Source organism: Vicia villosa, unplaced genomic scaffold, assembly GCF_029867415.1.
Source record: "Vicia villosa cultivar HV-30 ecotype Madison, WI unplaced genomic scaffold, Vvil1.0 ctg.001262F_1_1, whole genome shotgun sequence".
Lineage (NCBI taxonomy): Eukaryota > Viridiplantae > Streptophyta > Magnoliopsida > Fabales > Fabaceae > Vicia > Vicia villosa.
Window position 1 is genome coordinate 91378 of NW_026705552.1, and position 72089 is coordinate 163466.

Genomic DNA, 72089 nt, shown 5'->3' on the forward strand with positions numbered 1-72089 from the left:
GTGCAAAAACAAGGACCACCTCAGCCCGGATGAAGCAAACAGTCATATTCATCAACATGGGTTTACACCGGAATATTGGAATTGGACATGCCATGGAGATATAATTCCTCACATCAATGATAGTGACAATGATGATATAGATATGGTAGCACCTTGTAGTAGTAGTCAATAGTGGAGTTATGAACATGTTCATAGATACCAAGACATGGTGTTTGATGCTGTTGGTTTTAATCGCGAGCAACATTTTGTACAACATGAAGAGGAACCTTCAAACATGGAAGCAAATTTTTTTATGACATGTTGAATTCAACTCAGCAACCATTGTGGTCGGGATGTAAAAACACAACAGAGTTATCTGCTGCTAGTAAGATGTTGAGTTTAAAATCTAAACACAACATGTCACTGGCATGTTTCGATGATATGGTGAAGTTTATGAAGGAATCAAGCCACTCAAAGAATGTAATTCCCTCTAAATTTAGGGAAACAAAAAAACTTGTGGATGGACTTAGTTTATCAAGGATAAAGATAGATTGTTGCATTGGTGGGTGTATGTTGTATTACAAAGAGGACATAAATTTAAAGGAATGCAAGTTTTGCAATGAGCCTCGATACAAAACATGTATTATGTGTAAGCGTAAGCGAAGGATGTATATTTGAAGGATGTATAACATGGTTTTTTTAATACAAAAAAAGTTTACATGGCCACCAGAACACAAAGTTACGGTGTGATGTAACTTTGAAAGAAGAGGTGCCGCTAAGATGTCTCGGCTACTACAAGATGTTCGCAAAGACTTGGAGTACAGACCGGGTTGGATGGGAGATGATGTGTGGCAGCAATTATCGGTACATTGGAATTCGTTAAAGTTCAAAAAAGCATCTGAAACGAATAAAAGAAACCGGTCTTCTATGGATGGCACATCTCTTCACAATGGAGGGTCTATTCCTCATCGTTTGCATTGGAAAAGAATGGTATATATTATATGTTTTTCATTATATTTCTTAAATATAATAAATGACACTATTCTTTTGTAATTTGTAGAGAAAGGAAAAGGGTGCAGATCCATCATTGACCGAGTTCTATTTTCGCACACATCGGAAAAAAGGGTCAAAGTTGTGTACAAGTTCATGTTGAATCTGCATATGTAAGTATTTCAGAAAGTGTTAATTTGATTGAATTTCAAATCTGCACACAAGTCTTTTGGAAATTATCACTTTTATTGAATTTAATTCCTTACTATTTTTTCAATTTTCTTTTAGGATAAGTTTGAACCAAAAAAGTTGGAGATTTCTTCTCAGAATCCAACTATTCCAGGAGAGGACGAAGCTGATAGTCAACCAACTATTGAAATGCCACCTGATTTGGATATATGGGTAGAGTCAGTTGGAAAGAAGAAAGGGAGGGTATTTGGTCTTGGAACCGCTTCTATGACTTTGGTTTCAGTATCAAAGAAAACCTCAAGTCTTTCAAGCGACTCTCAAGAGCTTGATGTTTTGAGAAGTCAAGTCCATGCTTTAAATGCACCGTTGCAAAGACAAGAAGAAAAGCTGGGGATGGGGCAACAATTGCATCGACAATAAAAGAGATGGTTGAATCGAATAATAAAATTTCATTTTTAATGAATCATTTAGGATTTGTTGGGTCTTCTTCGCATCCACCACAACCCACTAATGAAAGTGATCACACAAATGAAAATGGCGTCGATGAATCAAATGAAGAAGACCTCAGTAATGAATTTTGATTTGTACTTTTTTTCTTTTTGACTTGGTTGTAATTTGGATTGTTTTATCTTTTTAACTTGGTTGACAAGTGATCATACAAATGTGACTATGTAAGAATTTGAATGTCTTATTTAAATTGCAAACATTTTAAATTATAATTTTATTTTATATTATAGTTATCTTAATATATAATTTATAATATTTCAAAAGTTTATTAAAATAAAAAATTATTTAATTTGAGATAGAAAGTATCTGCGGAACCTGTCGATTTAAATTTGCTGTAGATTTATCTGCGGATTATTTCCTACGGATTTAGCTGCGGAATTACCTGCGGAATTTCCTATCAAAAATATTACCCACGAAGATTTTAACTGGAGACTAAAAAATTTTAAACATTAGTATCCATTAGTATCTGACTCTAATTTTTTTTGCTAGTTTTAGTGAATGAATGGTAATGTAATTTCAATAGTTTGTCGTATTATACTGCTGAAATTATATTTTACCGTGTTTGTGTAATTATTACAAGCATAGTAAAATACACGAATATACAAAAAAATATATTAGTTTTCAATTTATTAAATGTGTTTATACTAAAATTTATGTTATTAATATATTTAATTATTATATTTATAAAATTCAAATAATAATTACATAAATAGGTGTTACAATATATAAATACAAAACATATTTATACAAGAAAATTTGTGTCACTTATAAATTTAATAAAATTGTTTTTAATAAATATTTGAAAATGATTTTATTTTGTTATTATTAAGTTGTAATATATAAAATATTCATTCAATTTCAATGATTTTTGGTTATTTTTAATTATTAAATAATTATATTTTAATTACATTTTAATAATTTATTGGTTATGTATTTAATAAATACTTTATTCTAATTGTGTATCCCACGCACTTGCGCGTAAGCACGATTATTTTATTTGTTATCTATTAAAATATGACCAATATGAGTCATTGTCCTATTATTGGACTGGTAAATCAGTTTTATATGATATGCCATTTCTAACCTTTAATGATTATCTTTGGCACAGCTAACGTTCTACTTTTAAATATCTCAAAAATATCTCCTGCGACAAAAAGACATCTGGTTGGTAGATAGTCGCAACAATATATGACTTTGGCTAATATGCATAAGGATTTTACTTATGCACCATGCATAAGTCTACATATGTTATTGGATCATGTTTTTAATCCAGTATTGAGTATTGACTATTGAGTATTAAGTGGTGAGTATTGAATAATAACAATTGATGTCTAAAATTTGATCCAATAATTCAAGAGTCCATAATAATCTATGCATAGTGCATAGATTTTTATCTATGCACGGTAACTGCACCCACAATATATGTTTCTTTTCAGTCATATTGTAAATAAATATAAATATAAACACACCAATGTGCATGTTTTCTTATATATAAATATGAACACTCCGATGTGAATCATTATATTTAAATATAATAATGTAATATCATAAAAAATTTGTATTCAAATCTCAAAAGATATGGAACAAAACATTACTTATGTCTCAATAATGATAGTAAATATAAATATAAACCCTCAATGTGATTTCTTATATACCAAATATGAAAACTCCAATGTGAATCCTTATATTTAAATATAATAATACAACATCATAAAATTTTTGTATTCATATATCAAAAGACATTGAACAAAAAATTGTCAATAATGATATAGATTCAAGGAAATAATATTATCAAACTCTATACCAAAATAATCACAATCATAATATAATAAAATAAAGAGATTTTTTTAGATTAGAATATAAAATCGATAATAAGTCAATGAAATTCATCGTGAAAGATCCCCAACAGGACGGTGGAGGTACCTGCGAGCTTAACACTCTAATGTTCAAGTTCGTGAAGTTAAAGAGGAGGAACTTACAAGTGTCTAGTAAGTTGTACCTTGGTGTGAAACATATTCACACATATATAAGAGTGTCAAATAGAACTTCTTGCGATAAAGGTGAAGCCCTATGCGGAGACCGTTGGATAGATTTCAATTGTTGAGATGAGACCAGTCTCGCTTCATTATGGTACTCCCTATAGAGAGTACACATGTTTGTAGGCTTGAATGGGCGGAGCTTTGAATTGGACCGATCTTATTGTGTTGTTTGACCGGCCTAGAACTGTTGCCCCAAGGTTTTTTCTATCGGACACAAAGCTAGGATTGTTGTTGTGGGATTGTCGAGACTAACCTCAAGGGAGTATTGTTCTTAAGTGTCATGATTGTTGGAAGAGTTCTCTATGCAAGGGGATAGACCAGTGATAATTTAAGTGGGAGTTGGTATCCTTGGAAACACACACATTAAATATTTGTCTTATCACTGAATCTTTACTTGGGAGGACTTCCACGTAAGCTTATGCATCTAGTGTGGGGAGACAAAACCCTTACAGTTGTTAAGTGTACTCAAATATTGTTATGGAGCCGAGGTCAAATTTGGTAAGTTTCGTGCCTTTCAATATTTCCTTTATTCTCGTCTGAATATCCTTATGCCACTAGTTTCTTATATATCGAAAGAATTAATCAATTGCTCATTTCACTTTATTTTCTTTAAAGTATTAATCTCTTTATCTCCCTCACAATTTTTGAATTCCTACAACCTTGTGTGTTCTTCGATCCCATATCTATTACAAAATACTTTCTAAGACTCTAGTGATTTTACCTCTTCATTCTTCGAAATCTACAAGCATTTCTAGGTAACAATCTTTTTTTTATCATTTTATATAGGAAACATGAGTTTACCAATTGTAGAATTGATAATCTAGTATGGATGAACCTAGTGACGCGTCTTCTTGAATTATTGTAGAAGTGATAATCTAGTAAGTTTAGAAGTGTTGTCTGGCGAGGTTAAGCATCGAGGAGTAAATTTTGTAGAAATTAGTGGGTTTATTTGAAATAGGAACCCAAAATTGAAATACCCGGAGTGAGAGGTCTTAGAGGTTAGGAACCCAGAGAGTGACACTGATGTAGAGGGGAAGATGCCTCCACCAAAATAGAAATCACAGAGGCCACCCGAGTGTTAGGTTTCCCAACCTTGGACATGCTAAACCCATAATATGTGGATGACTTCAGGAATCAGTTGAAGGCTCAACCCTATATTATGGCATATAAGTGCACTTTTGGAGGTGACCAAACAGATACGAAATTTAGGTGGTGGATAAAATCATAGTCGCGTGCCCTTACTCATGGTCGTTATTTTTTATCAGTTGAGAGTGGTGTTAAAATGGTATGGATGGGCCAATGAAATGGAGATATTCTATAGGATGCAAACCAATTCCTTTGAGTAGATTAAGGAACATTGGGGACGTCTTCCATTTTTCCTGATGAGCAAAATTAGGACAGTTCCTAAATTGATGTAGGTCTTTCCTCATATTGAGGGGTGTTCCCCCTAAAGGTTGCAAAGGATAGTACAATCGATATGTCAGATCTGTTATGTCATTACATGAGTTTCTATTCTTGAGGATAGAGTTTAGGCTCACTTTCATTGACTTTTGGATGGGGGTTGTTAACCATCTAAAATTCTCACCATTGCAACTACACCCTGTGAAAGAAAATTTTAGAGGAACTAAAATTGAAAATAACTGTATTTATAAGGACCAATAAAATATTTAACCCTTAATATATATATATATATATATATATATATATATATATATATATATATATATATATATATATAATAATAATAATAATAATAATAATAATAATAATAATTATTATTATTATTATTATTATTCAAATATAATAATTAAATTATATTTAAATATGAAATATTTCGACATATGCTATAATTAGAAATTATAAATCCTTCTTCACAAAAATACATGAATAAATTGATGAAGGCCATTCCTATTATTATGAATTTAATTTTCTTTATAGTTAATATGGGCTCCCCTTCATGATTCAAGTGGCTAATTATTTATAATTTCATCAACTATATCACTACTATCAATCTTCACGGTCAATCAAACTCTTGAATTTTTTTGAACACACTCAAAATAACATCTTTACTCTTTAAGGAGTAAACCGAAATCTATATTAACAAATGGTCGTTAAATAGATGAATAATTAAATAAAATAATAATAGATAATCGTCAAATAAACGAATAATTAAATAAAATAATAGATAACGTGTGAGACAATATGATCTCAATTAATTAATAAATAATTAAATATAGCATCAATAATAAGATGATTACAAACATACAATAAAGTTTTACACAAACATAAGAGACATCTTATTTCTTAATAAGCTAACATCGATATTCAATAACTAAGATTGTGTTTATTTTATAGCATTAAATATTAAATATGTTTAAAGTCTCTCTAAAATTAAGTATTTTCATTTTTTATCTCTTTAAAAAAAATTATTCAAAAACTCTTCTATTATAATTAAAAAATTTAACTTTTGGTCCTTATTTTATATCTCTCACCATTAGAAAAACAATCTTTTTATATAATAGTCAATTTGGTTAGAAGACTTATTAGAGTTTCCAAACAAATCCAAAGCAAATAACGTAGAGTCGACAAAAAATATGATTAAGTCTTAGGAAATCGCGCATAATCTGAAACAAAATAAATCTTTTAAAAAAATGCATCATTGAGCCAAAATGATTCCACAACGTTTATAACGATTTTATCAATAAAAATAAGTCAATTTAATACATTATTTTTAATATGCTGAGTTGAGATTAGGTAAAACTTTGAAAATGCAGTAAAGACAAATCTGTCATTGAACATAAGAGTCAGCGACACATGTAAATGGTATCTTAATATATATAATATAAATATAAAATATATATAAATTTAAAGTTGTCAGGATAGCAACCCTAGACACGTGTCATCATGATAGCAAATCTTGGTAAAAAAAAATCCTAATATGACATTTACTAATGAAGAATTTCATATAAAAAAATCTTGGTAAAAATCCTAATATGTTACTAATTTGACCTCACATTAAAAATAAATAAATAATAATAAACATATAATAATAATATAATATTAAGCAGCCACTGATGATATGACATATTTATAATGACCACCAATCACCAGCCATGTATTCAATTAAACCATTTTTTTATTTAAAAAAAACTTAATGACATGGCATATTTATAATTTTCTATTGGATAAAATTGTTTTACACTGTCAGTGCACTACCTTTTAACTCATAATATAAATAATATATAATAATATAATAAGAAAATAAAATTATTATATATATATATATATATATATATATATATATATATATATATATATATATATATATATAATGATCAAATACATTATATTGACACTTTGTTAATTATTAATAATTAATAATATTATAATAAGCCGCCACTAATATTAATAATATAAATATTATATAATAATATAATATTTAGGTCATAATAATAATTAAAGAAAATAAAATTATTATTATATATATAATTATCAAATACATTATATTGACACTATATTAATTATTAGTAATTGACAATAATAATAATAATTATTATTATAATTATTATAAGAATAATAATAATAAAAAGAATAAAAATAAATATAATATAAATCACTATTAATAATATTGATATAAATTATAAAAAATAATATAGTATTTAGCTAATAATAATAATACAAGATAATAGTAATAATAATAATAATAATAATAATAATAATAATAATAATAATAATAATAATAATAATAATAATAATAATAATAATAATAATAATAATAATAATAATATAATATCCAACTATCACTATTATAAAAATTATTTTATACAATTCTATATTTACCTTTCAGTTTATTTTAAATAGATTACTCCCTTTTAATTATTTTATATTTAATTGTTTTTTAAATAATTATCTATATATATTTTTCTTAAATTTTACATATTTAAATCCCTAAATACTACTTAAATTTCTTAAATAATATTTTTATATATTAAATTAAGAAGAGATTAAATAAATTAAAACTTATATTCATAACTTTTAAAAAGATGTAATTTTAATTAATTTAATGGTACGAATACTACATAATTTTCTTTGTATGTTAGATTTTCATATAAATTTCCACATTCCTATATGTTTATTTTTATTAAATTTTACATATTTAAATCTCTAAATACTACTTAAATTTCTTAAATAATATTTTTATATATTAAATTAATAAGATATTAAATAAATTAAAACTTATATTCATAACTTTTAAAAAGACGTAATTTTAACTAATTTAATGGTACAAATACTACATAATTTTCTTTATATGTGAGATTTCCATATAAATTTCCATATTCCTATATATTTCATAAAAAATGTAACAGTTTTTTAAATTATTTTATATTTCATTTTTTTAAAATAATTATTTACATAAATATTTAATAAATTTTATGTATTTAATTTACATCCCTAAATACTACAAAAATTTCTTAAGTAATATTTTTTATAAATTAAATTAATAAGAAATTAAATAAATTAAAAATATATATATTTGTAACTTTTAAAAAGACATAGTTTTTACTTATTTAATGGATACAAATACTACGTAATTTTTTTATATGTTAAATTTTCATATACATTTTCATATTCCTATATGTTTCATAAAAAATGTAATCGTTTTATGTTAGAAATAAAATTTTCTATAAACAAAAAAATTTAAGAATGAGAATTCATATAGATTTGATAACTCCTCAAATTTTCAAAGTTAGTTTTATAATAACAATAAATTAAAATTAGTAATCACCAATTATTAGTATTTAATCAAATCATTTTTTATTTAATGTCTGAATTTTTACGTTAAAAAGTAAATAACTCATTCAATGAAAAAAATTATTATTTTTAATATATAGTAATTAGTCATTAATTTTCGGTTACTAAATCATAATAACCTTCATTTATCTCTCAATTTATATATCTCAATCAAATCATAGTATTGTATTGCTCCCCATTTAAAGGAAGATATTCATGGCAGCAAAATGTAATACGCTAATTAAGGACATGAACAAAGTCATCTTCTCCATTGTCACAAAAAACACAAGTCACCCAAACAAATAAAATGTATATTCATTATTTAGGAAGATATGAGAGGTGTGTATGATTTGTTATCTTTTTTGATTAATTTCAATATTTTCTTTTTGTTTACTATAATTTTATATTTCAACCATATGATTGATCTATTTTTTATAATTTAGTATTTCAATCCTAATTTTTAATTTTTTTTAATGATTCATATGTTTTGCAGTTTTGTAAAATGAGATAAAGATAGTTCTTATGGCAAGAACAATTAGCTAAAATGAAATATGAGTATAACAACTAATATCAGGAGTATCACAGGAAAATGAATGCCATAAAAATTGAAGAAAGTAAATTGTCAAATGTTTCTATCTCCTTATTTTTTATAATTTTCTATTTCAATCCTAATTTTAAAATTGGTTAAAGATTCATATATTTTGCAGATTTGTAAAATGAAATGAAGATAGATCTTATGACAAGAACGAATATCACAGGCAAATAAATGCCATAAAAATTGAAGAAAATAAATTGTCAAATGTTTCTGTACTTAGAATTGATCTATTTTTTATAAATTTCTATTTTAATCATATGTTGATGTTCACGTACAATTTTCAATATTGGTACAATTTTGAATGTTGGTTAAAGATTCACATGTTTTGTAGATTTTTAAACTGAAATGAAGATAGATGTTGTGACATGAAAATTGGCTTAAATGAAATACAAGTATAACAACTAAAATTAAGAGTATCAATGGCAAATAAATGTCATAAAATTTGAACAAATTAAATTGACAAATTTTTCTCTCTCCTTAAAATGTCTCTTTTTTATCAACCATTTATAATTGCAAGATAGGTCATGATAATCTCTCGATGTTCTAAGAAATTTTACCATTTAACTTTTTTTGGAAAAATTTCTACCATCAACACTATTTAAAATAAATAACTTATTATGTGTACTTAGATTATTATTTTATATTTTATTTGGATGATAATAAATTAAATTTTTAATAATTAAAATCTTTAACTTTTATTTCACAAAAACTAAAATTTAAAATAAAAAAATTAAATACAAAACCATTTTATGATTAGTAACCGCGCAACGCGCGGGTCACAATCTAGTTATTATAAGTAATATGTTATTACTCATTTGGTGTCATTTTATTATTAGTTAGGAGATCAATTTTGTGATTTGAGAGAAACATTTTAATTTTTTATAAATTCCTGTTTCACACCTTATAAATAAATAAAAAAATACTCGGAGAGATAATCTATTTATATAGTGAATTGATTTGTATTTACCAATGTGAATTGGACTATATAATTTATTATGCTTGTACAGACAAGTATGTTTCTTTATTACGTCACATATTTTGAATATATATTCTCAATACTACTACTCCCTTTTAATAGATAAAATTTAATGAATTTTTCTAACACATGTAATATTGCATAGGATACAATTAATACACCAATTAAAAACCCTTGTAATAATAATTTTAAAGCTACTAACATTTAATACTTTATGTATGATTAAATATATAAGGGAAATGCTAACGAGTGCTCCAGGGGCACTGGTTAAGAGTCTGAAAAAGGAATATTTTGTTAAATATACTTGTATTTAATACATTAAAAATAGAAATAATTGACTTTTTTTAATGAGCAAAAATGCATGTTTCATTGAAAAACTTGTATTCAGTGCATTGAAAATTGAATTGATTAATTTATTTAGAGAATATTTTCTTTATATGGAAACCTTAAAGAGTGCCCCTAGGGCACTAGTTAGCATGACCCAATAATATATAATTATAAAATTAAATGTATTTAATATTATTTTCTTGAAATAGATTTCTTAGTACTATATTTAAGTTATTTTTAAATATAAAAATGTCAATATTATGTATTTATATCCGAATGATATTTTAGTACTAATCATATCATACAACTATACGTATTAATTATACTATAAATATTTTTTATGTACTGAGAAATAGGACATAAATAGATTCAATTTCTTTTCTTGTTAAAAAGAAATATCAATTGATAAAATAATTATTCAATTATATCAAATAAGAAAGAGAAGATATTTGTCATTTAAAACAAAAGTATATGTTGGTTAAATAAAAAAAAAATACAAAATAGAGCCTTAAATGTATAAATAATCCAATCTTCCATAGCATCTAATTTGCAAACATTTAAAACTCATTTGTCTTCGACACCTCAATAGCACCTGTAGAAATTATATGAAAAAATTGAATGCACAGTAGAAAATAGAGTTTATACAGATTTAAATAGTAATTATAAAAAATTAATATTATTTAAACCACTTTCTATACACTCATTGATTGTGTATAATCATTTTACCTGTTAGATCAAAAATTTCCTATACAGATTTCTTTCAGGATTTACCTGGTTGATCAAAATGTAAAAATAAAATTTCAAAATCAAAACTCTAATCCGTTCTCACAAGTTACCCTTTCATCCGAGAATCTTGTAATCTTCTGCAACAAACGAACTTAGAGCTGAGAGTAAAACTACAAATCAAACAAAAACCCAAATTTGAATTTATAGGAAGTAGAAAAACCCAGTAACAACAAAAAATCCAAATCTAGGAGGAAAATGAATATTTCAAAAATTGACAAATCCTTTAATATGGTAGAAGAAGAAGCTCATCTTATGCTCAAATAACTCAATTGTTCGTTATTTTAGAACCTATCTCAAATGAAAATATTAAAAATGAAGTTAGTGATGCTGAATAAATAAAATAATGAAAACAAAAAACCACACAAGTTTGTATCTTTTACCTTTTCCAGATCTAAATCGTTGAAGCTATTTGTTGCATTTTATGAAGCGCCGACACGCCATTCAGAAGGCGTGTCGTCGCGTCGGACACAGATATTCGTACGACACGCGTACAACATATATGACACATTTTTGCAGTGTCCAACAAAAAATAATAATTTAATTGCAGCGGACACGGATACGACACCTTGTTTTAAATAAGAGAAGTGCTATATAGCACGATTAATTTTTTCACGAATTCCAACGAATCATTAATTTACTGCTGAAATTAAATAAATGGAAGAAAGAGAGGTTAAAAGTTATGTTATTATATATCAACTCTTTAATGCTATAATTAAATACATGGGAGAGAGATTAAATCCTTTACTATTATAGATCACATCAGAGGATTATAAACTATTCGTAGCATTTCGTGATTGTTAGTCTTCGCACCAAGAAGCATTTTCCTTTAAATAAATGACACACCCAACTCAAAAAAAAAAAAGATTTTCTTAGAAAAAAAACCCAACTCAATAATTATCATATTTGTATTTATAAAAATAATAGGGTTTTATTACCTTTCTTATTTCATTTCTCCACTATAAAAATAAGACAATTAGAATTCATTATTTTGTTCTTATTCCACGGTTTAGAGGTTGGTTTTATCAATATGAAGTGACTATGATATGATTTGTATTATTTTGTCTATATATATGTGCGTGTGAAGAGAAACCAAGTATCCTCAAATTTCACAGTACATACAATGGATTTTTATCTATTCTCCCTTGTTTCAGTGGCCTTCGTTTTGTTAGCTACAAATATAAACTCAGTTCATGCACTTTCCTTCAATTTCACCGAACTCACCCCTAGTAATCCTGATTTAATGCTTCAAGGGGATGCCCATTTTATAGCTACAAGTGGTTTTGTGGCTCTGACCAACGGTTCTACTGACCGTGCCACAGGACGTGCCTTATATAAAACACCTGTGACCCTTTGGAACGAAACTACTGGCCAAGTTACCAGCTTTTACACTTCCTTTTCGTTCATTGCAGAATGTCCGGAAGGACGAACTGCTAATGATGGATTGATCTTTTTCATTGCACCACCGAACACTGAGATTCCCGAAAACTCAGAGAGTCAATATCTAGGAGTAGTTGATAGTAAAGATGCAACAAATCAATTTGTTGGTTTAGAGTTTGACCTTTATTCCGATACTTTTGATCCCAAAATGAAACATATTGGAATCGATGTCAACTCTTTAATTTCCCTCAGAACCGAGAAATGGAACTGGGTGAATGGTTCATGGACAAAAGTAAGTATAATCTATGACTCTCCTTCTAAAACGTTGAGTGCTCTTGTCACTTATGAGAGTGGAGAATATACTAGCATTGCACAAGCGGTTGATTTGAAAACTGTGCTTCCCAACATTGTTAGTATTGGTTTTTCTGCTACTACAATATCTGCTGCATCACACATCATCCATTCATGGTCATTTAGATCAAACTTGGAAACAACTACAAGCAATGTCTCAGACATATGAATAATGCTATTTACTAGCAACTACTATTTCTAAATAAGACTCCTGCTTACAAGCAGCTTGTGTTTTCTTTTTAAAATAAAGACCATTTGAAATAGGCGCAATGCGATTATTTTCAAAAGTGAGTCGTTTAGCTTCACCGAATGCATGTCGGAGATTGTTTTCAACTCTTAGAGGTGGCTTGTATCTTTTTATAAAATAGTTGTTATTGTAATTTTCATGTGTGGAATATTCTTTTTTTTTTTTTAAATAAGTGATGGAATTAAAGGGAGCAAAACGGATGCTCCGCCCCGATACAAGAAGGAAAGTTTCTACCTCTCAAAACAAAGAAGAGGGAGAATATTCCAATAATAAAAATTACAAAGATTTACTCTCTTATGAGAGGCACACAACCACCTCCATGTGTGTAGAACAATCTCCGACATGCATTCGGTAAAGCTAAAATCTTCCTCTTTAAAGATCACCGCATTACGCTTTAACCAAATAATCCAAATCGTAGCAAGCCAAACAGTACCCACAATCATACGCTTATTTAAGCAAGGAATCTTCCCGTAATTATAAAAGAAAACCCCAAACTCCTCAAGAGACAAAAATTCAGATAAATCAAGCCACATGAACACCCTTCTCCAAATGCGGATAGAAATATTACACAAAAAGAAAAGATGAGATAATGTTTCCTCCTCCGTAGAGCATAAAGCACATAAAGAATCAATTCTTCCCACCATAACACCCCTTCTCACCAATTAATCTCTAGTGGCTATTCTATTGAATAAAAATCTCCAACCAAAACATAGAATTTTAGAAGGAACTTTGAATTTCCATAGATAGTTTAAGGCCAATACCTTACTACTTTCCAAAGGAGGGCCGGATAAAGAAGCCTTGAAAAGCTCGTAGCAAGATTTAACGGAAAAACACCCGTCTCTCACTTATATAGAAGAGTATAAACTTTGTATCTCTTATAATCTTAACTTATTAAAAAAAAAATTAAAATTTCTTACTCTACATTCTCCATTTTTTGGGTCTTAATTAGGCAAATACTCGTATCTTCACTAGCAAAGATTCAGGACTTTGAGTTAAGCTGAATAATTAATTTATATCTAAAAATTAAGAGCATACTCAAAAAATTATGTTATAAAAATTATATAAAAATGATTCTTTACACAATTTGGGATTATAAATTATTAATTAATCAATTAATTTCAATGTTTTAGATAATAATGAAAAGTGTTGTCGATTAACACAAATAAACTACTAAAATCATTTTAATAGTAACAAGTTGTATGTAAAGCAAACACTGCCACACAAAAAATATCATTTCGGTTGAGAGAAGAATTTAAGTACGATTGGTTGTCTGTGATAATGAAGGGTATGATAAAAGGTGTCCTACTTTTTAGCTCGGGCTAATGGCCGAGGTGAACAATGGAACACCATTTTAACATGGGTTTTGAAATATGGATTCCCAACAATAACATTTTGACATTTTAAAATAGGGTGTATCAGTAACATTTCTCCACATTTGGAATTTGAATAGAGTGAAAAATCTAATAAATCAAGGAGATAGATAGAGGACAATCACTTTTCTCTACGATTGAAAGATCGTGCGCAAATACTTATATTTTTTAAAATATAAATATTTTATTTTACGTAATTTTTCTTATAACTCCTCTTTCTCTATATATATATATATATATATATATATATATATATATATATATATATATATATATATATATATATATATATATATATATATATATATATATATATAATACGCATTTTATATATTATTACATCAAACAACGAAATAAATAGCATAGAAAATTAGTTTACACTTGAGTCATAAATCTAAAGGAGGCAAGATGCACAAAGTGAACATATGTCTGTCTTATTCTTAAACACATATAATTTAAAATAATAACACTTGATAATATACCACTTGTTGACACACATATGTAAAAATACTTAGAAATTATAATAAATAATTTATGAATAACTAAATAAATAAAAAAGAAGTCTTAGGAGTATCATGAGTTAAATCTTAATTTTTATCACTAGGAGAAATGTGTTTTCTTTAGAGAACAATTGATCATCTATTATTAGAGGAATCAGTGACATAAAACACTTTTTTTATTGGGATGCCATGAGGAATGGTTTGTTCATATAATTTAACTTGTGAAAGTCAACACATGTGAATCCTAACTCATCAGTTTGTACACTAGTAATACTGTCAATCCACTTGCATTTAAATAAAGGCACTTTAAATACAACATAATCAATTTTCCAAATCCCCTCAATGACTTCAATGTACGGTCTACATGCCACTACAAGATTCTTATCTTTAGAACTATAAATCTACATGGATTTAGCCTCAACCATAACCCCACTATTTTGCGTTGTACTACGATCATCCTTTGATTTTGTCTCGAATGCACTCCCATCATTATAAATCCTTCCATTAAACCAATTTATGAAGGTTGAACATCATCAACATTATTCAATGTATACAAAGGTTTTTAAAGAAATACATCTCAAACCATTGAATTAACATTTAAACCTTAAGTACCTCTACCGTCATATCTACCATCATGACGAGACTTTAGAACTCCTAAAGAGTCTCCTTCTAACAAATAGTTAGAACAAAAATCAATAGCTTCATGATGTACCTTTCAATGATTGAGGCTTGCAAATGATGATGATTATTTGTAGGGGTGGGAAAAAAAGGTCTGGCTCGCACGGACATTTCTAATTTACCAACACATTTTTGCGGGGCAGACAAAGGTTTTAGGCCGGCACCCTCTAATATGCCCACCCCGCCCTGTCCCATTCTTTTGCAAGTCATTGCGAGCACGGACACTTGCATTTGAAGAGCGTATTACTTACTTTCTTGTTGTCTTGACTTTTAGCGATTCTTCCAAAATATCTTTTGCCAATTCCCTAATTACCAACAAGTTTTGCAATAGATTTTTCGGAGATTTGAATCTTCTTGTTCATAACTTGAGATATGATTTGATATTTTGACGCTTTTGCATGAATCTAGAACTGATTTACTAGAGAAGGATAAATTGGTCATGTTAACCGGTTGAAGAAAGCTTCCCATTCTTGAGTCATTAAGTCACTAGATAAGGATAAATTATTCCTGTTAGATGTTGTAAAAAAATATTTTCCTAATCTTATGTTGCTTCTGAACACCTGTTTTTGCTTCCAAAGTTTATTTAATGATTGATGGTTAGCAGAGAAACTTGTCTTTTTATTATTGATACCAGGTGAAAGAGTAACTTATGTTGTGTTTCCCATATTGGATTTTTTTCTGACACAGTTAAGTGTTTGAACCTAATCAATAATTGTAACACCCCAATAATTGTAACACCCCGATTTTAACTTATGTGGTGAACTTACAACACTACCCTTTAAAAATTACACTTCTATCACTCACAAAAGTGTTGGACACGACTTTGCACATATGAGGTGGGATAATTTTGTGTTTTAGAAAAACTTTGTGGATCAAAATCTGAGTTTAAAATTTTTTTAGTAAAGGTTTATAAATACACAGCGGATAATCAAATTGGAAAATATAATTTGTATTAATAAAGAGTTTAAGGGATAAAAGAAGAACACCGAAAATTATACAGGTTTAGTAAAAAAATGACTTATTTATGTCTCCAAGAATTGATCTCGAGAGTATCTAATTAAACTTGTGACATTTTAGTTGGTGTAACTCAAAAAACCCCTTATACAAGGAAAATGAAGTTTATGGCCAACTTAAAACCAAACAATAAATTGACGAGTGAAGTGGAAAGTCATCTTTCCAAATAATAGATTGAAGCTGTTAGTCTTCTTTCCACAAGATTTTTGGAGCGGTTAGTCTTTAAGCTTCTAAAAAGAACTTGGGAGCTTTTACAACCGGGATGATCTCTCGATGTAAAACTTGGTTTTATACCGAGCTAGTCATTAACCTGTGAGATTTTACCACTAGGCTGATTGATGGTTCCGCAAGTGTACGGAAATATCGAAGTATTGTAAAAGATTGTCAAACCCACATAAATCAATAGTCAATCTACCATATTCTATTGATGCTATGTAAATCTAAGGCTAAAGTCTTTTGATTAGAGGGAACTAAAACTAAATATTAAAACTAGATTGATTTTTTAGAAGATATCAGACAAGTGAAACCAGAATGTGATTTCCAAATAACCTCAGGGACTCAATATATTCTAGGCGTTTGTTTCTGTTTTAAAATACTTTTCGGAAGAAAATATCGGTTTGAAAACACTACCACCTTTTTCTCTTGCATTTTTTATTGTTTGTATTAGTATATTATGTTGGGTTTTGAATTATGGGCAAAAGATAAAGACCGGGATTTGTGTTGTTTTGTTTGTTTACTGTGAAAATAAGAAATAGAAAGAAAAAGGGAACAGTGATACGAGAGAGGAAGACAATGCACATGTTGTTGTAGATAATTTGTTTATATTTTATTTATTCTAATTGATTTGTTCTTTTAAATTAATTTAATTAAAAAAACAACTAATATATAATCATGATTAAGGGGAAGGGTGAGTCTGTTACGTTTTATAAAAAACTTTCGTAGTAAAATTTTGTTTATTTTGATTAAGACTTTTATTTGATTTATTTCTTTCTCTCAATTGCTAAACTATGTTCGTTTAATATTTTTGGCAATGGATTTTGGATTGTTTTCCATGTTAACACTTTCTATGTGATGGTCATATGCAGTTTTAAAAATCTGTAACAACTGATATATTACGGTGGAAAAACCTTACTCGAACTTTGGAAGCTAAAGGATAAATCAGAGAAGGAGATAATAAGGCCGTATACTTGCTTCAACAAAAAATTAAGTTATCCTTATCTTTTGATATTAAAATAGCATGTTCATAACTTTAATTATTGAAATTGTTCATGATAACATTATAATGCTGGATATCTTGTGACTTGAGTTTTCTGTACCCGTCCTTCCCTCTCTGGCGTATATCTCTCACCTGTTAGATATCGTGAAATTGTTGTTTAGTAATGTTAGGGTTAATTTGTATTGATCTTTATGGCGACTGTTTCAATTTCTTTATAGGTTTTGTTTGAAAAAAAGAAGATTATATTTAGACACTCTTATATATCACAAATATGTTACTTGAGTTTTCTATACGAAGTTAAATACATATTTGGTGGAATAAATGAGTACTAAAGCTAAACATGAAATAATTTTATTAGAAATAATGTCTGCACCCCCGCCTTTTGGACAAATTTTTAATGTCATATGTAATGATTTAATTATGTATGCATTAATTTCTAAACATAGGTATGGATCGTAGTTGGATGAGAGCTAATCGATTAAGTGCTGAGTACGAACATGGAGTGATGGAATTTCTACGTTTTGCTGAAAGTAATGCTAAAAAAGATCTTCCTCCTCCTAAAAGTAATACTGAAGAAAGTCTTCCTACGCTTATTCTCTGTCCATGTGTTCGTTGTGCAAATCAAGAACCAAAACTTAGTAAGAAAGAAATCATGAATCATCTAATTTGTGAAGGGATTTGTCAAAGTTATACATAATGGATATGGCACGGTGAAGTAGTAGCAAAGTCAAATGTGTCCCAAAGAGATAATGTTAGTGTATAAATGGATGATCGTTTGGAAGACATGATGCATGATATTGGACAAGATTCGTTTAAGTGGGTACATGCGTATGATAGCTTATGCATTGACAAGGATACACCTTTGTACCTGGGATGCAAAAAATTTACACGTTTGTCAGCCGTGTTAAAATTGTTTAATCTGAAGGTAGTTAACGCGTGGGCTGACAAAAGGTTTACCGAATTGCTAGAATTTTTTACACAAATACTTCCATAAGGTAACGTACTGCCAAGTCGTTATTACGAGGCGAAGAAAATATTGTGTCCGATGGGTTTTGAGTATGAAAAGATACATGCATGCCCTAATGATTGCATATTATACAGAAAAGAGTATGTAAACTATAACCATTGTCATAAATGCAATGCGTCACGCTACAAACAGAGACATGGTGAATCTAGTGATGATGAGGAGGTCAAAAAGGGTCCTCCCGCGAAAGTGGTATGGTACCTACCGATCATTTCAAGGTTCAAGAGATTATTCGCTAATGCAGACGACGCAAAGAATCTTAGATGGCATGTTGAAGAAAGAAAATGTGATGGACAAATCCGCCATGTAGCTAGTTCTTTGCAATGGAAGAAAATAGATTCTTTGTTTCCAAATTTTGGCAAAGAGTCGAGAAACCTTAGACTTGGACTTTCTACTGATGGAATGAATCCATTTGGTAATCTAAATACTAACCATACTTCTGGCCTGTTCTTCTGATGATTTAAAACCTATCTCCTAGGTTGTGCATGAAGCGTAAATATATGATGTTATCGATGATGATTTCGGGCCCAAAAAAACCAGGAAATGACATAGATGTTTATCTAAGTCCACTAATCGATGATTTAAAAGTGTTGTGGGAGGAAGGGATGGATGTTTTCGATGCGCATTCTGGTGAACAGTTCAATATGCGTGCCATGTTGTTTTGCACCATTAACGATTTTCTGGCATATGGAAATTTGTCTGGGTATAAAGTTAAAGGTCATAAAGCAGTCCTATATGTGAAAAAGACACATGTTACAATCAGCTTGAAAAAGGAAAGAAGACTATTTATCTCGGGCATCGAAAATTTCTAAATCGTTATCATCCATATCGTAGATTGCGGAAAGCTTTCAATGGGGAACGAGAGTATGGTGTTGCTCCAAAGCCCTTAACTGGAGAGGAAGTTTATCAACGACAACAGGGAATTACTGCTGTCTTTGGAAAGTACCAAAATCGTCCTATTGTGAAAAATATATGGAAAAAGAGGTCGGTTTTCTTCGATCTTCCATATTGGTCTAGTCTTGAGGCAAGACAATGTATTGATGTGATGCACGTGGAGAAAAATGTATGTGATAGTGTAATCGGAATACTTATCAACATTCAAGGCAAGACAAAGGATGGTATTAATGCTCGTCTAGATTTGGGCGTGATGGGTATACGAGAAGAGCTAACTCCATAATATATATGTACCAACTATTTGTTCAAATTAAGCTATCCTTACCTTTTGATATTAAAATAGCATGTTCATAACTTTAATTGTTGAAATTCTTGATGATAACATTATGTAGGTAACAAGACGTATTTGCCTCCTGCCTTCTACACTTTGTCGAAAAAAGAGAAAACAAGTTTTTGTGAGTGTTTAGAAAGCATCAAAGTGTCGCATGGTTACTCGTCAAATGTCAAGAGGCTTGTATCGGTTAAACATCTCAAATTAGTTGGCTTAAAATCTCATGACTGTCATGTCTTAATGCAACAAATACTACCAGTGGCTATTCGTGGGATATTGCCTAACAATGTTAGGAAGACTATAACTAGGTTTTGCTTATTTTTCAATGCAATTTGTTGCAAATCCATTGATCCATTAAAGTTAGAAGATTTAGAAAATGAGGTTGTAGTTATGTTGTGCCAATTAGAGATGTTTTTTCCTCCTTCTTTTTTTGACATTATGGTTCACTTAATTGTTCACCTAGTAAGGGAGATTAGATTATGTGGTCCAATTTTTTTATGGTGGATGTATCCAATAGAGCGATACATGAAGATCCTAAAAGGGTATACCAAAAACCCACACCATCCAGAAGCATCGATTATTGAGAGGTACATTGCAGAAGAAGCAATTGAGTTTTGTTCTAACTATTTTTCGGAAGTGAATGTTGTAGGGGTTCCCAAGTCTCGTCATGATGGAATATGGAAGATGTTGAGAGGTACATTGCAGAAGAAGCAATTGAGTTTTGTTCTAACTATATATTGAATAACACGAATGACGTTCAACCTTACTTATCTGCTCACAAAAGCATCATAAATAAAAAGTACCCCAAGATGAATGAAAGAGGGTTGTTAAAAGAGCATAATAAGAGTTTCTCTGAGTGGTTTAAAGAAAAAATTGCTGGTGATGATAGTGCTTCAAAAACAATTAAGTGCTTGTCCTATGAGCCTGAATGTAACATAATAACTTGGAGTGGATATGATATTAATAAAACTTCCTTTTATACAAAGTCAAAGGATGACTGTAGTACCACGCAAAATAGTGGGGTTATGATTGTGGCCGAGTCCATGCACTTCTCTAGTGCTAAAGATAAAAACCCGGTTATGGCATCTACACCCTACTTTGGGGTGATTGAAGAGATTTGGGAAGTTGATTATGTTGTGTTTAAAGTTCCTGTAATTAAATGCAAATGGGTTGATATCAATAGTGGTGTAAGAATTGATGAATTTGGAGTTACACTGGTTGATCTTAGCAAGTTAGCTTATGCGGACGAACCTTTCATCATGGCATCTCAAGCAAAACAAGTTTTTTATGTCACAGATCCTTCTAATAAAAGGTGGTCAGTTGTTCTACAAGGAAAGGTGCACGATAGTGATGAAAATCAAGATGCGAATCTTGATATTTCCGAAACTCCTTCTTTCTCAACAAATGTGCCTACCTTCATTGAAGAAAATGTAGAGGATGATGTGCATGTTATTCGCATAGATCATGAAGAAGGGATATGGGAGAACTAGTAAGGTGTTTTTTATAAGTTAATTCGAAATTTCTTTGATTTCTAATTGTTTTTATTTGGTGCCTAATTTTATGTCTAATCGTTTTTATCTTGTGCTTAATTTTTTGTCTAATTGTTTTTATCTTGTGCTTAAATATTTGATTTCTAATTATTTTTATTTTGTTTAAACAGATACATGGTTGATTCAACCGACAAGTCATCTTCATCTGGTAATCCTAATAAAAAAAGAGTTAGAGGTCCAACTTTGATGACACAAATTGACAAAGTTCATCAAACGGGTGAAAAGATAAAGGTCGATTTTGATCGAAGAACCTATGAATGTCCTGGTGTTGGTAAGAATGCTGCAAGTTTTAAGAGTTACATAGCATCTCTTGCTCGGCAGGGATGTTGTATTTTGAAAGATGAGTGGAAAGACATAGATAATGGGATAAAAGACGCTATATGGGTTGATGTTCATGTATTTTAAATTCAACACTTTATTATATTTTATAATCACATATATACTAACAACATATGCCATATACTGTATGTCTAGGCTCATTTCACTATTCCAGATTGGTGTGTTAAAGACAAGGATGATAAAATCAAGGATCCGTTGAAGAAGGAATGGATTAAATATGCTGGAGAGAGATGAAGAGGTTTTAAGACACAACTCACAGACGAATATGTTAATAATCCCAAAAAAGATCTCGTTCCTGCACATGTCAGGTATAATTTTATTAAAAAAGAAGTATGGGAAGAGTTTATGAAGTCTCGAGATACCCCCACATTTAAGGTTAGTAGGAGTTATATTTGAGTTTTTTTAATAACATTTTTATTATGTTTAGTGATAACTATTTGATTTTATAATTAATAGGAAAAAAGTTGAAAAGGTAGGGAAAATGTGGCTAGGAATGTATACCCACATGTATTATCTCGTGGAGGGTATCGCTTGCTCAAGGAGACAATTAAAAATGAAAGGATATCATCAAGAGATGATTCTACATTAGATGATAATGGTAGTCCATCTCCACCGTCACGCCATGAGTTATGGAAGAGAGCACGACAAAATAAAGGAGGAGAATACACATCAAAGTCTACACAAGCTGTTGCGGAGAAAATTGTCAGTAAAACTTGGAAATTACATCAAGTATCATTATATTTGTGATTATTTAAAAACTATTGAATTTAGTTATGATTTTTTCATTTTGTAGGATTCTCTAGTTGAAGAAGCTGAAAAAGGTGTCTTTGTTCAACATGGACGTGACGATATCTTAACAGCAGCCATTGGAACATCTGAGTATAGCGGTCGTGTTCGTGGTGTTGGAAAGAACCATAAACAAAGCACTTACTTTAGAAGGTTGTATTCACGTCAAGGAAAACATATAGATGTAAATGAACATCTTGAACAACTTTTATCAAAATTGGAAGCAAGACTTATAGCTGATTTTGATCAAAAGTTGGTTGAAGAGCGAAAGGCGTTGGAACAATATTTTATGGAGACACTTAAGTCTATGGGTTTGCCGCAAAGTACAGATAATACTAAATGCATTGAAAAAAATGGAAGTAGTTGAAGGTAGCGGAAAAGGAAGTTGTTCAGTTGCAGATGGAAGCAGATGTGGAAGTTGACGATGTTCAGAGATTGTTACTCATGGTTATGAAAATGGCTGACCAACACTAGGAAATGGATTTAAGTCATTGTAAATCTGCCACTAATTTTTATATGTCAGCTAAGTGTATCAGAGAGTTGTTGATGGGTTTTCATTGGCTTGACGTGTCTACTCTGCAAGCTTTGTGCACGTAAGTGCATTTTCTTTTTTTATTACTTTCAATATCTATTAATAGGTTATATCCTCCATCACTTCGAATCTAATGTTTATTTTAAAATTATTCAGATATATTCATCGTGTATGTATTGATAATTCCACATCAGAAGTGTATGGATTTAAGGACCCTGCTATGTGTATGTATAATGATGATGTACCGAGATCTATAGCAGTTGTTAAAAAATACGTACAAGATAAGTTAATGTTGCAAAACAGAGTTTGCCACTTACTACCACTTATTCATGGGTAAGTTTATATGAAATTTTGTTTTCTATTTTTTAATTTTGATAACATAGATATTTTATGTGACTTTTGTATTTCCATACACATGTACAGACAATATTGGCAATTAATATTCATGTGTCCAAGAGACAATATTGTGGTCTTCTTTTGTTCACTTCATCGGGATATTGATAAAGCCACGAAGAAAATTATTTCAACGTAAGTTTATCTTTTATGTGAATTTTGTTATAATATAGTATATATCATATATATACATAAATTGTTACAAAAGTAATTTCATATTTTACGTGGCTTTATATGAATTTTGTTTTTTGAATTAGTGCTTTTGAGGTTCATCAATTTGCAAATGGCAATAAAAAAAGGCTATTACATGGCTTAGGCCCAATGTAAGTGTGATGTAAATTATAATTCTATATATTTAATTTTATGATAATTATTCACTAATTATGTCTTTCATTTGTTGCTGAAAGTATATATGAGTACTTTTAGTTTATCATTTCCACAGGGATTGGTGCGATATCACTGCCGTTCTATAGTTTATGTTGTCTTGAGTTAAAGTTACTTTGGGTTTGGTTTGGTAAAAGATCATTCACAAATTTAGTAGCAAATAGTAAAATTAGGAAAGTTCTAAGTTTAAAGAAAAGTATCAAGACTTGATTAAATCGACCTAAAATTTGTATGTCTTCCTACAAATATGTGTATGAATTCGTTATCAACCAATACTTCACGTATCGTTCGTCTATACCGTTCGTTTCCGCAACGTTATAGCAAGATTTACCTTATTGTTCAACCAACGATTTCTCAACCGATTGAACAATACAAATAACGTTTTTAAACCGATACAAAGTGATTATCAACCATTAATTCTATGTCTAGACTTAATTTTTGATAGATGATAGAGTTAGATCAAGATTGAAATATTGTATTTCACAAACATTTAAACCATAGAAATTCAAGAATAAACAAACTAGATCATCTATATTAATTAATAACTTGTTCATACACAATATTCATAAGAAAAACATACAAAAAGTAAGGAGGATTACATCAAAGCCTTGACACCAAAAGTGTTTAGCTATCCATTGACATGGTAGCTTGCACAAGAAGGAAGGAAGAATAACAAGCATCAACGGTGATTTCTCGAGGATCAATGCTCCGATTCTTCGATTCTAAGTTGAAATACTGAAATTAGGGTTTCTTGGCTCTCCAAATGTTCTAACCCCTCACAATTTCTAATATGTCCCTTAAATAGAAAAACAGAAATTCACAGACCGCGCTTAGCGCCATGAAGCCGGCTAAGCGCGCTATCCCAGAAAAGTTAAACCGCCCAACCGCGCTAAGCGGGCTCTAGACCAGGCTAAGCGCGGCTGCCAAAACTTCCATCTTTTCCTCAAAACCGCGCTTAGCGCGATACTACCGTGCTTAGCGCGGTACCTTTTTTCCATAATTCCTAGCTTTTGGCCTTGAAATGTCTTCTAATCATTTTCCATGGTTCAAGCTTCCATCTATCCAGCAAAACTACAAATTTCAACAAAAATTGCAAAGATAAGAACTATTCGACGATAAAATAAATATACTAATATATATATTTACCAAATGAAAATGAAATACTAATACTTTGCACAAAAAGACTTGAAATTTACCAAAAATTACCCTAAATATTAACACAATTTGGCAACTAACATTTGTAGACAAGGAAACAACATAACTCTAATGATTGTGGATACTATGTGATGAAAAATATGTTGAATATTATCTCTGCCAATATAACTGAATCTTGGATGCATGTATAATAAAATAACTTTAATTTGTTATTTACTTTGCGTTTTGCAACTTAATGTGAATTTTCAAAGAATAACTCTATATTGTTATTTACGTATTGTACGTATTTAATGATCCTACAGAATTGACACAAGAAGATTTGTATGATTTGCGACTCCGTTGGACAAAATATTTCTTTGAGTTATATAAAGAATAACTTTATGTTTCTCGTGGATGCGTGTTGGTTTTTTCAAGTGCGTGAAATGACTTAAATGGTTGGATATTTGTTATGTTATTATTTTGTAGTAGTAAACCGTATGTAAACCTTTCTTATCATTTTGTACACTTGTGTATCCTATATTAATACTTTTGTATATTTTGACGAATATATATATATATATATATATATATATATATATATATATATATATATATATATATATACATATATATATATATACATATATATATATATACATATATATATATATACATATATATATATATATATATATATATATATATATATATATATATATATATATATATATCTTTGCTATTCGGTGCATTTAAATATGTCTGTGTGTTGTGGGTAAAAATGTGCAAAATAGCGACCTCTTTGGTCTGTGTGGTATTTGAATCTTATATGAAAAATTAGGTACAAAAAAATTTACAGGTTAAAATGGAAAAATAGGAAAAACAGCCATTATATGCTAAAAAACATAAAACTTTTACATTAGGCTTTGAAAAAACCGATGTAAAAAATGCTCTATTACATCGGTTTAGCTGATGTACAAACTGATGTAAACACTATCTATTACATCGGGCCAAGCTGAAAACCGAAGTAAAATGTGGCGTATATTTTTTTTTATAAAAAATTGCATTATTTTTCATATCAGACCTATGAACTCAACCGATGTGGTATGATAATTTTCACATCGGACCTTGGTCCGATGTAAAATGTCTCAGACTTATTACATCGCCTGACTTTACATCGGGCCCAGGACCGATGTAAAAAGTACTTTTCTCCCGATGTAAAAAGTACTTTCTGCACTAGTGAATGCTGATAGTTATAATACCTTATGTAGTGATAAAGACACCCCTTTATATAAGAAATGCACAAATTTTACACGATTGTCGGTGGTGTTAAAATTGTTTAATCTGAAGGCAAAAAATGAATGGTCGGATAAAAATTTCACGAAATAACTTGAATTGCTAAAGCAAATGTTACTAGAAGATAACAAATTGTCGGATTGTTGCTATGAAACCAAGAATATTTTTGTTTTCAATTAAACATGTTAAATAATTGTCATATGAAGTACTATATTGATGTTAGTGTGTTTTATACTATAATTTTGTTTTTTTGAAAAACTATGTTGATACGGGAGAAAATGTGTCACTAATTTAAATAAGAGATATGTGTATCACTTATAAATTGATACAAAATTGTTATCACAACAATGTGCGAATAATTTTTTTGTTTATAAGTAATGAGTGAAAAGTAACAAAATTTTACAAATTTTGTTATCTTCTATTGTGGAAATTACAACAAACAGAACAAATGGAGCTAATAATCAAAATATAAAAACGTGTATCATTTTCAACTATCTAAATGTGTTTGTATTATAATATAGTATGTTTCTTATTGAATTTTATATAATTAAAATAAAGATTTTAAAAGTGTATTACATTGGTGTAAATAAGGAAATATATTTATATACAGGGGAAAATGTATCACTAATTCAAATATGAATAAAGTTTATCATTTATAAATTGACAAAAAAAAAAGAGTTCACAATAATGTGTGAATCAAGTTTTTTTTGTGTTAGTGGTAGTTAGTCAAAAGTAATACATTTTTATTAAATTTTGCTATCGGCTGTTGTGAAAATTTTATCAAACAAGAAAATATCGTCGTTTCGCTTTCGTTTGTTGGATGAGGAATCCATATCACACCTTTGTGGTTCTTGCTCTATAACAAGAAAAGTGTGGAGAAATGTGTATATTTGGATTGAAAATTTTGAGGAAATAAATATTGGAGAGTTTCAAAGCTTTTTCCTTTATCTTCATAAAGTGAAGTGTTTAGATAGAAGATTAATTATAGCGGTGAGTTGGTTGTCAACGGTTTGTGCCATTTTGTTAAACCGTAACTCAATCATTTTCAAGAATGCTCGCTTCATCTTTAAAGATTGTTTGTCGGCGATTATCCTTAATGCTTGGAATTGGTTGAGAATCTCTTGTAATATTTTAGGCAATAACAACTTTTATGCGTGACATTCTCTCTCTCTTATGCTTTACGAGATAGAGGTCTCCCGTTTTTCCTTGTAATCGGGTGGAGTATCCCTGATGCTCCTTTTTGAATGAATTCTATTGCCAATTAAAGAAAATATATACAAAAAGTGGGTATTTTTCAGTTATCTAAATGTGTTTATACTATAATTGAGTATGTTACTAAAGAAATTTTATATAATTAAAATAATAATTAAAAAATACATGATATTAATGTAAATAAGGAAACATATTTATATCAATGAAAAATATATTGTTGATATAAATACGAAAAAAAAATTCTTTTTTAAATTAATTAATAATATTTTCACATTAAAAGGGGCTGGATTTAGGCTGTATAAGCTGGAGCTTATAAAATATGAAGGTAAAATGCATACAAGTATATTCTGTTATGAATAATGAAATAATTGAAAGCGGTAGCGAATCAGATAAATCACAAAATGTTACAGAAGATGATGTGTGTTTAAACTTCTGTGACAGTCATTTTGAAAAAAATTTTGTTATCATATTTTAACTAGTTTTTATTATTTCATTGATTAACCAAACATTTTTCGCATTTTAACTAAATTTCAGTGTTTACATTTTATTTCAGTTTTTATATAAATTTTAGAAAATATTTATAGGTCATAATTAAATGTTTAAAAGTTCATCATATGACCAACTTATTTATTATCATATTTTTATAATAAAATATAAGTCAATATTATTTGTAATAAGATCTATTATTTTTTTTTGTTATAGAAAAATATATTGTTAAAATTATTTTGTAATAATATATTAAAAAGTTGGAAAAATTAATATTATTTTTAATTAAGTCATCATAATAAAATAGAAAATTAATTAATAAAATAAATTATTAGATTTGAAAAAATTTATGAACAATTTGACTTGGATTAGCCTAGCATAAGATAGTATATATAAAATTTTATAATTTTATAATTTTTTTAACTAATTGAGTTTTCTCCATACTATTATCAACTGTGATAAAATTTCAAAATCCTTAGCAAAAATTATCAACCCTTAGCTTAATTTCTCAAAATTTTGTGGGTATCATAAGTTTATAATATTTTTAAAATAAAAAATTTGAATGTCTATATTTTTTTTATCAGTATGAATTCACACATGATTACAACTGATTTAGTTACAAAAATCAAATTATTATGAATCAAATTTCTATAGAATTATTTATAGATCATTTCTTTTGTGATGAACCAGTGGTGGAGTGTGACTAAGGGGAGTCACGGTCACCCCAATAATTTTTAAATTTGTTTTCTTCATATAAGTAACTACTAAATTTTCCAATTTAAATTAAAAAACTACATATTTGCCATTGAATTCTAAATCTCTTTTTTTTTTTGAAATGAATCACCTCCTGCTTTTTATGTCTAGCTTCTTCTCCTATGCTTATCCAATGACTAAGAGTTTATAAAAAAAAAAATAACCAAAAAATAAAGTTTTTGAAAAGTGAAGCAACATGTGGATGAATGGTTGTGATGAGTGCAGCAGGGAGAGTTGGAGAGAACTAACAGGAGAGGATTCTGATCTTTTTTTTCCTCTCACTAATTCTCTCTTTAATACAGCAGACATTTTTTTCTGTATTTTTTTATTTCTCATGCTTTCATTTATACCCTCCACCACGACCTATCACGATGACGATTTTTTTTTTTTCGTCTCAGTTTTTGTGATTGTTTTTGAGTATTGATGAGTATGAACTTTTAATTCCAATTTAAGGATTGTTTTATCATGAAATAGATTTGTAATTGAATATTGGATATTAATAAGTGAAGTATGGAGTATTTTAGGGGTTGTTTCTTAGTTTAGGGACTATTAGTGAGTATTGAGTGTGGACTTGCAATTTCAATTTAGAAATAATTTTTTATGAAACGGATCTGAATACTATTTGAAATATTCGATTTTCCTACAGAAAATATTCCACAGGCATACAGCTGGATTTTCCTGGGACTTTATTTAATAAAAAAAAGTTTTCTGCAGATAAGGAATTGGTAGAAAATTCCGCAGAAATATCTGCAGATTTTGCTGCGGAATATATATTTCAAACAAAATATTTTAATACAATACAAAATTTGCAGGTAATTTAACAGGAAACTTTCTGGCGGATAGCTATTTAATAAAATCAAACAATAATACATAATTTATAGTTAATTCCGCAGGAAAGTTTCCTGCGGATTTTGCTGCAGATATCTATTTTAATTAATTTTTAATTTTAATTTCAATCTTAGTTTTTAATAAAATAAATAGTATGCAAATTTTAATATATATTTATTTAATTCTTCAACTTATATTTTAATAATAGGTATGAAACTTTTAAAAAATAAAATTAAAAAACTATAAAAAATTGAAAAAAAAATCTAATAAAGATTAAAATAAAAAAATGTATAAAAAGTTCAATTTTTTTGACACATATGGCACCAAGTATTTACCACTAAGACACTAAATTCAATTTTATTTTATTGAAACAAAAGTTATCTATAGTTTACTAGTATTATATCTTAAACTAATTGTTATTTTCCTGCAACGTAGTATTGATAGCACGATTTCGCCGGAGTCCCATCTTCACCGGTGTTCTGTTGCCGCATCCTCGCCGGAGCACGATTTCGCGAACCCTAGCGACTTCGTCTTCTTCATCTTCACACTATAACTCAAGTATTCATCTATGTTCCTTGCCAAATAAGCTATTTAATAGCACTTTTTTAATTTTTGATAGCGCTTAAAAGCGCTATTAACCGCGCCGCTATTGTAATCATTTTTTGTTTAATAGCACTTAAAAAACGCTATTAAAGTACCAGTTTTTAATAGTGTTTTTTCTAAAGCGCTATTGAAGTATGCATTTTAAGTGTGTTTTGATTTGATTTTGACAGCACTTTCAAATTAAGTGCTATTAAAGGACACGTGTTTGATAGCGTTTTCAAACAAAACGCTAATATATGATTCATGTTTGATAGCACTTTTACAGAAAGCGCTAATATATGACTCATGTTTGATAGCACTTTCAAAGAAAGCGCTAATATATGACTCATGTTTGATAGCACTTTCAAAGAAAGCGCTAATATATGGCACATTTCTTTTCTTTTTTTTATACATAAAATCATTCTATTGGTGTGCAAATATCAAAAAGCTACATTCAATTCAATACCAAATAATGCTTTAAGTTACTCATTGCATACATATTATGATCCATCAAATACCAAATAACATTTTAAACCAAATTCTCTTGTTTACAAATATCATAACATATATAGAGGGTATTTGGTGTACTTAAAAAAAAGAGGACATTTGCATAGCCAAATTTATAGATGCATGCATTTCATCTAAGAGTACTTTAATCCAAATCCCAAAACAAAAAGTCATATTCTCTAAATAAAACACCTAAAAAACAAGAAACGACAACAAAACAGCACTAAGTAGCAACCATACTTCACGAACCAAAAACGTTGAACCCACAGGTACAATCATTTAGCTAGATAAAATAACCGCTTCTTGTTTTCCTGTATCATAGAAGAAATATTGATTATGTATTGTACAATAAAAACCAATTCAAGATATATAAAATAATCAAACATTTAATGTGGGTCTAACAAGTCTTCTTCGAATTATTTAACCAAACAAAAAGAAACGTGCGAGTAAAAAACTAACCAAACAAAAAGAAACGTGCGAGTAAAAAACTAACCAAACAAAACCATACACATAATTAAACAAACTAAACAATAATAAAAACATCACCCAACAGTGCAAAAACACAAACTCAACAATAATGCAAAACACAAGTTTGTACTTCTACACCGTCTCTGACCAACACAAGATTAATGATCAAAGTGGACCCTATTTTCAGTGACTTTATAACCTGAACCAAATTACACGACACCTTTATAATCTTAATCAAATTGTCTTAAACAAACACAAAACACAACAACAAAGGAAAGAATGGAACACCTTTCTCAAAATTTGCCCTCACCTGACCCATACCTTTAAAGTCTGAAGCAAATGGACTATAGTAAAATGGATAAAACCTGCATTTTATTTCCAATTCTTGCTTCTTATTTTCCACACGCAATATAAAATCAATTAGGCATAAGTAAACGAAATGTCGCTTATAACTATATTGTTACTTACCATGTCCATGAAGCAACTCCTGAGAAATAGTACTCAAGAACCCACAATAATCCTTCAGTGTACTTTTGCACCTACAATTTAATTTCCACCACTATTCAATATACTTAAGCGAAGGACACAACTATCGGCGTATGCGACGTCATTGCTTCATAGAAATTAAGAAAAAGAACAAAACAAAATAAGTAGCTGCAGGGAGAAACTTACTACTTCTTTTCTTTTTAGCTCAATGTTGGTCGAACCGTCCACATAAATTTCTCTTTATAATATCTTTCTTTAACTCCATCAGTTCCCAGTTTTATCTAAAATAATTTTTAAAAACACTTACAAATCAACCATATATTGAATTTTAACCTAATCTAACTTCATCTCCATTTACTTGAGAACAAAATCAAGAAGTATAAAATTATAACGGCCTTATCGAGGAAAAAAAGTGTATACCTTGTCATTCAAGAAATCTCCACTCGTAAATAAATCCCCTTTACCTCTCATGCATTTCTTTAACTCCTCTTTTAAATCATTTGTGTTTTTCAAAATCTAAAAAATAAGAATATAAAATGATCAACAATTCAACATCATTAAACTCAAATAATATATTCAACTGTAAAAAATGTTAATCAAAATGCATAATTGCTTCTTCATCAAACACTGGACAAACATTGTTGGAAGCCGGCATCTTCTTAATGTGAATAGCGCAGTCTGAACTACTTCCATTCAAAAACAATAGTATTGTAGCAAACACCACTGGTCCCTTGCAACTTCATAACTAATCCTTCAATGGCATTTGTTCCCTGCAACACAAAGAAAGACTATAGAAAAAATAAAATAAAAAGGAAATCTTAATTTAGTTGTTACATGAAGAAACAAATACAATCACATATAAAATGACATGATTCCATGAACGAACTTCTCCAAAAATTTGAGTTGCTACATGAAGACACATGAATGGAAACTTGTAAGATTTTTAACATGGACAAAAATAAGAGTAATGTACAAAGAGATAGATAGGAACACCTAAGCCTAAGGTGGTTTTTATATTGTATCTTTAACAAGGACAAACACTTGATAGATAATGAATCTCACTATTTTTCAACAATTGATGGGAAAAGTAAAAAACATCATGTCTGGCATCTCAGGTGAACTTTCACGAACAATTTATTCGCTTTTCTTACGGTGTGATTAGTTAATACATTAACTACATGTCTTATGACACCATAATTTTCCTTTTATTGAATATTTTTTCTTTTAACAAAGCTTCATCCATCACGTAACTTGAATGGAAGTTGCTAATAATTAGCTTAAAGGATTATAATTTACAAGAAAAGCATATCAAAAGAATAACAAATTTGAAATAAAGAAAGCATATCCAAAGGTTTCTCATAAATTGATAGACTACCAGACTCTACATACATGTTTATGTGAAACACTTATAATACAGCCCTTGAAAAGCCTATATTCATTACAAATGTCCCGCCAATTCCACAATGCACTTTCAATTTCCATCATTATCATCATTATCTATTCATTGAATATCTTACACATCAAAACCAATCTTTCATCTAATGTAAAAGTGGTTTAACTATCATCAAAGTAAAATCAAATTCAAAAGTGTCACACCTTTTCACTATTCAAAATTGAAGCATCAAATTTCAAAATAACAAACCTTCATTGCAAAATTATAACAAACACATTGAAATCAATTTAATTGACATAACAATCCAATTCTATAGAAGAAACACTTACGCAGTGGTTTCTTGACCGCTACCTTGAGTGCCAGTACTAACAAAAAACCCAACCGGTTTTCTTGGAAGCTTCTGCCCCTGCCACAAAATCCCCGTAGAATCAAAGAAAGCCTTCATTTGCACCGCCACAGAGCCATACCCAGTTAGAAACCCAAAGAAAACACCTTCAGCAGCCAGAAACACCTTCATTTGCGCCGCCATAGAGCCATTACCACTATGCATTTCTATCCATTTTCAATCAAAGAGACATATCAAGTTGTGGGCAGAAATGCACCAAGAGGCCTGCAACTTACAAACAGTTCCAATGCAATTCACATCACAACCAAAACAAGTCTAAACCCATGTTCACATACCATATTCACATTGCATACATGAACATACAATTACAAATAAGATCAAAGCACATCATTCAAGTCAATTCAACAATGCAACATTCCAATTAAAATGCAGTTAAGTTTTCAATACCACTCATCATCAAAACATGAAGCTGATTCCAAAAAATATCAGTTCATTTAGCCCTGGTGCAGCAACACAAATTGGCAGTACATATACCAAAGCATCATTTAATATTCCAAACCAAAACAGATGCCTTAAAACATGCATAAGTGCCCACATACACACAATACATAGTACCATAAACCAAATGATGTGCCTTCAATTGTGTTGCATTTTCGAATTGTAGTATTCCTTCGAGAGCGTCCACTAGTAGGCGACAAAGTTCAAGGATAATGAGGCACTGGATAAGAGGAATTTCATCGACGAGACAACCTGATAAGTCAGAGGAGTTCACTCTTGCTGAGCTTGTTTCAGCCACCAATAATTTCTCACTTGAGAACAAAATTGGGGCTGGAAGTTATGGTGTTGTTGACAAAGGTAAACTTGCTAATGGCTGCGAGGTAGCAATCAAAAGAGGCAAAAACAATTCAATAACAAAGGTTTTTCAAGAGACAGAGAGTGCGTTTGAGTCCAAATTAGCCCTTTTTTTCTCGTTTGCATCACAATCATTTAGTTAGGCTAGACAGTTTCTGTGACGAGAAAGATGAAAGGCTCTTGGTGTACGAGTTAATGAAGAATGGAGCATTATATGATCATTTTCACGACAAGAATAACGTCGACAAGAATAGTAGTTTATTGAATTCTTGGAAAATGAGGATCAAAATCGCGTTTGATGCTTTGCGTGAAATCGTGTATCTCCATAATTATGCAGTTCCATCAATAATTCAGAGACATAAAGTCATCAAACATTCTCATGCACGTGAATTGGACAGCGAGAGTGTCTGATTTTGGATTATCACTAACGAAAGCGTCAGGAACAGTCAGATACATCAATCTCGGCATAAAAACTTCTGATTCATAGGCTCAAACCAGATTTTAAGTTACTAATATTTGTGGATGATTCTAAGTTTATATCGAGCAAATCAGATTTTAAGATACTAACTTAAACATAAATCTCAAATTTTATCAAAATCACCTCAATCGCATGCATCGAAGAAATCCCTATGTTTCTAATCTTACGATTCAAACAGAATAAATAAGTAATTGAAAAAAAGCTCAAAATAAAGAAGAATCTATATACCTACCTTCAAAGATTCCGGCAAAGACGTATGGAGAAGAGTGCATTGTTGGGTTCAACGCTATGAGTGGGAGAAGGACTGAGTTCGACGGAAGGTGGGAATCGATGGTTCGACGGAAGGTGAGAATATGGTTGACGGTGTTTCCTCCGAGCTTCTTCTTTTCCGGATTAGGGTTACCGGAAGGTGACGGTAAAGATGAGTTGACGGTGGTGAGTCGGTGGAAGTGAGTTGTGGAAGTGGAGAAGGGAGCGGTGAGTTTTGGTTTTTGGTGTTGTTGCCAAAATTTGTGCAGCAAAATGAAAACTTTTCGCCTAAAACATGTGTTTTGGTTTTTTTTATTTCGATAATTATTAATTATAAAAATAATAGCAGATACAGTAATTGGAACGTATTTTGTTTTTTATTTATTTTATAAATTATATAATGAAAACAATAGCGCTTTTTTATGAATGCTAATAAAGTGTATCTTACTAAATAATATTAATAGTGTTTTGATAAAAGTGCTATCTTAGTGAATATTTATAATACCGTTTTGACAAAAGTGCTATCTTAGTGTAATATATTAATAGCGTTTTGTAGAAAGCGCTATCTTACTGAAGTTTAATAATAGCGCTTTTTTACAAAGTGCTATCAAAATCATATTGTCTGTATTTTATAATAGCGCTTGACTATAAAGTGCTATTATAAACGTGTTTTTCCTTTTTTAATAGCACTTTATTTAAAAGTGCTATTAAATTAGGCGATACAAAATATCAATTTTGGCGTAGTTAACTGTGGGTAAAATCATAGTGGTACTGTCTTGAGATGATAATATATGTCGATTTATAGGTTGTTGCCAGGAACTTTTAGGAAGACACAATCACTAACCTTTGCATCAAATTCGGTTGAAGTTGTTCATAATGGTGTGGCTTTGCATTGCTAGTCATCTCCCTCCAATATTGTAAGTTACGCATCTTTATTTGATGAACACTATCATGTTTGGATAAACATCTTAATCAATATAAGCACTTATTATATAAGCGCTTATTATATAAGCTAATATAATAACAAAAGATAAAATAAATTCAAATTAATTTACATATAAACCATAAGCTACTTTTCATAAGTTATTTTGGAGAAATTATGAAAATAAGCCGAAAAGAGTTTATCGATTAGGCTTACGGTGAGAATTGAATGGATTCTTCAACTGATTTAGATGCCTTTTTCTGTTCATCTTTGTCTGCAACTGCCAATTCTTTGTCAATGTTGTATGTCAGCAAATTCAACAGCTGATTTTATGTAACATTTAGCTCAAAACAAGTTTCGTCAACTGATTTAGATGCCTTTTTCTATTCATCTTTTTCTAACTATACTCTTAGTTTAATTCTTATTCAATCATCTTTGTTAATTTTCCACTGCAATGCATTGAGTGAATGAAGTGTGTTATTATGGTATTTCAACATTGCAAATTGATTTGTTTTCCTTCAATAAGGTCAAATATAATAAAAAAACCTTAATTGTATATGAGCCATGTAGGTTTTGAATCCTAGATAGTACAGAACTAATGGGTTAATGGTTAATATACTATCGATCCTACATTTAAAATAATTTGGTTCTTTGAAGAGAAGTTAGGATGCAATGTTTTTCTGTTATGGGATATGAGTTATAGTACCAATTAGTTAGAGATTAAAATAAAAATCGGTTAGAAGTTAGTTGGGGAATGTTGGTTAGGATGGTGTTAATTCTGAACATTAAATCTGAACTATCTGTTATGATTGTATAGGGCTTCATGGTGCTTGTTCAATAGAAGGTCCAAAAGTCGCAGAAAAATTGGTAAAACCGCTATTATGGTGTTTGGATTGAATAAGTATTCCCTTGATATGAACTTGATTGTATATGCTGCTGACTTGGGAATAAAACATATGGCTGCCTTGGTTTGATTTCATGGTTTATACATGTCATGGTGCTCTTGAGACTATTAGTTTATTTTGCCATATGTTTTTTATCCAGTAACAAAATCTAGTATTTTTCAATGACAGTGACTCCACTTGTTTCTTTGTTTTTTACTCTGTATTCAATTTACTATATTTCTTATCAAATTCAGCTGATAAATGTAATCATTTTAAATCTCATTTGTTAGCTGGCAAGATCGGTTTTTGACTTGAGTATAATAGCAATTTATCTTGGAGGTTAACTTATATTTAAGATTATGTTACAAATTCACACAAGACTCATATTATCCTGAATATAAGTCACTGATGCCCTCTTTATTTCATTTGGCAAATCTGATATGTCCACTCAACAATATTTGCTTGCTTGTTCATTTCAAAAAATGTCAAAGAAAGGAGTAAAAGGTTTGATAACAACAAACAGAGACAAGGACAAAGATAAAGATAAGAAGAAATCAATTTCTCGTTCTTCTCATGCTGGTTTGCAGGTAACCTCATTCCTTAAACCCTCCTCTTCCGGATCCGTCTAAACCCTAACTTTTATTTTTTTACTTTCATGTATGTCTGTTTGGCGACGCCGTTTTTTTGTATGAATTATTAGGTTTTATTTCGAATTATGTAATTTCTTGCTTATTACTACTTATGTATGAGTGAAATTAGTAATGAATTATGGAAATCCAACAAAACAAATTAAGATAGGTTATAATGCATGATACAATTGGTTTCCCTTCTACAATTTGTATGTTCATGTCATTTTGTTTCAGAGCAATTTTTTGAGAATGGCTTTAATTGCATATCCCATGTCATGTATAGCACTATTGTATTGTATATTTTTGAACTTTATATAATATACAATACACTGGTATGAGCAACTGTGCATATAAACTCCCAATACATCAGCTACAAATACTTGCTTACTTGCCTGTGTCCGCTTCCTTTTCTATTAATTATTGATCAGATAATGATTGACTGCAGTCAAGAATCGACGCATTCACGCTGTCAATGATTATCGGAACATTTTCCCATTCTTTCTTCTATCAAAACAGAACTTTCTTCCTTGTTAGGAAGTTAGGAATCCATAGATTACTTGTAGACATCAATAGTAACTTAAGAATAAACCTTAAGAATTCACTTTTATTCAATCTTATTTTCCTCTGGCAGTAACTTATTTAGGAGCTACAATGGAAATGGAAATTCCTGTGCATCAAACATGGATGTATAGTAGGCTTCTCCCTGGCCGGAGCGGACATACATATGAATTTTTAAAAGGAGTTGAAGAGTTTATAACCTTTGCTTGTCAACAAAAGGAGTATTTGAAGGATGGTGTAATAAGATATCCATGTAAAAAGTGCAAAAACAAGGACCACCTCAGCCCGGATGAAGCAAACAGTCATATTCATCAACATGGGTTTACACCGGAATATTGGAATTGGACATGCCATGGAGATATAATTCCTCACATCAATGATAGTGACAATGATGATATAGATATGGTAGCACCTTGTAGTAGTAGTCAATAGTGGAGTTATGAACATGTTCATAGATACCAAGACATGGTGTTTGATGCTGTTGGTTTTAATCGCGAGCAACATTTTGTACAACATGAAGAGGAACCTTCAAACATGGAAGCAAATTTTTTTATGACATGTTGAATTCAACTCAGCAACCATTGTGGTCGGGATGTAAAAACACAACAGAGTTATCTGCTGCTAGTAAGATGTTGAGTTTAAAATCTAAACACAACATGTCACTGGCATGTTTCGATGATATGGTGAAGTTTATGAAGGAATCAAGCCACCCAAAGAATGTAATTCCCTCTAAATTTAGGGAAACAAAAAAACTTGTGGATGGACTTAGTTTATCAAGGATAAAGATAGATTGTTGCATTGGTGGGTGTATGTTGTATTACAAAGAGGACATAAATTTAAAGGAATGCAAATTTTGCAATGAGCCTCGATACAAAACATGTATTATGGGTAAGCGTAAGCGAAGGATGTATATTTGAAGGATGTATAACATGGTTTTTTTAATACAAAAAAAGTTTACATGGCCACCAGAACACAAAGTTACGGTGTGATGTAACTTTGAAAGAAGAGGTGCCGCTAAGATGTCTCGGCTACTACAAGATGTTCGCAAAGACTTGGAGTACAGACCGGGTTGGATGGGAGATGATGTGTGGCAGCAATTATCGGTACATTGGAATTCGTTAAAGTTCAAAAAAGCATCTGAAACGAATAAAAGAAACCGGTCTTCTATGGATGGCACATCTCTTCACAATGGAGGGTCTATTCCTCATTGTTTGCATTGGAAAAGGATGGTATATATTATATTTTTTTCATTATATTTCTTAAATATAATAAATGACACTATTCTTTTGTAATTTGTAGAGAAAGGAAAAGGGTGCAGATCCATCATTGACCGAGTTCTATTTTCGCACACATCGGAAAAAAGGGTCAAAGTTGTGTACAAGTTCATGTTGAATCTGCATATGTAAGTATTTCAGAAAGTGTTAATTTGATTGAATTTCAAATCTGCACACAAGTCTTTTGGAAATTATCACTTTTATTGAATTTAATTCCTTACTATTTTTTCAATTTTCTTTTAGGATAAGTTTGAACCAAAAAAGTTGGAGATTTCTTCTCAGAATCCAACTATTCTAAGAGAGGACGAAGCTGATAGTCAACCAACTATTGAAATGCCACCTGATTTGGATATATGGGTAGAGTCGGTTGGAAAGAAGAAAGGGAGGGTATTTGGTCTTGGAACCGCTTCTAAGACTTTGGTTTCAGTATCAAAGAAAACCTCAAGTCTTTCAAGCGACTCTCAAGAGCTTGATGTTTTGAGAAGTCAAGTCCATGCTTTAAATGCACCGTTGCAAAGACAAGAAGAAGAAAAGCTGGGGATGGGGCAACAATTGCATCGACAATAAAAGAGATGGTCGAATCGAATAATAAAATTTCATTTTTAATGAATCATTTAGTGTGAGATATTGGATCGAACTCTAGTATTGTCGAAGGGTAGCTTCTTGGTTCGACAGTTCGACAGAGTTAAGCATGAAGTCGAAGGATTGTTCACATGCTGGTGTCGAAGTGTGCATGCTGTAGTCGAAGATGGGTCTAGCATGCAGATGTCGAAGATGCTAGAGTTGTTAGCATGTTAAATTAGGTTTTAGTGTTTAAACCCTAATTTGTTAAGTTAGCTTGTTTATTAAGTTGGCTTGTGTAATGGGCCTTGCTGAAAAAGCCCATTAGTTGGTATGTTAGGTCTTATTATAAATAGCATACTAGTCTCTCATCATTGCTAAGCTGCAAATCCTAATTTAGGGTGAGAGAGGTTATTTGTTATTCTTGTAAACTTGTAATCTTGTTTTAAGAGAAAGTAAAAGAATAGCAGTTATAACCAATTCTTGTGTTCCTCTTCTTCCTTGTTTTATACTTTGTTCTTGGCATTGAATTCACAACAAATTGGTGCGGTGAGCGTGGAGAAGATGCCTTCAACAAAGTATGAGATTGAAAAGTTCACCGGAGTGAATGATTTCGGTCTGTGGCGCTTGAAGATGAAAGCCCTACTGGTTCAGCAGGGTTGTTTGGAAGCGTTGAAGGGAGAGGCAGCCATGAATGCAGAATTGACGGCAGCGGAGAAGACGAATATGATCGAGAAAGCACACAGCGCAATTCTGTTGAGCCTTGGTGATAAGGTTCTCCGGCAGGTATCAAAGGAGATGACGGCATCAGGGTTATGGGTGAAACTTGAAAGTTTGTATATGACCAAATCGCTGGTAAATCGACTCTACCTGAAGCAAGCTTTGTATTCATTCAAGATGATTGAAGACAAAGTATTGGCTGAGCAGTTGGATATGTTCAACAAACTGATTCTTGATCTTGAAAATATTGATGTGAAGATCGATGATGAAGATCAAGCGCTGTTACTATTGTGTTCTTTGCCTCGATCACATGCTAACTTCAAAGAAACTCTCTTGTATGGAAGGGAGTCCCTGACGTTTGAAGAAGTTCAATCAGCCTTGTACTCTAAGGACTTGAATGAACGAAAGGAGCATAAACCTTCGACTGTTGGCGAAGGTTTGGCCGTTAAAGGAAAACTCTTACGAAAGGATGGTAAGTTCGACAAGAAGAAAGGCAAAAGCCAGTCGAAGACTTACAGTGGCGAAGCATCTGGCATTCGATGCTACCATTGTAAGAAGGAGGGTCACACAAGAAAGGTGTGCCCTGAACGCTTGAAATATCATGGAGGTAAGGATAATGGCAACACTGCCATTGTTCAAGATGATTTCGAATCATCTGATGTTCTTGTGGTTTCAAGCAGTGACTCTAAGAAGGAGTGGATTATGGATTCAGGTTGCACTTGGCACATGACTCCAAACAAAGACTTGTTCGAGGAATTATGTGATCAAGATGGTGGATCAGTATTGCTGGGAAACAACAAGGCTTGCAAGATTGCAGGTGTTGGATCTGTGAGATTCAAGCTCCATGATGAGTCAATAAGGTTGTTGACTGAAGTCAGGTATGTTCCTGATTTGAAGAGAAATCTGATTTCTCTTGGTGAATTCGACAAGAAAGGATATGTTTTCCAAGGAGAGAAAAGTATCCTAAGATTCATGAAGGGTTCGAAGGAAGTCTTGAGAGGCGTGAAGAAACAAGGCTTGTATACCCTTGAGGCTGAAGTTGTAAGTGGTTCGACAAATATTGCATCCACGAAACCTTTGTCGAAAACAGAAATCTGGCACATGAGATTGGGCCATGTCAGTGAAAGGGGTCTGGTCGAATTAGGGAAACAAAATCTGCTTGGTGGAGACAAAATCGAAAAGCTGAAGTTTTGTGAACCCTGTGTACTTGGAAAATCTTGCAGAGTGAAGTTCAACAAAGGCAAACAAAGAACACATGGATCCCTTGATTACATCCATGCTGATCTTTGGGGGCCTGCAAGGTGTCCATCACATTCAGGAGCAAGGTATTTTCTATCCATAGTAGATGATTATTCCAGAAAATTATGGGTATTCATCCAGAAGACTAAGGATGAAACTTTTGAGAATTTCAAAAGTTGGAAGACTCTGGTTGAAAATCAGACTGGCAGAAAAGTCAAGAGGTTGAGAACCGACAATGGCCTTGAATTTTGCAATGAGGCATTCGACAGTTTTTGTGCTGCCTCTGGTATTGCAAGGCATAGAACTACTGCAAGTACTCCACAGCAAAATGGTTTGGCTGAAAGGTTTAATCGAACTATTTTGGAGAGAGTCAGATGCATGTTGACTAGTGCCGGTTTAAAGAAGGTGTTCTGGGCTGAGGCTGTTTCGACAGCAACATATCTGATAAACAGATGTCCTTCGACAGCGTTAGATATGAAGACACCTGAAGAAGTTTGGTCGGGACATCCACCAGATCTCGACAAACTGATAGTATTTGGCTGCATAGCCTATGCTCACATTAGGCAAGACAAGGTCGAACCTAGAGCTCTGAAATGCATGTTCATGGGATACCCTAAAGGAGTCAAAGCTTATAGGCTATGGTGCCTAGAGCCAGGTCACAGGAGGTGTATCACCAGTCGAGATGTAGTTTTCAATGAAGCTGAAATGGCTTTTAAGAAAACTGATGATGTTGGTAGAAGTACAGAAACATCTGACGAAGAGCTGGAACAGGTAGAGATTCCTGTTGAGGTGGAGCATGTTGATGCTGAATTGCATATCCCAGATGAAGTCGAAGAAGAAGCAGAAGATGCTGAAGTTGAGGAAACTGACGATGACTACCTATTGTCGAGAGATAGGTCGAGAAGAGTCATCAAGCCACCTCAAAGACTTGGATATGCAGATCTTATAGCTTATGCCTTAATCTCTGCAAGTGAGGTTCTAGACGAAGAACCTAGAGACTATAAGGAAGTTATGAGGAGTCGAAATAAGACTGAATGGCTGAAGGCCATGGATGATGAGATGAAATCTCTTCATGATAATCATACTTGGGAACTGATCAAGAAACCTGATGGGGCAAGGTTAGTCAGCTGTAAATGGATTTTCAAAGTTAAGGAAGGAATTGAAGGAGTGACGTCGAAAAGATACAAGGCAAGGTTAGTTGCAAGGGGTTTCACTCAGAAAGAAGGTGTCGACTTCAATGATGTGTTTTCTCCTGTTGTGAAGCATAGGTCCATTCGAATGTTGCTTGCCATGGTAGCACAGTTCGATCTTGAACTGGAACAGATGGATGTGAAGACTGCGTTCTTGTATGGTGATCTAGATGAAACGATCCTGATGAGGCAACCTGAAGGGTATGTCGAAAAGGGGAAGGAAGATTATGTGTGCAAGTTAAAGAGATCTTTGTATGGGCTGAAACAATCTCCTCGACAGTGGAATAAGAGATTCGACAAGTTCATGGCACGCATAAGTTTCATTAGAAGTCAGTTCGACCACTGCGTTTACTTCAGATTTCGACCTGGTAATTCATTTGTTATTTTGTTGCTTTATGTGGATGATATTCTCATAGCAAGCAACAGTGTTGAAGATGTGATGAGGTTGAAGGCTGAACTCAATAAGGAGTTCGATATGAAGGATCTGGGAGCTGCTTCCAGGATTCTTGGAATTGACATTCGGAGAAATAGAAAGAAGTCGAAGATATGCTTATCTCAAGAGGCATATCTACGGAAGATTCTTGAAAAGTATGGTATGTCGAATTCGAAGCCAGTTGTGACTCCAACAAACCCTCAATTCAAGCTGAGTATTGATCAGTGTCCTAGTACTGATGTCGAAAGAGTCTATATGAATAGCATCCCATATGCTAATATAGTCGGCTCTTTGATGTATGCTATGGTCTGTACTAGACCCGACATAGCTTACGCAGTCAGTCTTGTAAGCAGGTACATGGCGAATCCTGGAAAGGCTCACTGGCAAGCATTGAAGTGGATTTTAAGGTACATAAATGGGTCTCTGAAAAGAGTCCTAATTTATGGTGGAGCCTTGGGTGAAGATAGTAAAGCAGTAATAGAAGGATATGTCGACTCTGATTATGCAGGTTGTATGGATTCTAGAAAATCTATTTCTGGATATGTTTTCACTATGTTTGGCACTGCAATTAGCTGGAAAGCAACACTTCAGAAGGTTGTTGCTCTATCAACCACTGAAGCGGAGTATATTGCCCTAACTGAAGCTGTGAAAGAAGCATTGTGGCTTGAAGGTTTTGCGAAGGAGCTGAAACTTCAAGGTCGAGGTATCACTGTTAAATGTGATAGTCAAAGTGCAATACACCTGTCGAAGAATTCAGCCTATCATGAGCGAACTAAGCACATTGATGTGAGGCTGCATTTCGTCAGAGGAGTAATCGAGCGTGGAGAAGTCCAAGTGCTGAAGGTTTCGACTGAAGACAATGCTGCTGATATGATCACCAAGACATTGCCGAGTTGCAAGTTTTTCCACTGTATGCAGTTGATAAAGCTGCATGAAGAAAGCTAGTTTGTTCCTTGACGTTGTAGAGTTAGGTCCAAGGTGGAGATTTGTGAGATATTGGATCGAACTCTAGTATTGTCGAAGGGTAGCTTCTTGGTTCGACAGTTCGACAGAGTTAAGCATGAAGTCGAAGGATTGTTCACATGCTGGTGTCGAAGTGTGCATGCTGTAGTCGAAGATGGGTCTAGCATGCAGATGTCGAAGATGCTAGAGTTGTTAGCATGTTAAATTAGGTTTTAGTGTTTAAACCCTAATTTGTTAAGTTAGCTTGTTTATTAAGTTGGCTTGTGTAATGGGCCTTGCTGAAAAAGCCCATTAGTTGGTATGTTAGGTCTTATTATAAATAGCATACTAGTCTCTCATCATTGCTAAGCTGCAAATCCTAATTTAGGGTGAGAGAGGTTATTTGTTATTCTTGTAAACTTGTAATCTTGTTTTAAGAGAAAGTAAAAGAATAGCAGTTATAACCAATTCTTGTGTTCCTCTTCTTCCTTGTTTTATACTTTGTTCTTGGCATTGAATTCACAACATTTAGGATTTGTTGGGTCTTCTTCGCATCCACCACAACCCACTAATGAAAGTGATCACACAAATGAAGATGGCGTCGATGAATCAAATGAAGAAGACCTCAGTAATGAATTTTGATTTGTACTTTTTTTTCTTTTTGACTTGGTTGTAATTTGGATTGTTTTATCTTTTTAACTTGGTTGTAATTTGGATTGTTTTATCTTTTTAACTTGGTTGACAAGTGCTCATACAAATGTGACTATGTAAGTACTTGTTAACAACTTTGTAGGAGATTTTATGCTAACTTGTTGTTCTATGAATTTGAATGTCTTATTTAAATTGCAAACATTTTAAATTATAATTTTATTTTATATTATAGTTATCTTAATATATAATTTATAATGTTTCAAAAGTTTATTAAAATAAAAAATTATTTAATTTGAGATAGAAAGTACCTGCGGAACCTGTCGATTTAAATTTACTGTGGATTTATCTGCGGATTATTTCCTACGGATTTAGCTGCGGAATTACCTGCGGAACTTCCTATCAAAAATATTACCCACGAAGATTTTAACTGGAGATTAAAAAATTTTAAACATTAGTATCCATTAGTATCTGACTCTAATTTTTTTTGTTAGTTTTAGTGAATGAATGGTAATGTAATTTCCATAGTTTGTCGTATTATACTGCTGAAATTATATTTTACCGTGTTTGTGTAATTATTACAAGCATAGTAAAATACACAAATATACAAAAAAATATATTAGTTTTCAATTTATTAAATGTGTTTATACTAAAATTTATGTTATTAATATATTTAATTATTATATTTATAAAATTCAAATAATAATTACATAAATAGGTGTTACAATATATAAATACAAAACATACTTATACAAGAAAGTTTGTGTCACTTATAAATTTAATAAAATTGTTTTTAATAAATATTTGAAAATGATTTTATTTTGTTATTATTAAGTTGTAATATATAAAATATTCATTCAATTTCAATGATTTTTGGTTATTTTTAATTATTAAATAATTATATTTTAATTACATTTTAATAATTTATTGGTTATGTATTTAATAAATACTTTATTCTAATTGTGTATCCCTCGCAGTTGCGCGTAAGCACGATTATTTTATTTGTTATCAATTAAAATATGACCAATATGGGTCATTGTCCTATTATTGGACTGGTAAATCAGTATTATATGATATGCCATTTCTAACCTTTAATGATGAAAATTTCTTTACCCACCTCCCCTATGGGGGTCACCCTCTGCGAAAACCCCATTTTATCCCGCTTCGGAAATGCATTTCCGAAATATTTTTTTTTTAAATTTTTCCAGGCTTCGGAAGTGCATTTTCGAAAAAATCTCAAAAATTAAGATTTTGACTAATTCGGAGATGCATCTCCGAAACAACAAAAAAATCTAAAAAAATCGCAAAAATTAATTTTAGGATATTAATTAATTCACATATTATACATTTGATATAATTTATGAGTAATGAATAATAATAATTATATATTTTGATATAATTTATGAGTTATGAATAATAGTTATTATATATTTCTATCCTGATATATATTTTAAAATTTAAAATAATTTTAATTAAAAAGTTAAAATAATTCCACTTACAAAATAAGTTATAATTTTTTATTTATATATTTATAATAATTGTTATATATTTATAAAAAAAATTAAAAAAATGAGTGTTTTAATCTATATATTTATATAATAGTTATAATAATTATTATATATTTATAAAAAATATTATATATTTATATATTTATATATTTATATATTTATATAATAATTATTATATATTTATATATTATACATTTATATATTTCACTTACAAAATTAATAATTATAATTATATATTTATATATTTCTATTCTGATTCATAATTAAAAATGAGTTATAATTTTTTGTTTAGTTTAAAAAAATTAAAAAAAGGTTTTGTCTTAATTTTATTTAATGAATAAATTTTATATTTGATTTTTATAATTCAAAATTTAATTATGAAATTAAGATGTTTTTGATTTATATAAGTTAGTAAAATAACTTTTAACTTTAAAATTGTTTAGGAAATTTTGATTCACCTTGATTTTATTGATTCACCTTCATTTTATTGATTCACTTTCATTTTATACCTATTAATTGTATTGATTCACCTTGATTTTAATTTTTTAATAATTATTGAATTCTTTCGGAAGTGTATATCCGAAATATTCCAAGACCAATTTGGTCTTGGAATATTTCGGATATGCATCTCCGAAAACACCCCCTCTCCCAAAAAGGATGTTTTCGGAAATGCATCTCCGAAAACTCAAAAAGGGGTGTTTTCAGAAATGCATCTCCGAAAAACACCTTTTTTACGTGTTTTCGGAAGTGCATTTCCGAAAACACCTTTTTTTTCTCAATAAAAGTACGTTTTCGGAAATGAACTTCCGAAACTAGGGGTATTTTGGTAAATTCACCGGAAGTGGCCAAGAAATTTCTTTAATGATTATCTTTGGCACAGCTAACGTTCTACTTTTAAATATCTCAAAAATATCTCCTGCGACAAAAAGACATCTGGTTGGTAGATAGTCACAACAATATATGGCTTTGGCTAATATGCATAAGGATTTTACTTATGCACCATGCATAAGCCTACATATGTCATTGGATCATGTTTTTAATCCAGTATTGAGTATTGACTATTGAGTATTGAGTGGTGAGTATTGAGTAATAACAATTGATGTCTAAAATTTGATCCAATGATTCAAGAGTCCATAATAATCTATGCATAGTGCATAGATTTTTATCTATGCACGGTAACTGCACCCACAATATATGTTTCTTTTCAGTCATATTGTAAATAAATATAAATATAAACACACCAATGTGCATGTTTTCTTATATATAAATATGAACACTCCGATGTGAATCCTTATATTTAAATATAATAATGTAATATCATAAAAAATTTGTATTCAAATCTCAAAAGATATGGAACAAAACATTACTTATGTCTCAATAATGATAGTAAATATAAATATAAACCCTCAATGTGATTTCTTATATACCAAATATGAAAACTCCAATGTGAATCCTTATATTTAAATATAATAATACAACATCATAAAATTTTTTTATTCATAAATCAAAAGACATTGAACAAAAAATTGTCAATAATGATATAGATTCAAGGAAATAATATTATCAAACTCTATACCAAAATAATCACAATCATAATATAATAAAATAAAGAGATTTTTTTAGATTAGAATATAAAATCGATAATAAGTCAATGAAATTCATCGTGAAAGATCTCCAACAGGACGGTGGAGGTACCTGCGAGCTTAACACTCTAATGTTCAAGTTCGTGAAGTTAAAGAGGAGGAACTTACAAGTGTCTAGTAAGTTGTACCTTGGTGTGAAACATATTCACACATATATAAGAGTGTCAAATAGAACTTCTTGCGATAAACGTGAAGCCCTATGCGGAGACCGTTGGATAGATTTCAATTGTTGAGATGAGACCAGTCTCGCTTCATTATGGTACTCCCTATAGAGAGTACACATGTTTGTAGGCTTGAATGGGCGGAGCTTTGAATTGGACCAATCTTATTGTGTTGTTTGACCGGCCTAGAACTGTTGCCCCAAGGTTTTTTCTATCGGACACAAAGCTAGGATTGTTGTTGTGGGATTGTCGAGACTAACCTCAAGGGAGTATTGTTCTTAAGTGTCATGATTGTTGGAAGAGTTCTCTATGCAAGGGGATAGACCAGTGATAATTTAAGTGGGAGTTGGTATCCTTGGAAACACACACATTAAATATTTGTCTTGTCACTGAATCTTTACTTGGGAGGACTTCCACGTAAGCTTATGCATCTAGTGTGGGGAGACAAAACCCTTACAGTTGTTAGTGTACTCAAATATTATTATGGAGCCGAGGTCAAATTTGGTAAGTTTCGTGCCTTTCAATATTTCCTTTATTCTCGTCTGAATATCCTTATGCCACTAGTTTCTTATATATCGAAAGAATTAATCAATTGCTCATTTCACTTTATTTTCTTTAAAGTATTAATCTCTTTATCTCCCTCACAATTTTTGAATTCCTACAACCTTGTGTGTTCTTCGATCCCATATCTATTACAAAATACTTTCTAAGACTCTAGTGATTTTGCCTCTTCATTCTTCGAAATCTACAAGCATTTCTAGGTAACAATCTTTTTTTATCATTTTATATAGGAAACATGAGTTTACCAATTGTAGAATTGATAATCTAGTATGGATGAACCTAGTGACGCGTCTTCTTGAATTATTGTAGAAGTGATAATCTAGTAAGTTTAGAAGTGTTGTCTGGCGAGGTTAAGCATCGAGGAGTAAATTTTGTAGAAATTAGTGGGTTTATTTGAAATAGGAACCCAAAATTGAAATACCCGGAGTGAGAGGTCTTAGAGGTTAGGAACCCAGAGAGTGACACTGATGTAGAGGGGAAGATGCCTCCACCAAAATAGAAATCACAGAGGCCACCCGAGTGTTAGGTTTCCCAACCTTGGACATGCTAAACCCATAATATGTGGATGACTTCAGGAATCAGTTGAAGGCTCAACCCTATATTATGGCATATAAGTGCACTTTTGGAGGTGACCAAACAGATACGAAATTTAGGTGGTGGATAGAATCGTAGTCGCGTGCCCTTACTCATGGTCGTTATTTTTTATCAGTTGAGAGTGGTGTTAAAATGGTATGGATGGGCCAATGAAATGGAGATATTCTATAGGATGCAAACCAATTCCTTTGAGTAGATTAAGGAACATTGGGGACGTCTTCCATTTTTCCTGATGAGCAAAATTAGGACAGTTCCTAAATTGATGTAGGTCTTTTCTCATATTGAGGGGTGTTCCCCCTAAAGGTTGCAAAGGATAGTACAATCGATATGTCAGATCTGTTATTTCATTACATGAGTTTCTATTCTTGAGGATAGAGTTTAGGCTCACTTTCATTGACTTTTGGATGGGGGTTGTTAACCATCTAAAATTCTCACCATTACAACTACACCCTGTGAAAGAAAATTTTAGAGGAACTAAAATTGAAAATAACTGTATTTATAAGGACCAATAAAATATTTAACCCTTAATATATATATATATATATATATATATATATATAATAATAATAATAATAATAATAATAATTATTCAAATATAATAATTAAATTATATTTAAATATGAAATATTCCGACATATTCTATAATTAGGAATTACAAATCCTTCTTCACAAAAATACATGAATAAATTGATGAAGGTCATTCCTATTATTATGAATTTAATTTTCTTTATAGTTAATATGGGCTCCCCTTCATGATTCAAGTGGCTAATTATTTATAATTTCATCAACTATATCACTACTATCAATCTTCACGGTCAATCAAACTCTTGAATTTTTTTGAACACACTCAAAATAACATCTTTACTCTTAAAGGGGTAAATCGAAATCTATATTAACAAATGGTCGTTAAATAGATGAATAATTAAATAAAATAATAATAGATAATCGTTAAATAAACGAATAATTAAATAAAATAATAGATAACGTGTGAGACAATATGATCTCAATTAATTAATAAATAATTAAATATAGCATCAATAATAAGATGATTACAAACATACAATAAAGTTTTACACAAACATAAGAGACATCTTATTTCTTAATAAGCTAACATCGATATTCAATAACTAAGATTGTGTTTATTTTATAGCATTAAATATTTAATATGTTTAAAGTCTCTCTAAAATTAAGTATTTTCACTTTTTATCACTTTAAAAAAAAATTATTCAAAAACTCTTCTATTATAATTAAAAAATTTAACTTTTGATCCTTATTTTATATCTCTCACCATTAGAAAAACAATCTTTTTATATAATAGTCAATTTGGTTAGAAGACTTATTAGAGTTTCCAAACAAATCCAAAGCAAATAACGTAGAGTCGACAAAAAATATGATTAAGTCTTAGGAAATCGCGCATAATCTGAAACAAAGTAAATCTTTTAAAAAAATGCATCATTGAGCCAAAATGATTCCACAACGTTTATAACGATTTTATCAATAAAAATAAGTCAATTTAATACATTATTTTTAATATGCTGAGTTGAGATTAGGTAAAACTTTGAAAATGCAGTAAAGACAAATCTGTCATTGAACATAAGAGTCAGCGACACATGTAAATGGTATCTTAATATATATAATATAAATATAAAATATATATAAATTCAAGGTTATCACGATAGCAACCCTAGACACGTGTCATCATGATAGCAAATCTTGGTAAAAAAATCCTAATATGACATTTACTAATGAAAAATTTCATATAAAAAAATCTTGGTAAAAATCCTATGACATTTACTAATTTGACCCCACATTAAAAATAAATAAATAATAATAATAAATAAATAATAATAATAAATAAATAATAATAAACATATAATAATAATATAATATTAAGCAGCCACTAATGATATGACATATTTATAATGACCACCAATCACCAGCCATGTATTCAATTAAACTATTTTTTTATTTAAAAAAAACTTAATGATATGGCATATTTATAATTTTCTATTGGATAAAATTGTTTTACACTGTCAGTGCACTACCTTTTAACTCATAATATAAATAATATATAATAATATAATAAGAAAATAAAATTATTATATATATATATATATATATATATATATATATATATATATATATATATATATATATATATATATATAATGATCAGATACATTATATTGACACTTTGTTAATTATTAATAATTAATAATATTATATTAAGCAGCCACTAATATTAATAATATATATATATATATATATATATATATATATATATATATATATATATATATATATATATATATGGGGACGACTCAAGTGAGAACACTTGGTTATTATGAGAAATGAGAACAATGAATCACGACCATTAAATTTTGATTTTGTTGATTTTAATGGACTGGATTGGTTTCTCTTTCTATATTGATTTAAAATAAATATTAAGGATCATAGAAAGAGAAACCAATCCAGTCCATTAAAATCAACAAAATCAAAATTTAATGGTCGTGATTCATTGTTCTCATTTCTCACTTGAGTCGTCCCCATATATATATATATATATATATATATATATATATATATATATATATATATATATATATATATATATATATATATATATATATATATATATATATATATATATATAATGATCAGATATATTATATTGACACTTTGTTAATTATTAATAATTAATAATATTATATTAAGCAGCCACTAATATTAATAATATAAATATTATATAATAATATAATATTTAGGTCATAATAATAATTAAAGAAAATAAAATTATTATTATATATATAATTATCAAATACATTATATTGACACTATATTAATTATTAGTAATTGACAATAATAATAATAATAATAATAATAATAATTATAATTATTATAAGAATAATAATAATAACAAGAATAAAAATAAATATAATATAAATCACTATTAATAATATTGATATAAATTATAAAAAATTATATAGTATTTAGCTAATAATAATAATACAAGATGATAATAATAATAATAATAATAATAATAATAATAATAATAATAATAATAATAATAATAATAATAATATAATATCCAACTATCACTATTATAAAAATTATTTTATACAATTCTATATTTACCTTTCAGTTTATTTTAAATAGATTACTCCCTTTTAATTATTTTATATTTAATTGTTTTTAAAATAATTATCTATATATATTTTTCTTAAATTTTACATATTTAAATCCCTAAATACTACTTAAATTTCTTAAATAATATTTTTATATATTAAATTAAGAAGAGATTAAATAAATTAAAACTTATATTCATAACTTTTAAAAAGATGTAATTTTAATTAATTTAATGGTACAAATACTACATAATTTTCTTTATATGTTAGATTTTCATATAAATTTCCACATTCCTATATGTTTATTTTTATTAAATTTTACATATTTAAATCTCTAAATACTACTTAAATTTCTTAAATAATATTTTTATATATTAAATTAATAAGATATTAAATAAATTAAAACTTATATTCATAACTTTTAAAAAGACGTAATTTTAACTAATTTAATGGTACAAATACTACATAATTTTCTTTATATGTGAGATTTCCATATAAATTTCCATATTCCTATATGTTTCATAAAAAATGTAACAGTTTTTTAAATTATTTTATATTTCATTTTTTTAAAATAATTATTTACATAAATATTTAATAAATTTTATGTATTTAATTTACATCCCTAAATACTACAAAAATTTCTTAAATAATATTTTTTATAAATTAAATTAATAAGAAATTAAATAAATTAAAAATATATATATTTGTAACTTTTAAAAAGACATAGTTTTTACTTATTTAATGGATACAAATACTACGTAATTTTTTTATATGTTAAATTTTCATATACATTTTCATATTCCTATATGTTTCATAAAAAATGTAATCGTTTTATGTTAGAAATAAAATTTTCTATAAACAAAAAAATTTAAGAATGAGAATTCATATAGATTTGATAACTCCTCAAATTTTCAAAGTTGGTTTTATAATAACAATAAATTAAAATTAGTAATCACCAATTATTAGTATTCAATCAAATCATTTTTTATTTAATGTCTGAATTTTTACGTTAAAAAGTAAATAACTCATTCAATGAAAAAAATTATTATTTTTAATATATAGTAATTAGTCATTAATTTTCGGTTACTAAATCATAATAACCTTTATTTATCTTTCAATTTATATATCTCAGTCAAATCATAGTATTGTATTGCTCCCCATTTAAAGGAAGATATTCATGGCAGCAAAATGCAATACGCTAATTAAGGACATGAACAAAGTCATCTTCTCCATTGTCACAAAAAAACACAAGTCACCCTAACAAATAAAATGTATATTCATTATTTAGGAAAATATGAGAGGTGTGTATGATTTGTTATCTTTTTTGATTAATTTCAATTTTTTCTTTTTGTTTACTATAATTTTATATTTCAACCATATGATTGATCTATTTTTTATAATTTAGTATTTCAATCCTAATTTTTAATTTTTTTTAATGATTCATATGTTTTGCAGTTTTGTAAAATGAGATAAAGATAGTTCTTATGGCAAGAACAATTAGCTAAAATGAAATATGAGTATAACAACTAATATCAGGAGTATCACAGGAAAATGAATGCCATAAAAATTGAAGAAAGTAAATTGTCAAATGTTTCTATCTCCCTATTTTTTATAATTTTCTATTTCAATCCTAATTTTAAAATTGGTTAAAGATTCATATATTTTGCAGATTTGTAAAATGAAATGAAGATAGATCTTATGACAAGAACGAATATCACAGGCAAATAAATGCCATAAAAATTGAAGAAAGTGAATTGTCAAATGTTTTTGTACTTAGAATTGTTCTATTTTTTATAAATTTCTATTTTAATCATATGTTGATGTTCACGTACAATTTTCAATATTGGTACAATTTTGAATGTTGGTTAAAGATTCACATGTTTTGCAGATTTTTAAACTGAAATGAAGATAGATGTTGTGACATGAAAATTGGCTTAAATGAAATACGAGTATAACAACTAAAATTAAGAGTATCAAAGGCAAATAAATGTCATAAAATTTGAACAAATTAAATTAACAAATTTTTCTCTCTCCTTAAAATGTCTCTTTTTTATCAACCATTTATAATTGCAAGACAGGTCATGATAATCTCTCGATGTTGTAAGAAATTTTACCATTTAATTTTTTTTTGGAAAAATTTCTACCATCAACACTATTTAAAATAAATAACTTATTATGTGTACTTAGATTATTATTTTATATTTTATTTGGATGATAATATATTAAATTTTTTAATAATTAAAATCTTTAACTTTTATTTCACAAAAACTAAAATTTAAAATAAAAAAAATTAAATACAAAAACATTTTATAATTAGTAACCACGCAACGCGCGGGTCACAATCTAGTTATTATAAGTAATATGTTATTAGTCATTTGGTGTCATTTTATTATTAGTTAGGAGATCAATTTTGTGATTTGAGAGAAACATTTTAATCAATCTAGTTATTATAAGTAATATGTTATTACTCATTTGGTGTCATTTTATTATTAGTTAGGAGATCAATTTTGTGATTTGAGAGAAACATTTTAATTTTTTATAAATTCCTGTTTCACACCTTATAAATAAATAAAAAAAATACTCGGAGAGATAATCTATTTATATAGTGAATTGATTTGTATTTACCAATGTGAATTGGACTATATAATTTATTATGCTTGTACAGACAAGTATGTTTCTTTATTACGTCACATATTTTGGGTCTGTTTGGTAAAAATAGCGGTTGACTGATTAGCTAGCTGATAGCTTATAGCTTATAGCTTATGACTGATGGCTGATGACTGATGACTTATAGCTTATAGCGGATGGTTGAGATTGATAGCTTATAAGCTAATTGAAGTGTTTGGTAAAATTAGCGGTTCAATTAACTTATAAATGTAAAATGACATAAAAGATATTTAATATATATTTATTTTATTTTAAATTAAAATAAATTATAAGGGTTAAAAATGGATTTTAATTAAAATAATAAGGATAAAAAAGGAAGAAAAAATGATAAGCTATAAGACATAAGCTAAAACGCTATTTGAAATAGCGTCTGAAAAATAAACTATAAGCTAGTAAAATAAGCTATAAGCTCGTGATGAAAAGACCGTTACCAAACAGGTCTAAATTATCATATGAGCTTATAAGACATAAGACATAAGCTATAAGCTCGAAAACATGGCTTACCAAACAGAGTCAAATATTCTCAATACTACTACTCCCTTTTAATAAATAAAATTTAATGAATTTTTCTAACCTATGTAATATTGCATAGGATAAAAAACAATTAATACACCAATTAAAAACCCTTGTAATAATAATTTTAAAGCTACTAACATTTAATACTTTATGTATGATTAAATATATAAGGGAAATGCTAACGAGTGCCCCAGGGGCACTGGTTAAGAGTCTGAAAAAGGAATATTTTGTTAAATATACTTGTATTTAATACATTAAAAATAGAAATAATTGACTTCTTTTAATGAGCAAAAATGCATGTTTCATTGAAAAACTTGTATTCAGTGCATTGAAAATTGAATTGATTAATTTATTTAGAGAATATTTTCTTTATATGGAAACCTTAAAGAGTGCCCCTGAGGCACTCGTTAGCATGACCCAATATATAATCATAAAATTAAATGTATTTAATATTATTTTCTTGAAATAGATTTCTTAGTACTATATTTAAGTTATTTTTAAATATAAAAATGTCAATATTATGTATTTATATCCGAATGATATTTTAGTACTAATCATATCATACAACTATACGTATTAATTATAACTATAAATATTTTTTATGTAATGAGAAATAGGACATAAATAGATTCAATTTCTTTTCTTGTTAAAAAGAAATATCAATTGATAAAATAATTATTCAATTATATTAAGGGTTTTTCTAACCTATGCAACATTGCATAGGATAAGGACAATTAATACATTATTTCCCTTCATATAAAGTATCATATTTATTATTTTTCTTTTGAAAAGTAATCTTTTATATTTTCTCTCTCCCACCCAATGAATGGATCAACCTAAATAATAATTAATATGGTAATTTATATTTAAAAAAGTAGTGTATTAATTGTTTCTTATCCTATGCAATGTTGCATAGGTTAGAAAAACTCTTATATCAAATAAGAAAGAGAAGATATTTGTCATTTAAAACAAAAGTATATGTTGGTTAAATAAAAAAAAATACAAAATAGAGCCTTAAATGTATAAATAATCCAATCTTCCATAGCATCTAATCTGCAAACATTTAAAACTCATTTGTCTTCGACACCTCAATAGCACCTGTAGAAATTATATGAAAAAATTTAATGCACAGTAGAAAATAGAGTTTATACAGATTTAAATAGTAATTATAAAAAATTAATATTATTTAAACCACTTTCTATACACTCATTGATTGTGTATAATCATTTTACCTGTTAGATCAAAAATTTCCTATACAGATTTCTTTCAGGATTTACCTGGTTGATCAAAATGTAAAAATAAAATTTCAAAATCAAAACTCTAATCCGTTCTCACAAGTTACCCTTTCATCCGAGAATCTTGTAATCTTCTGCAACAAACGAACGTAGAGCTGAGAGTAAAACTACAAATCAAACAAAAACCCAAATTTGAATTTATAGGAAGTAGAAAAACCCAGTAACAACAAAAAATCCAGATCTAGGAGGAAAATGAATATTTCAAAAATTGACAAATCCTTTAATATGGTAGAAGAAGAAGCTCATCTTATGCTCAAATAACTCAGTTTTTCGTTATTTTAGAACCTATCTCAAATGAAAATATTAAAAATGAAGTTAGTGATGCTGAATAAATAAAATAATGAAGCATTTGAAAACAAAAAACCACACAAGTTTGGATCTTTTACCTTTTCCAGATCTAAATCGTTGAAGCTATTTGTTGCATTTTATGAAGCGCCGACACGCCATTCAGAAGGCGTGTCGTCGCGTCGGACACAGATATTCGTACGACACGCGTACAACACATATATGACACATTTTTGCAATGTCCAACAAAAAATAATAATTTAATTGCAGCAGACACGGATACGACACCTTGTTTTAAATAAATGACACACCCAACTCAAAAAAAAAAAGAAAAGATTTTCTTAGAAAAAAAACCCAACTCAATAATTATCATATTTGTATTTATAAAAATAATAGGGTTTTATTACCTTTCTTATTTCATTTCTCCACTATAAAAATAAGACAATTAGGATTCATTATTTTGTTCTTATTCCACGATTTAGAGGTGGTTTTATCAATATGAAGTGACTATGATATCATTTGTATTATTTTGTCTATATATGTGCGTGTGAAGAGAAACCAAGTATCCTCAAATTTCACAGTACGTACAATGGATTTTTATCTATTCTCCCTTGTTTCAGTGGCCTTCGTTTTGTTAGCTACAAATATAAACTCAGTTCATGCACTTTCCTTCAATTTCACCGAACTCACCCCTAGTAATCCTGATTTAATGCTTCAAGGGGATGCCCATTTTATAGCTACAAGTGGTTTTGTGGCTCTGACCAACGGTTCTACTGCCCGTGCCACAGGACGTGCCTTATATAAAACACCTGTGACCCTTTGGAACGAAACTACTGGCCAAGTTACCAGCTTTTACACTTCCTTTTCGTTCATTGCAGAATGTCCGGAAGGAAAGATTCCGACTGATGGATTGATCTTTTTCATTGCACCACCGGACACTGTGATTCCCGATAACTCAGATAGTCAATATCTAGGAGTAGTTGATGAGAAAAAAGCAATAAATCTATTTGTTGGTTTAGAGTTTGACCTTTATTCCGATACTTTTGATCCCAAGATGAAACATATTGGAATCGATGTCAACTCTTTAATTTCCCTCAGAACCGAGAAATGGAACTGGGTGAATGGTTCATGGACAGAAGTAAGTATAATCTATGACTCTCCTTCTAACACGTTGAGTGCTCTTGTCACTTATGAGAATGGAGAATATTCTAGCATTGCACAAGCGGTTGATTTGAAAACTGTGCTTCCCAACATTGTTAGGATTGGTTTTTCTGCTACTACAATAACTGCTACATCACACATCATCCATTCATGGTCATTTAGATCAAACTTGGAAACAACTACAAGCAATGTCTCAGACATATGAATAATGCTACTTACTAGCAACTACTATTTCTAAATAAGACTCCTGCTTACAAGCAGCTTGTGTTTTCTTTTATTTAAGCTTGTGTTTTCTTTTAAAATAAAGACCATTTGAAATTGGCGCAATGCGATTATTTTCAAAAGTAAGTCGTTTAGCTTCACCGAGTGCATGTCGGAGATTATTTTCAACTCTTGGAGGTGGCTTGTATCTTTTTATAAAATAGTTGTTATTGTAATTTTCATGTGTGGAATATTCTACCTCTCACTTATATAGAGGAGTATAAACTTTCCGTGTTGTTTTCCTGGTAGAGTATCTCTTATAATCTTAACTTATTAAAAATCTTACTCTACGTTCTCCATATTTTGGTCTTATTAAGCAAATACTCGTATCTTCACTAGCAAAGATTCAGGACCTTGACTTAAGCTGAATAATTAATTTATATCTAAAAATTAATAGCATACTCAAAAAATTATGTTATAAAAATTATATAAAAATGATTCTTTACACAATTTGGGATTATAAATTATTAATTAATCAATTAATTTCAATGTTTTAGATAATAATGAAAAGTGTTGTCGATTAACACAAATAAACTACTAAAATCATTTTAATAGTAACAAGTTGTATGTAAAGCAAACACTGCCACACAAAAAATATCATTTCGGTTGAGAGAAGAATTTAACTACGATTGGTTGTCTGTGATAATGAAGGGTATGATAAAAGGTGTCCTACTTTTTAGCTCGGGCTAATGGCCGAGGTGAACAATGGAACACCATTTTAACATGGGTTTTGAAATATGGATTCCTAACAATAACATTTGACATTTTAAAATAGAGTGTATCAGTAACATTTCTCCACATTTGGAATTTGAATAGAGTGGAAAATCTTCACTTTCCACCACGGCATATGAGAATAAATCAAGGAGATAGATATAGGACAATCACTTATCTTCACTTTCAACCACGGCATATGAGAATAAATCAAGGAGATAGATAGAGGACAATCACTTTTCTCTACGATTGGAAGATCCAACCGTGCGCAAATACGTATATTTTTTAAAGGAAATTTTTTTACCCACCTCCCTATGAGGGTCACCCCAGCGAAAACCTCAGTTTACCCCTGCTTCGAAAATGCATTTTCGAAGTATTTTTTTTTTTAAAATTTTCCCAGACTTCGGAACTGCATCTCCGAAAACACCAAATGAGGGGTGTTTTCGGAGATGCACTTCCGAAAACACCTTTTTTCAGATTTTAGTGTAATTCGGAAGTGCATTTTCGAATTATGCAAAAGTCTATTTTTTTTTATGCTTTTTCTAATAGTCTCGTACGAAAGATATACAAAACGTATAATATATACAAAACGGAAAAGCCGAACAAAACAAACGACATATCAACGTAAAATACTAATATAATAAATAAAATTCAAATAATATATACAGACCGAGTCATAGTGTGCGAAATATATAATTCGAATACAAAAAAATAAACCCGGACCCCTACTGGGTATGCCTAACTCTCTCTCCCTGGGACCTCCTCCGCCGCCTGTATGCCGCCGCACGGCCCGCATCAGTGACGATCCTCTCCATCACGCGACTGCCTCTGGACCGCCCTGATCAACGATACCTCGATCCAACGCGTCCCGCCCAAGCATCTCTATCCGCAGGCAGATCGGCAGAAGATTAATGGCGTGGTCATCCTCGGCCTGCTGGTTCTCCAGGATCTCCTCGTGTGCTGGCCTAGGAGCACCGGGAGCGTCGGGTCTCATCAGAGGATGTGACACCCGATAGAACCATGTGACATACTCCTCCACATTGTGCCAGTCCTGGGTGACCCGAATGCGACGATACTCCTCCGGGACCACATGATGCTCCCAATCCTCAAATATGCCAGTGAGCTGCACTCGGGTCACTGTGTCGGGAGCAGCCTTAAAAGGTGACCTGGGTATCATCTGCACAAATCCAAACTTCCGCATGCACCGCTCAGGGAGATACCACACCATGGTGTTGGTCCCGCATGCCAACCAGCCAGAATATAGCGAGATGCTGTCAAAGGGGACAACATTAGTGTAGTCGTTGAATGGCCTCCAACAGATGTCATCGTGCATCGTGCGGTCGAGGTACCCACGGTATGGTCCCACTGTATTGTTCCCCCTCTGGAGAACGTATCGGGCGGCCCTGGGCATCGCGTCATCGTACTCAGGATCAACGCGGAAGCCGTGGATGCGGGGAAGTAGGAGATGATCCAACTCTAAAACACAAACACGATAATGTATTAAAAATAAATACGAAACATAAATAAATGTGAAACAATTAAAATGAAACGTACTGTAAGTAGTGTGCAGGATCCGGTCAACTGCCTGGTCCTCCAGTTGGAGGCCTCATTCAGCTTCTAGTATAGGTATGCCAGAACAGTTGACCCCAGTTCCACTGGTGAACGGTAGTCAAGTCCATGAAATAGCGGAGGTAGGTCACGTCGACGTACCTTGCACTCTTGTCCACAAAGAGTGCAGCGCCTACCACAAACATGTACCAGCACCGGAGAGCGCAGCCACGGTGATACTGCACAAATAGGGCATTATCCGCCTCCTCGGATTCGGCCGCCGCCACCAAGTGGTTCTCGAAATAAGCGCTCAGTGTGGAGAACCGGATATGAGGCCCATTTGTCGTCTGGCACTCAAAGTCAGCAACTTCTAGCTCCATACCCAAATAGAGTGCCATCCACTCACTGGCTTCGATCCTCTGGATCCGGGAGTGGTCCAACAGCAATCCCCTGATCGACAAGTGGAGAAGACACTGCACATCGTGCAAGGTGATCGTCATCTCCCCAACCGGTAAGTGGAAAGAAGACGTCTCCCTGTGCCACCTCTCCACAAAGGCACCCTGCATGCCGTGGCTGATGGTGGTATACCCCGTCATGCACAACCCACTAAGCCCTGAAGCTCTCACCACGTCGTTAAATCACTCAGCATTCGGTTTAAAGAGACTGAAAACCTTCTGGGAGTGGTTCACCATTTTTAAAGTCTCTCTCCTGTTACAACAAAAAAAATAAAAAAGTATGTTAATTAGACCGTTAAGAAAATGTTGAATAAACGGCTAAATTAAAAACGGTTAAATAATAAAGTCGGGCAAATTATAAAAAATACCTCTCCCCCCAAATACGCCGAGCGACGTTCTCGTGGTAGGTAATCAGCAAGGTAGTGTCACTGGGCCCTCCCGGATAGCCCTCCTCCTGCTCCTCCTCCTCCTCCCTGTGTGGAGGGTCAACATCTAGTACCTCCTCCGCCTCGTGGTATGTAACTACTTCCTCCTCCTCCTCCTCTTGCTGACGGAAAGAAGATACCCGAACCAGACGACTTCTTGATCCAGATGCAGAAGTACCCTCGTCCATCTGCACGGGAACTCGCACACGTCCCCGTCCCTACCCCCGTCCCTGCGTCGACGCCAACTGCGCCGCCCGCTCGCGTCTAGCCGACGCAGTATAGGTCTCTCTACCCTGTCTGATGCGTGCTGGGTTGCCTGCCATGTTCCTGAAAACAATTGAAATCAATAAGAGTGCGAAACAATTGAGAAAACAAAAAAAATGAAATTTTGGACCACTTCGGAAGTTCATTTCCGAAACTGGGAATGGAGGTGTTTTCGGAAATGAACTTCTGAAACACCCCTGCGAAGCTCACTTCTGCAACTTCCATGGCAGACCCCAAAATCCAACATTAAAACAACTTATAATGCTTCTAAACAACCTAAATACTACTAACAACCTACCCCTATATCATTTTTGCAATTTCTAACAAGCCTAACATGCATTTGAATTATGGATCTAAGGATTATAAAACTTACAAATTGAAGTGATTGAGAAGCTTTTGAATGTAGTAGAGCAAGTAGATGGAGCCTTTGATGTAGCCTTGGAAGTGGTTTGCAAAAAATCTCTTTGGGGTTGAGTTTGAAGTTGATTTAGGGTAAATGAATTGGGGGGAGGGGGCTGTTTTGCTAAATCTGCAAAACGTGCAGTATTTCGAAAATGCACTTCCGAGATGCTGTTTTCGGAAATGCATTTCCGAAATAAGACAAATTTTGAAAAAAAAAGGCGCTTTCGGAGATTCATCTCCGAAAACAGCATTTTCTTGCATTTCGGAAATGCATTTCCGAAGTAAGGGGTATATATGATTTTTCACCAGAGGTGACCAAAAAAGTAGGGAGGTGGGTAAATAAATTTCTTTTTTTTAAAATATAAATATCTTATTTTACATAATTTTTCTTATATAATACACATTTTATATATTATTACATCAAACAACGAAATAAATAGCATAGATAATTAGTTTACACTTGAGTCATAAATCTAAAGGAGGCAAGATGCACAAAGTGAACATATGTATGTCTTTTGGTGTCTTATTCTTAAACACATATAATTTAAAATAATAACACTTGATAATATACCACTTGTTTGACACACATATGTAAAAATACTTAGAAATTATAATAAACAATAATTTATGAATAACTAAATAAATAAAAAAGAAGTCTTAGGAATATCATTAGTTAAATCTTAATTTTTATCACTAGGAGGAATGTATTTTCTTTAGAGAATAATTGATCATCTATCATTAGAGGAATCAGTGACATAAAACACTTTTTTTATTGGGATGCCATGAGGAATGGTTCGTTCATATAATTTAACTTGTGAAAGTCAACACATGTGAATCCTAACTCATCAGTTTGTATACTAGTATTATTGTCAATCTACTTGCATTTAAATAAAGGCACTTTAAATAAAACATAATCAACTTTCCAAATCCCCTCAATGACTTCAATGTACGGTCTACATGCCACTACAAGATTCTTATCTTTAGAACTATAAATGTACATGGATTTAGCCTCAACCATAACCCCACTATTTTGCGTTGTACTACGATCATCCTTTGATTTTGTCTCGAATGCACTCCCATCATCATAAATCCTTCCATTAAACCAACTTATGAAGGTTGAACATCATCAACATTATTCAATGTATACAAAGGTTTTTAAAGAAATACATCTCAAACCATTGAATTAACATTTAAACCTTAAGTACCTCTACCGTCATATCTACCATCATGACGAGACTTTAGAACTCCTAAAGAGTCTCATTCTAACAAATAGTTAGAACAAAAATCAATAGCTTCATGATGTACCTTTCAATGATTGAGGCTTGTGAATGATGATGATTATTTGTAGGGGTGGGAAAAACGGTCTGGCTCGCACGGACATTTCTAATTTACCAGCACATTTTTGCGGGGCAGACAAAGGTTTTAGGCCCGCACCCTCTAATATGCCCACCCCGCCCTGTCCCATTTTTTTGCAAGTCATTGCGAGCACGAACACTTACATTTGAAGAGCGTATTACTTACTTTCTTGTTGTCTTGAATTTTAGCGATTCTTCCAAAATATCTTTTGCCAATTCCCTAATTACCAACAAGTTTTGCAATAGATTTTTCGGAGATTTGAATCTTCTTGTTCATAACTTGAGATATGATTTGATATTTTGACGCTTTTGCATGAATCTAGAACTAATTTACTAGAGAAGGATAAATTGGTCATGTTAACCGGTTGAAGAAAGCTTCCCATTCTTGAGTCATTAAGTCACTAAATAAGGATAAATTATTCCTGTCAGATGTTGTAAAAAAATATTTTCCTAATCTTATGTTGCTTCTGAACACCTGTTTTTGCTTCCAAAGTTTATTTAATGATTGATGGTTAGCAGAGAAACTTGTCTTTTTATTATTGATACCAGGTGAAAGAGTGACTTATGTTGTGTTTCACATATTGGATCTTTTTCTGACACGGTTAAGTGTTTGAACATAATCAATAATTGTAACACCCCAATTTTAACTTATGTGGTGAACTTACAACACTACCCTTCAAAAATTACACTTCTATCACAAAAGTGTTGGACACGACTTTGCACATAAGAGGTGGGATAATTTTGTGTTTTAGAAAAACTTTGTGGATCAAAATCTGAGTTTAAAATTTTTATTAGTAAAGGTTTATAAATACACAGCGGATAACCAAATTGGAAAATATAATTTGCATTAATAAAGAGTTTAAGGGATAAAAGAAGAACACCGAAAATTATACAGGTTTAGTAAAAAAATGATTTATATATGTCTCCAAGAATTGATCTCGAGAGTATCTAATTAAACTTGTGACATTTTAGTTGGTGTAACTCAAAAACCCCCTTATATAAGGAAAATGAAGTTTATGGCCAACTTAAAACCAAAAAATAAATTGACGAGTGAAGTGGTGAGTCATCTTTCTAAATAATAGATCGAAGCTGTTAGTCTTCTTTCCACAAGATTTTTGGAGCGGTTAGTCTTTAAGCTTCTAAAAAGAACTTGGGAGCTTTTACAACCGGGATGATCTCTCGATGTAAAACTTGGTTTTATACCGAGCTAGTCATTAACCTGTGAGATTTTACCACTAGGCTGATTGATGGTTCCGCAAGTGTACGGAAATATCGAAGTATTGTAAAAGATTGTCAAACCCATATAAATCAATAGTCAATCTACCATATTCTATTGATGCTATGTAAATCTAAGGCTAAAGTCTTTTGATTAGAGGGAACTAAAACTAAATATTAAAACTAGATTGATTTTTTAGAAGATATCACACAAGTGAAACCAGAATGTGATTTCCAATGAACCTCAGGGACTCAATATATTCTAGGCGTTTGTTTATGTTTTAAAATACTTTTCGGAAGAAAATATCAGTTTGAAAACACTACTCTCGCGTAGTCTATTTTTTGTATCAACACCATAAATGTTTTGATGTCGCTCACCCATTTATAATCTCGAAACAATTTTTGAAAACTAATAAGTACTAATTAACCTCTAAAGCACTCTTAAAGTTATTAGAAATTAAATTCAATTTTTACTATCCGGTACGGATCTCACACCGTCGTGTTATTCACCGACACCTAAGTGTTCTTGCTCTCGGGCAAAACTTTTTGACCATAAAACTAAAAATAAGAACTAGAAAAATATTTTAATAAAAAGTTTATGCCAGTTTCATTTACCGAGTCCTGTCATAACGATAATCTTCACATACCGGACTCTACAAACTTAGTCGGCCATAATTGACATAAAACTCATGTTATAATTATTATGCATATAGAGTAAAGACATGAACATGATGATGATAATGAATGCAAGACTAGCATGCAATATATATATATATATATATATATATATATATATATATATATATATATATATATATATATATATATATATATATATATATATATATATATATATATATATATACACACACACACACACACACACACACGTTTATGAAATACTTGAAATCAATCCAAATATCTGTATATATGTGATGCTAGCAAGCAGGGCCTGCTAAACCAATCCTGAGACCCTATTCTAATTTTAAAAAAATGGGCCTAATCAAAAGAGGCATCTTTGGAGGCATAATAATAAAAAATCTGGAATATTTTACTATATCTAATAGGGTTAAATATGTTTTTGGTCCCTATAAAATAGCAAAATTTGTTTTTAGTCCCTATAAAAACAAATGACATGTTTTGGTCCCTACAAAATTATTTTGCACGTAGCTTTAGTCTCTACTGTTAAACCAATGTGTATTTTTGAATGATTCTTTTTTAGACATGTTAAGAACGTTCTAAAAAGTTTCTTAAAAAATGAATTCAAAATTTGATTTTTAAGTCAAGATTTTTCATTACTTTTTGTAGCAACCTGCCCTAAATTTTTTAGATTTTAGAGTCGCCACCTATTCTGCCAGGGCGAATAGGAAACCCTACGAAGTTTTAGAGAATTATGGGTAAGTTATTATATTCAGGTCAAGGGAAGGTGTTAGGCACCCTTAACCCTTTCCTAATGTTTTGTCTAAGGTAATGGTTGTGGCTAAAAATGTTAAGGCAAGGTTTATGCTTTTAAGGGTGAACGGTAAGATTCGAACCTAATTGGAGTTTTAGGTAAGGGGACTCGCCTTGGTTATCCAAGTGCCTACGTACCTCCTTAGGGAGGATCAGAGTCTATGTAGTTCGGGGCAGGGCTGTACGCCTTAGAATTAGTATGAATGTGTGAATGTATTTTTAATTACCTTATCGCAATTTTGAAATTCGTAGTTTTGTAATTTTGTAAAAGAAATTGTGTTTTAATATGACTTACAACCCTAATTATAATATGTTTCATTAATCGCGATGATCAATAGGTTTGATCAACATAATTAACAAATTAAATAAAGAATTGCTAATTATTCTAATCGATTGATTCGATTATCACCGTTAGCAAATTGATGTGTTTTAAATAAATTATTTATCGTTAATCATCGTAATCAATATGTTTGATTAAAACAATTAACGAATTAAGGAGGGATTACTAATCATCGTAACCAATCGAATCGGTTAAAACCCTTAGCAAATAGACTTATTTGAATATATTATTTTAATTGTTTAGGGGGTAATTGTAAATTGAATAATTTATTATTAATCATCACAATCGATTAATTCAATCAAAATGATTAACAAATTGATCCTAGCCTAAATTATCTAAATTAAACTAATGTTAGTTTTTGTCGCTAATTATCGTAATCGATTGATTCGATTAAAACAATTAACGAAATTTATTAGAGTAAACCTAACCCTAATTTAATCCTAATTATTTAACTTATTTTTTAAAAACCTAATTTTAAATTATTAATTAAATTAATCTAAAACCCTAAATTAAAATAAATGACCTAAATACCTTGCCCCCCAAGTTATCGTAGAATATCCTTGTAAGCTTTGCTATGTTCTAAGAAGAACCCCTTTATGACTAGGTACCTCTTGAGTGTATCTTTGGGGGAACTTCTTAGTTGAACTAATCCTTGCACGATGATAACCTTTATTGTATTTACAATCCTGTTACAAAAAGGCCTGGACATGTGGCTGGCATGGTGAAAGGCATCCTTTTTTTCTTTGAAAGACCAAGTTCATTTTCATCTCTCAATAATTTATCCTTCTCTCTCCATAGTTTGCGATCCTTTTGATTTTCTTCGTGAGTCTCGGGAAATCGGCTAGCATGGTAAGTATGGATACGGGCGAAGGTAGAAATGAAAATGTAAATGTATGAATGTATAAAAATGCAAATGCATGCGTACTCCTCTTTTTGTGTATATTATGACTCCTTATATGCAATGCAGACGTGCGACAGACATAACCCTAAGGATAGCCTATGCGGATTTAGAGGTGACATTAGAACCTAGTGAAATCCTTGCAAGCTAGATGTTATGACGCGCCAATGGAAATCCCTTAGATTAGGGAGTACGCAGAAGGTAGCAGCTGGTGACCGTTCTAGACAGTCACCAAATCTCATGGCCATCGAGAGGCCGTTCGACGTGTACTAATGAAGTTGTCCCTCGTGGGAAGGTTCTCTATGCGGAAGACAACCTATCTAAGGACGATATCGGACGAAGTGAAATCCCTACAGGCTAGGGATGAAAGATGTATAAATGGAAATCCAAAACCTACAAGTTAGGGGATGCGCGGGAGCAAGCATGGGGTGACCGTTCAAGACAGTCACTAGATCTCATGGCCATCGATAGGCCAATTGACGTATGCTAACGAAGATGTCCTTCGTGCGAAGAGTGCGATCTTAGAAGTAGAATCCCTGCCAGCTAGGGAGTGCGTAGATGTAGGCACATGGTGTCTGTTCAAGACAGCCACTAGGTCTCCTGACCATCGAGTGGCCAATTGACGTGCATAAATGGAGATGTCCTTCGTGGGAAGGACATGATCTTGGAAACAGAATCCCTACAGACTAGGGAACGCGTAGAAAGACCTGCAGAATTAAAACACAGATATTCGTAGTATATAAATTGCAAACATATAATAAGCACCTAACCATAAGATTATAGGTTCGGCATGACGGCTTAGGGAGTCTACCCTTCCCATGGGTATGTTCTAACAAGGGTCTCATGGGGCCGTTCGTAGTCTCCGAGACTTTTTGTCTCTTTAGATTTTAGAACAACTCATTTGCCCATGAGGTTCGAGTTTTAGGGGTAGGTTCTCAGAGAGATCAGCCAAATACCAAGTCCTGCCCTCAACAAAGTCATGCCTCGTTTTGGACATTTCTGGATATTCAACCAGACGACGCCACGAGGTCGTCTTCCTCGCACAACCGTCGTATTAGACTACTACTTTTACCCACGGCCAAGACTCCATAGCTATAGCCCCTGCACCTTGAAACAAACCACACAAGCCATGATAACACACATAAAAGGTATATTTCAATCAGACTCAATACCCTGATTACACTGGTAATCTTATCCCGACTAGATTTCGCTTACAAATAATACCCCCAAATTTGAACCTTAAACCCTAACCATGGTGGATCCTTCAAACTGCAACCAAAATCAAATTAATTGTCCAGAAAGCTTGCAATCATTAATCTAAACACAAATATATATTCGAAACTTGTTTAGAATGCACGTAATGATATAATCGGACTTGAAACATATGTGACAAACCATAGTCTATTGTTGATGATTCCCGACGCGGCGTGGACTGGGAGTAGTTGGAAAAGCTTCAGGAATGACCCAGGAGTGTGATTTGATCTTCAAATTGACCTGAAAACGACTATAATCCCAAAACCCATGTTGGTTTGTTCTTGAGTTTTTTTTTGAAGTTGGTTAGGGTTCATCCAAGTTAGAATTTTCTCCCCTGGTCATTAGGATTCCTTGTCCATATATAGTAGATGAATTTTAGGTCATAACTTGAATCAAATCCCCTTGAATCAAGATATTGAAATTTGATTGAAAATCAATCTTGAAACTTCCTAAAATTGGCCTAAATCTAATCTCCTCTTACCAATCCTATTTTTCACGAAATTGCATCAAATATATGGCATGATTAATGATTGAATCTGATTAGAATACTTTCTTCAATCAAATCTTGGTTTACCATCTTAATTATTTGACTTATATTATATTTTAAATGAATAAATTCACTATAAAATCAAATAATCATCATAAATTTGTGGCCTTGGATATAGACATCATTGGTGACTTGTGGAGCGAGATTGGATCATGAAAACTTAGTCCCATTTGCAAGAAAACTCAATTTGGACCATATTTACTTCACATTTTCCACTCAAATTTGTCCAACTTTGCCGAGGCATATCTCCCTCAATTTTTAAGATATGGAAGAGTTCTAGGACTTTTTGGAAAGCTCAAGATGTCCTCTACAAGCCACTTTGGAACATAGTTTTCATTTGGAGATTTTATCTTGATGATATTGCTTCTGACATAAAACTGCTTTTGGTTGATTTTCAAGAAGGACCTGTAATGTTTTGGCTCATATCTTCCAAATGAAGCATTTTTGGCCTTGGCATTAGAGAGAAAAAGTTGTAGAGAATTCAATTTCCTTAATATTAGCCTTGGGTTGGGAAATTTCTGAGGTTCCATGTGAAAGTTATGACTGGTCAAAGTTTAGTAAACTTTTTAGACCAAAAACCCTAATTTAGCAACTTTGAATCTTGTTGATTTTGAAGCTTTCCTTTATGAACCGTGATCAACCCTTGATCAAATGATAAATGATACTTCAAAACAAGGATGTTTGACCAGAAATCAGGAGTTTTGATTGTGATTTGACCATAGTTGACTTTTAGGTCAAACTAGTCGACTGTTGACTAACTGAGCAATTGAATGAGCAATCCTTGGAATTGAAGCTTGAATTTTGGCATGGAGATAGTTTGAAACCCAATAAAACATATGAAATCCATTGGATACCTTGATTCATCAATTTTCTTAAGAGAATGCAAAACTCTAGTTCAGGAGGTCTTTAGTTAGGAGAGAGTGCCTTGAGTTAACCATTTGATCCTTGAGTCATTGTATGTGTTTGAAAGTAAAAATGTGATGGGAAAATTTTGGGGTATGACAGCTGCCCCTGTTCAATCTTCTTGAACCTGAGGATGTAGATCGGCTTGTGTGCCTGTCGGAATCTGAAGGTGGTAGAGGATTGAACACTAGAATACCCAGAAATTTGCGCTTGCTGGTACAGGAAGCAATGTTGGAGATGGGCTTAAAGATGCCATCCAGTTGTTTGACAAGATGCTTGTCTAAAGCATATGCTTTTCAGACCTGGATCATATGCATTGGTTGTATCTGAGGAGAGATGAAGTAATGTCTTACATAAGACTACCTGAAGAGGTTCCTGAATAGGGTATATCAATGTCTGATGCAAAGAGAATTTGGCTTTAAACAAAGCTCGGGAAGAAATGTCGTAGAGAAGACTAACTAAAAAGCTCCCTAAAAGGGCGAGAGATGTCTTAGAAAGGATTGGATAAATATGTTAAAGAATGAAAATCCTGGTATGACAGACTCGGATGTCAATCCCGATGTCAAGACATCTGATCTGTTATTAATGTAGCACAAGCATAATAGAAAGATCCCCCATTATTTGATTACTCTTAGAAAAGAGTCAATGAGACCTGGGATCACACACGTTCAATAGACATAACCAGATTATAATTTTTACATGGTTCTGTTCAGGAACAGCTAACACTTCTGAACCTGATGTTATAAACAAAGTCATAACATTCATAACTGAACAAACAATGTAGAAGATAAATAACACAGTTAATAGTTAACCCAGTTCGGTCTAACTACCTACTCTAGGGGCTACCAAGCCAGGAAGAAGATTCCACTATCAGTAGTACTATTTTATATAAACAACCTCTAGTTTACAAATAAACAACCTCTGGTTTACCTAGTCACTACCCAATGCAATCTTTATCTCAGAACTCCATCCAAGACAAGAAAACCTCTGCTCACTCCCTGGTGATACCTAACTATTACAACTCTGCAACAACTATTTACATAATTAACAATGAACACATACTTGATCTTGCTTCACAGCTTCAATCAAGTTTACAATACTCAACTCTTACCTATAGGTTTCGAGTGAGGACAATCACTTCTCTAACCTACAGGTTTCGAGAAGGACATGGCAGCCATCCCACAACCAGGGTGGTCTAACTATAGAAACCCTAATGACTACATCGTTTAAAACAAGGTTTTCTATCTCAAACTAGGATACAAAGTTTCCTATTTATAACCTGATCCCAAATTGGATTTGGGCTTACAAATC

General features: G+C 31.1%; 4 protein-coding genes and 3 long non-coding RNA genes across 7 annotated transcripts in view; 5 read left to right on the top strand and 2 right to left on the bottom strand.

Annotated features, from left to right (window-relative positions):
- LOC131634234 (uncharacterized) overlaps positions 1-1769 on the top strand; it is a 4220-nt gene extending 2451 nt beyond the window's left edge. Inside the window, exons 4-6 of the long non-coding RNA XR_009293508.1 lie at positions 1-969; positions 1040-1142; positions 1258-1769. The exon at positions 1-969 is cut by the window's left edge and continues 187 nt beyond it. This is a non-coding gene — a long non-coding RNA (uncharacterized LOC131634234). The remainder of the gene's footprint in view (positions 970-1039; positions 1143-1257) is intronic.
- Positions 1770-12296: 10527 nt separating this feature from the next.
- On the top strand, positions 12297-13116 carry LOC131634246 (non-seed lectin-like). The gene has a single exon (XM_058904894.1). The coding sequence runs from the start codon at positions 12300-12302 to the stop codon at positions 13074-13076; it is 777 nt and encodes a 258-aa protein (XP_058760877.1). The 5' UTR covers positions 12297-12299; the 3' UTR covers positions 13077-13116.
- A 5861-nt stretch (positions 13117-18977) lies between these two features.
- On the top strand, positions 18978-20922 carry LOC131634223 (uncharacterized). The gene is made up of 4 exons (XM_058904876.1): positions 18978-19371; positions 19497-19659; positions 19791-20107; positions 20243-20922. Exons 1-4 carry the CDS (start codon positions 18978-18980, stop codon positions 20920-20922), a joined length of 1554 nt encoding a protein of 517 aa, XP_058760859.1.
- A 10142-nt stretch (positions 20923-31064) lies between these two features.
- LOC131634235 (uncharacterized) lies at positions 31065-32545 on the bottom strand. Its single transcript, XR_009293509.1, has 5 exons — positions 32335-32545; positions 32101-32195; positions 31897-31967; positions 31739-31793; positions 31065-31271 (listed from the first exon to the last, which is right to left on the bottom strand). It is a non-coding gene; the product is annotated as an uncharacterized LOC131634235 (long non-coding RNA).
- A 191-nt stretch (positions 32546-32736) lies between these two features.
- Positions 32737-35996, bottom strand: LOC131634224 (uncharacterized). Its single transcript, XM_058904877.1, has 4 exons — positions 35956-35996; positions 35216-35520; positions 33637-33859; positions 32737-33411 (listed from the first exon to the last, which is right to left on the bottom strand). Exons 1-4 carry the CDS (start codon positions 35994-35996, stop codon positions 33408-33410), a joined length of 573 nt encoding a protein of 190 aa, XP_058760860.1. The 3' UTR covers positions 32737-33407.
- Positions 35997-38303: 2307 nt separating this feature from the next.
- Positions 38304-40111, top strand: LOC131634236 (uncharacterized). The gene is made up of 3 exons (XR_009293510.1): positions 38304-39454; positions 39525-39627; positions 39743-40111. It is a non-coding gene; the product is annotated as an uncharacterized LOC131634236 (long non-coding RNA).
- Positions 40112-58172: 18061 nt separating this feature from the next.
- Positions 58173-59192, top strand: LOC131634237 (non-seed lectin-like). Its single transcript, XM_058904887.1, has one exon. It carries the CDS (start codon positions 58177-58179, stop codon positions 58951-58953), a length of 777 nt encoding a protein of 258 aa, XP_058760870.1. The 5' UTR covers positions 58173-58176; the 3' UTR covers positions 58954-59192.
- Positions 59193-72089: the final 12897 nt, after the last annotated feature.

Excerpts from the sequence above, each read along its gene's own strand:
- LOC131634224 (XM_058904877.1), bottom strand. The coding sequence starts at position 35,996 with ATGATTTTACCCACAGTTAACTACGCCAAAATTGATATTTT. Across the intron at positions 35,521-35,955 it reads TACGCCAAAATTGATATTTT|GCGAAAAGTTTTCATTTTGC; the intron begins GTATCGCCTAAT and ends CACATGTTTTAG. Across the intron at positions 33,860-35,215 it reads CTTTGCCGGAATCTTTGAAG|AAATGCATAGTGGTAATGGC; the intron begins GTAGGTATATAG and ends GAAAATGGATAG.
- LOC131634237 (XM_058904887.1), top strand. The coding sequence starts at position 58,177 with ATGGATTTTTATCTATTCTCCCTTGTTTCAGTGGCCTTCGTTTTGTTA.
- LOC131634223 (XM_058904876.1), top strand. The coding sequence starts at position 18,978 with ATGGGTTTTGAGTATGAAAAGATACATGCATGCCCTAATGATTGCATA. Across the intron at positions 19,660-19,790 it reads GCATATGGAAATTTGTCTGG|ATTGCGGAAAGCTTTCAATG; the intron begins GTATAAAGTTAA and ends TCCATATCGTAG. Across the intron at positions 20,108-20,242 it reads TCTAGATTTGGGCGTGATGG|GTAACAAGACGTATTTGCCT; the intron begins GTATACGAGAAG and ends AACATTATGTAG.
- LOC131634246 (XM_058904894.1), top strand. The coding sequence starts at position 12,300 with ATGGATTTTTATCTATTCTCCCTTGTTTCAGTGGCCTTCGTTTTGTTA.